The 72,089-nt window shown below is 38.4% G+C and overlaps 1 protein-coding gene and 1 pseudogene across 1 annotated transcript; one reads left to right on the top strand and one right to left on the bottom strand.

Moving 5' to 3' along the window:
- Window positions 1–21,444: 21,444 nt before the first annotated feature.
- On the top strand, window positions 21,445–71,814 carry Htr4 (5-hydroxytryptamine receptor 4; the record flags this gene model as incomplete). The annotated part of the gene is given in 5 exon segments (NM_001172963.1): window positions 21,445–21,570; window positions 22,750–22,950; window positions 40,129–40,282; window positions 49,355–49,923; window positions 71,724–71,814. Coding segments are annotated over 5 exon segments (1,141 nt in total), but the record flags the coding sequence as incomplete, so codon positions are not given.
- On the bottom strand, window positions 59,098–68,788 carry LOC106025088 (protein O-glucosyltransferase 3-like; annotated as a pseudogene).
- Window positions 71,815–72,089: the final 275 nt, after the last annotated feature.

Here is a 72,089-nt window from a genome sequence, read left to right as displayed (position 1 = left end):
AAAGGCCACACCAGCAAACAAGGCCAGTCTGGGAACCAGCTCCATGTGCGGGCCACTGCCAGGCTAGGAATGGCCAGACCCCAACCCCTTCTGGGGCATAGGCTGGCAAACAAGAAGTACCAACACCACTCCACCAGCCCCCTTAAGGGACCAGCTTATCCAAAGAAAAAGGCTGTGATGATAGCAATGGAGGTGAAATACAATTGGATGTCTGTGTTTCTTTGGTGTTTCACTGACACTGCAGGTCTAGGACCAGTGGTCTGATCATAGGTTCAGAGGATATTGGCATACAGTATGGCATCCAAGGTAATCTCCTTCTGAGGGATGTAGCCATTGTAGACTCTCTATTGTCTTGCTTTGAGGTACTGTATCATTTCCATTGTTTAGCTGGGTTGGGTTTTATTCTCTTTTGTTTGATTAAATTCGATGGCAGAAGTTGTTTCAAGGATAGCAAGATATATTGTGGTAGCAATTTTGGATTTATTGTTGGCTTATTTTGAAATCCTTTATTGTAACCATTCTTTTGTTTACATTGTTTGTATTCTGTTCTGTTTGATTTTTTTACAGTGTTAATGTTATCTACAGCTATTTTGAAGTCATCAAGAGGCATTATGGTAATTGTTGTTGATTTCATGTTTTGAAATCCTGTATCTCTTAAACTGGTTTGTTTTGATTGGTTTTATTCTGTGTTATCCTCTTTAAAATAATAATAAAAAGAATTAGAGCTGTAGTAGCTCCAAATTGGGAAGAAAATAAATACAGAGACAGGAAGCATAAGACATGCCATTTTATCTATGGGTGATCAGGTCATGTGCTAGGATGACTGTTGCTGACACTCATGTGGATATACTCAATAGTTATCCTAGAATTCTTTCTTCCTCTGAGGATGTTAGGATTAACTATTGTACTGATATTGTGGCTGTAGAATCTAGAAAAAATGTATGGCTCTTGAAATAGGAAATTTGGCTTATTGTAGATGTCAAAGATGAATGACTCTTGAGAATATAGAAGTAATGTATAGTTACAGGAGTCATTCCCAGCACCCCATCACCAGCCTTGGCAGGCTAAGTGGGAGTGGTGTGGTGATAACAACTTTTTAAGATCAGGAAGGCAGTTTCGGCACACACCTACTTGGGGTACTTTGCTGTGCACTGCAGATACAGTGATAAAATTAATCTTTTTGAATCTTAGTTTCTTTATATGAAAATGTCATCTATAATAACAGTAGTGACCTCTGTGACCTTTGTGCTCTGAATTATGTGGCTTAAACAGACATAGGAAAGCATTTTCTGATTGAAAGCTGACTTCAGATGTTAATTTTTTAAAAAGAGAGAGAGAGAAAAAAGAGAGAGAGAATGTGTGTGTGTGTGTGTGTGTGTGTGTGTGTGTGTGTGTGTGACTGTGTGGCATCTGGTAATGGTTAAGGTGGTGGGTATTCTTTAAGAACCGCCATGACAACCCACATCAAGCAGGTGCACTAAGTGAAAAAGAAACCTTTGTTGTTTCAGACTATTGATGATTGGGGAGTTCATGCTCAGAAATTCTGCTATACTATCCCAACTATGCAATTGGGTTAAAGTTCTAAGATGAGAAGAACTGGTAATTTTCTCTTAGTTTGAACTGAATTCTACCTCTCAGTGTCTTCCCTGAATGGAGCTAACCACTCTGTAGAGCTACATGACAGCTCTGGGAGTGTGGTTCACTACCTCTGAACCCTCTGGTCCATAGGTGGAGATTTTCACTTCCTTGATTGCTGCACTTTGATGCAGGAAATAATTCCAAAACTTTTTAATATTCTGGTTGGCTCTGAGTATCTCTGGGTTAGCTTTAACCAGGAAAATTCTTAGAATATCCTTCAACTCTCAACCTCTTTGGCATTTATGGTATCTTTACAGCCTGCCAAGGGTGGGTCTTATTCTAGGGTGAGGCACAGGAGGGAGAGGGGAATGGTTTAGGATGAAAAGATTAACTGAATCGAGAGAAGATGACAGATAGATAACAGCAGCTACAGAGGCTCTCTGAGATAGCCAGCTTAGATTTCAGGAACAGCGTGGCGTGGGGAGTCCTAAACAGAGGGATATATACCCTGCTGACCCAGGAACAAACTAAGCTGAGAGAAAACAATTGGAAAGGATTGGAACAGCTAAAGTCTCGGTGCCGCTGCTGGAAACTGCTGCTTGAATACCCTGCCACTGCCGCACCTGAATCAGCCCAGTTGGGATAGAGATGTGAAGGCTCTGAGTGGGAATTGTGAACCGAATTGATAGCAGAGCTGGTGGGGAACCCTGCATCGACCTGTGGTGAGTGAGAGGAACGGGGGCCCTTCCATAGATAAGGAGGCTCCAACAGAGGACATTCTGGGACCAGGCAGACTGGCCGGAACAGGATGCTGCAGTGATTTCAGTCACATATTACCCTCTCAAGTGGGATTGGTGGGGAACACTCAACCTGGGTGACGCCACGGACTGAGGCCCAATAGACTACCCCAAACCAGGTCCCTGCACCTGGCAGTGCACCTTAATGCAGTGAAGCCTTCAGTAGGTTGACCTGGAGGGGAAGGCCCAACATAGGCTGCTCGCATCTGTACCTCCTAGTACACTGCAGTGGGTGGGACCACCTAGTCAGCATGCTTCCAACAAACTGAAACCGACAAGAAAGAAACTGGGACTCCTATATATGCCTGTAGGAAGGAACAAAATATATGAGAAGAGGAGAAAACAAAAAGGGTCTTCAGTTCCCAATCCTGAGAACACTGATCCAAGAAAGGTAAATGCAAAGGAGAATGAGAACAGAAAATGTGCAATATCAGGCATGGCACCAATAGACATTTTTGCTTTAGCAATATCTTCGCTACCTCATAGATGAGTTCAAAAGTGAAGTATTTAACCAAGTAAAGCAAGATATAAGTAGAATAGTTAAAGAAATGCTAAGCACCTCCAAAGAAAAAACAGATGTTGGAATGGAAGAACAAAAAAGGGGGGAGAATTTTTTGATGGAAAAAATAGAGAAAACATAGAATACATGAAGCAGGTTCTAACAGATTACCAGGAAACTAAAAACTCTATTGAAAGCTGGCATAACAGCTTGAAAGAAACTAAGGATGGATCATGTGAATGATGTAGGGCAGACTTGTAATGTGGGAACCTGAAAAGAAAAACTTCTTTAAAAATAACAAGGAAACAAGCAATAACAATACAAAGACTAGAAGATGACAAGAGGATCTGTGACTTAAGAATAAAGAATGTGAAAGAAGAAGCAGGTGTACAAACAAAGAAACTACAAATGCTATTCACAGAAATAATCAAGGAAAACTTCCCAACCATAGGAAAAGGAAAAGATGCTCATCTGAGGATGTTCATATGAGGCACACAGAACTACAATCAAAACAGAACTACACCAAGGCATATAATAATCAAGGTTCCAGAAATCAAATATAAGAACAGAATATTAAAAGCTGTCAAAGACAAGAAACAGATTACTTACAAGGGAACACCCATCAGAATTACAACAGACTACTCGGCATAAACCATCAAATCTCGAAGAGCATGAGGCAAAATAATCCAAGCCTTGAAAGACAATAACCTCCAGCCAAGATTGATATATCCTGCACAATTGTCCCTAGAAATTAATGGAGAAACAAGGTGCTTCCAAGATAAAGAGGAACTGGGGGAATTTGCAACCACCAATCCAACTCTACAGAAAATACTGCAGGACAGTCTAAAGAAAGAGAAAAGTACCAGGATTCCAGAAACAATGGCAGAGAGGCCATAATAAATGGAGCAGGAAGCAAAATGAAAAAGAAAAACAGACAACTAATGACACAGAAAGAGTACAACAGAAATGAAGCAAAGAAGGTTGGATATAATTTCTAACACAGTTGGCCTAAATACACTAACTTAAGGGGAAAAAGAAAGAATCACAGGCAGAGTGGATCAAGAGGTAGGGTCCACCGAGAGGCTCTTTATAGGAAATGTAATTAACCTCAAGAAGGTTATATATACCAAAATCAAATATGAGAAAATGAAACTCGATGTGATAGGGAACCAGAAAGTAACAGGGGTAACTGGGCCAGTAATTATGGATAGGTTGAACAGACAGGCTTTAATAAATGAAGAAATATAACTAGAAATCCAGCCTAGGAATGAAGTTTGGAAACACTTAGGTAAATGGCAGGTTTCCTCCCATATAAAACTGTGAGTGATGGGGAGACCCAAAAATATACAGTTCATTCTGGGGGAGGAAAGGGGAGGAATAGTCTTAAAAAAACAACAGAAGATATAGCTAATAGTGTATCAGGAATTAAAACCTTTATTACTCACACCACTCTGCTTGGTTGGAACTTGTTCCGTCCTAGTTTGTATACAAGCACTGGATCTGAGGGCACAGATAGCTGTCCCAAAGATATCAGGACATAGCACAGTGGTCATCTTTAATTTACTCTTAACTCAATCAGGACTTATATTGTTGTATCATGACTGACCTTAAATCTGACTTGTTTGAATACTACTTATTATTGATAGATTGTATTCGAAACTGTTAGGTTGCTGGTATCAAGTTGAAGAGTATAGACAACTATACTGAAAATCATAATGATTCACCATGATATCCATTCTGATTTGATTACTACTTGTTTTTGTAGCTTTACACTATCTACAAGGTTGTATTTCTGTTAATTCTGTTATGTACTGATATGTTCAATTATACTTTATCTGATGATATAGCCAATTCGGTTGATCATAACAAGAAACAGCACAGTGACCATGGTAGAATTCCTTATACAGCAGATTTATATTTCTTTTTAGTTTTATGTGTCTATAGGAACATGTTTAGTTCTGTCCTGCTTTGTTCTGTTTCTCCCTCTAATATAGAAAGGATAGTAATATATGTTAAGACTCATGCTTGCATAAAACCTATAAATAGTTTATGAGAACTGATCTTATGACACGTGATGAAATTAACAAATACTTTGAAGGAAAGAAAGGGGCACTGCAGTACCCAGTGCTGATTCTGGGGTGTTATGATGTGAAATCCAGCAATATTATTAATCTTTGTTCAGAAGGATTTTAATCTAACAAGTTTTGTTAGGTCTCAACATAAAGATATGGATTAATGCTTACATGTCTAAGTGTTTAGGATTGATATTCATATTACTTAGCTTTTGTTGGATAGTTGAACAAAACTGTTTGCAGTCCCCCTGGTTGAATTCCCATTTATATGTTCCACTTTTGTATCTTGAACAACTGTTTGTGGGGGAACAATATGTATATATAAACTAGTGATTTATTTCTGTTTATTTCTTTTCTTTGAAGGTATGTACTATTTCTGCCCATTTTCTATTTTGTTTTACCTTTCTTTAAGTTAAAAAATAAAGACTAAGTGTTCTGAACTGGGCAAATAGTCCTTGGAATGAGTGTACCAAAGGAAGGAGTCCAGAGGTAGGAGATGCAGGTTGGAGATCATGATATTTTAAATTGAAATTGTAGGGAGTTACAGCCCCTGGTAATGGAAGTTCAAAGTTTGAACACTGCAGTAACATAGCATAGCAGTAAATGGTACACGCTCACCAGTATAAAACACGTATGAAAGTTAATAGTTCCCAGAGATGTTAACAGAACAAATAATTAGCAGGTAAGCAATTTATCTGTATTCCAAATGATGTAATTATCTTCATAGATTATGCTGCTGATTGATAAATTAGTGTTAAATTAGTACACCATAGACATTAAGAACTTTGTAGGCTTGTCATGAAGGTAAAAAATGAAAACAACACTCTTCCTGGCACATAGTAACCCTGAGATAATGACAAAAATTATTCTTTATTTCATTATTTTTAAAGCCTAGGAGCCAAAGGGACCCAAAGGATTTGAAAGCAGTCACAGTCAACCCTGAGGGGATTGCTCTTATTACATTATATTATATTATGTAATATTGTATTAGATTACTTGCATGTTACAACCTAGGATTTATTTTTCAAAAGAACTGCAAAATTAACTTTTCTATTTCAGTAATTTCTAGCACATGGAAGCATTTCTACCCTTAAATTATTCTGAGAAGAAACAACAGGAATGCACATATTCCACATACTCACAGAGATACACCAGAATTTGCAAATACTGACAAATCAGGTATTCATAAAGTAATAAAATGAAGCTTTCTCAGGAAAATGCTTTAATCTATCAAAGTTAGCCCTCAAAACAGATGTGTATCAGAACTTTTAAAAATCTTTAGGACTGTGAAGAAAATCTTGAGCTGAAGCAGACAGATCTTTCTAATCTTCTTGATAGGGATCTAGTTTGTGGCTTCTGCTTCTTCTCTATTTTTTCTAACCCTTGACATTCACTAAGCTTCTTCAACTACATAGATCCAAGCTGATAAATCCAGGATCATTTTTTTGCATTCATTATAGAGAAAACACCTGAAATTCAAGAAGTAAAAACTGACATGCTTTTGACATTCATTATATTTTTCTATTCCAGTGGTTTCCAACTGCCTCAGATCAACCACTACTCCCCTCTTCATTAAAACAAACATTTTAACATCATTTTATTACTCTGAAATAAATCTGTGAATAATACAACCTATCTATACACAGTTGATAACTATCAACACAATGCCTTAACTGGAATATGAAGAAGCAATTAAAAGAAAATAGTTTAGAATTATATATATATATATATATATATATTCTAGTATATAAACATTGAAGCTTAACTTTAATAAAGCAGTCATTTATGTGCATTTGTATATTGAATAGATATAATTTAGCAACTACTAGCAAAGTCAAAAGCAGGCATGTTGTGGTTCCAATGCCATTAGTTGGTATGGGCAAACATTTCTGAACAAAATGAAAGCGTTATCTTCTCTTCATTTAGTGTATAAGTCAGCATGCAGGAAAGTCTTTGTTTTTCTATGTAAAAATGTTGAGTTCTAGATAAGGCAATTATAAACAAAACATGGATGGTAAGATAAGCTAAGAGCAAGTGAAATGTGGGACCGTATTTTTGTATTAATATTCTCCATTTCCTTGTGACATGCTGTCTGACCATCCCTAAAAGTCAGCAGTGCTCTCCGTTTATAACTACAGCTCAGTGTCCCACAGTATGATATCTCAAGTAGGCCCTGGAACATGGAACCATTCCATTAGAGCTGTGTTCTATGTAGTTTGATATGCAAAAAAGGAAAATGCTTTAATTTATCAAGGTTAGCCCTCAAAACAAACAAAAAAGTAAATAAATCTACTGGTTTTCCTTCCTGTCTATACTCCAGGCAAAACACAAATCTGATCATATTACCCCCAGTGCCAGTATTTTAAAGACAACTTGTGACTCCCCACTGAACTGATGATAAGATCTATGTAGCTAACATGGTCTCCATCCTCTCCAGGTCTGACTTTGGCTGGCTTCAACTATAGCATTCACAATGGTGGTATCTTTACATGTATGGGGTTACTGAATACACATCTGACTTGCCTAGGAGGGTCTCAGCTCCCAGAGGAAAGAGGCTAAGCCTGCTTTTTCTTCTTAGTAACTGAAGTAGAATGGATTCTCAAGGATTCTGATGTGTCTGTGTGCAAATGATTGAGCAGAAAATGAAACAATTGGATAAACAAATAGACAAGTGTATTCCTAAACCTAACCTGACATTCCATGGCCAACATTCTTTTTGATTCAGTGAGTTTGTTTGTTTTCTGCTTGGCGAAAGGCTTATACTCAGCTTCTTGGAGAAATTAGTGCTGTCACATATGACCTATCTGGCAAGAACCATGCATTAATCTAGTGTGAAGTTAAAGGACTGGTGAGTGTACCAAAAATGCAAAAGAGGCTGATGCTCTACAGGTGAGCATCAGGGTTTCCTTATTCATCTGTTCAGAAAGTAGCACACAGACACACAGATTCTTACGGTCTAAATTTCAAATAATACCAGGATGGTAACATTTCCAATCACTTTCTGTTTCCCTGCCAAAAGTTTTATGATTGACAATTGGATGTACAGTCTAATGACCACAATTTCTGGGTTTATGAATGTGTCCACATATATATACACACTTGCATGCATGCATTTGTATTTCTGTGCCATTTCCCCCAGTTTTTGTTTTCTTTCAGGCTCCTATGATCTCATATTAGGTATACCATGCTATAATTTCTATCTACTCTTATAACTTGAAGATATTTTATAATTTTGTGTGCTTATATATGTGTGTCTTTATATTAAAAATAAAATTTTGGATGCTGGGAAAAACACTGAGAAAAATAAAGGATACCTATATGCCCATGACCTACCCAATGGTATAGAGCACACCTGAAGTTGGGGATATCGCTCAGCGTCACAGTGTCTGCCTGGCAAGCACAAAGTCATGAGTTTGATCCCTGGTACAAACAAAACAAAACAAAACCAAAACCCACACCTGAAATCTCCTCCTGATCAAATGGCTCCTTCTTTCTCTTCCTTCTCCCCACCTCAACCAATCTTCTGATTTCACTATTTATCAACCCAGTGCATGTATTTATCTTTCCATTAGATATATGTGAATCTTTCTTACTTTTCAACATCTGCATAGTAATTATGGGTATTAAAGTACCACGATTTAATCACTCCCAGATCTGTGAATATTTGTACTGTTTCCAAGAGTTCACTTTTACAAATGATACAGCACCACATATGCTGCTCCCTGCACCTGGAAGCACCTAGTCAGGTGTTAGATCATTTTTCAAGAACAGATATGTATAAATATGTATTCAAAAATTTTAAAACATCTAAAAAGCTTTGTCACAGCTAGTCCTTAGAGTTCCCTTTTGGCCCATCTCCATCAACTCAAAAAAATATCAATCTGTTTTTTTTTTTTCAAATTGCACGGATGAAAATCATATCTCATTGTTTGAAGTTTTGCTTGCCTAGCTACTTATAGCCATACGTCATTCAGTGAGCTCATGGATGACATGAGAGAAAGAGAGACAGAGACAGAGTGAGAGAGTGATTAATAAATAATATATATCACATATTCTGGGAGCACTCATTCTCCACTGTAAGCTCAAAGTCAGGCATGTTAAAAATATATTTAACTTGCTTGATTGACAAATTTATTACCAGAACCTTAGTTATCCTTAAGAATTCTCCAAAGGGATGAGAGAGTTGCACTAGAAGTAATAATTGTTGAAAACATCCTGAAAAGACCATGGAACAAAATATTTTGTTAAAAGAGCAAACTCTGGGGTTAAGGTGATTAAGAACTCTAAGCTTTGGAAATAAAATAACACATAACTGCATTTTTAAAAAGACAATGGAACTGAAGAAGACAGGATTCTTGTGGCCTCTATTGGATACCATAGTCATGAACTCCTATGGAAAAGATAAGTAGATGATTGAAGTACTGGAAAGCAGAACTTTGATCAGAATGGATTAATGACTATGTTATTCTAGCAGGTGTTAGGTCATATTTCCATGACAGCCTATCACGGCACCCTTTATTGTTGTGTGCCTGCTCTGTGCCTAGAAAACTGATGCATTTTCTGCTTCCGTAACATCTGTCATTTAGTAGAAGGGGCGTTTGATGGACACTAAAAGCAAAAGAATAAGCTATATGTCAGATTAGTGCCATAAGGACAACTAACGCAGCACCCTGAACCTGAGAATGGTGAAGTGAAGCACATTAGTCCAGGTGACTGGAAAATGTCTCTTTGATAAGGTCACCTTTGACAAGAGTCTTAATGAAGGCAGGGAAAAGATGCAGTGGATTATTGAAGGGTGGTGAATATTCCAGGAAGAAAACACAGCATATGCAAAGGTCAGAGTGCACATACTATATTGGACAAATAGGTGGCTGTTTGTTGCTGGAGGACAGTAAAGAGAAGTGGTAGGTGAGGGGACTGCTGGGGCCCAGTCCTGTCTGCCTACAGAGGCCGTGATAGGAACCCAGGAAGTTCTGCATCAACTAGGAAGCCGTTGAAGAATTCTGAGCAAGAAACTTGTGTTCTCTGCTTTAGGGTTCAGAGATACAGCTCTGGCTTTTGTGTGGAAAATAGTCCAGAAGTTCTGGGAACTAAAGGCAAAAATTAATTGTAAGAAGCAAACCTGCAAGAAATGTTAGAAAAATGGTGGTGGCTTGGACTAATGTTAGTTGTGCCATTTTGGAAAGGAGACTGGATTCAGAATAAATATTAGAAGTTGTGAACTCTAAAACGCCTTCACAAGGGAAGAATTTGTAAAAATTATTAAAGTTAGTATTACCTTATAGCAGCTTCAGGTGGGTGAACAGAAAATGAGAATCTGTTCCTTTAAGCTCCACAGTTTACAGCTACATTTGTAGTTAAAAACTTTTTAACATCAAAAGCACCAATTAGCAAGGCAATTAGCAAGCACTGGTTGGAGAAACACTGCTTGTAGACTTAATATATTTATCAAAAGACTCTTTTGTTAACAAAACTAGATATAGGCATTGCATTTTGCTAAAATTTTTTATTAGTTGTATAATAGATATTTCATGTGAGAATTATGAGAAATTAAAAAGAAGCAATTCCAAAAAAATTAAAAAATAAAAAAGAAGCAATTCCAGATTTTCTTAGGAAAACATCACCTAGAAGTAACCTAAATGGATCGAGTATAATTTTAGTGTATAAGTTTTATATAGTATGGGTGTGTTACTGTGTATATGAATATTACATACCATATATATGATTTATGTGTATATGTATGTGTGTGTGTTTGTAAGTATATGTATTTATGTATGTTATATACATTCACACACTTGTGTGTGTGTGTGTGTGTGTGTGTGTGTGTGTGTGTGTATCAGGGCTGCATTTGAAATTTTCTCAGCATTCAGATGCTGTAGATTTCTTTTAATCTCTAAATTGCTTAACTTTTCTACAAATCCTTGAAAGTGGGTCTCAAGGAGAAATTCCATTTTCAGACATTTTGTGGATTTTATCTTCACAATCAAGCTGGAAGCAACTCACTCTTCAGGCTGCACTGGTCACCATCCTCTCTATCTGCTCTCGGAAAGTTGAGAGGTTCTGCTGCTTCTATGTCAGGCTGGACGCTGGGCTTTTCTGTCCTATTGGTCTCTGTGTGTGGGAGCTGAGAGGCAGTATGCAGTCCCTTGTGGCCATTCTTGAAATCTCCAGACCCCTACCTTCTGAAGGCACAGCCCTTCAAACCTGCTTCTTGCCCTGATTGGCTACTTCTGAGTTTAGGTCAGGTAATTTTCTCATGCCAAGAACTTCTGTTTTCAGCCTTCAAATTTGAAGAATCCATAATCAGAACTCAAACCACAAATCTTAGTTATCTTCTTGGGATGGAGGAGGAAGGTACACTCATTCCTCCAGTCTTTTTGTGATTTTAACAAAGGGATCATAACCTTAATGTCTCAGTAGATCTTTTCCCTGAATCCATTTGTAAATATGCATTTTTATAGAAAGCAGAGCTTGTACTTTACTGTTTCATACTTTCTTTTAGCATTGGACTATATTTATGAAAATATTCTCATCATCAAATACTCTTCAAATCTGGATTTTAATGGTGTTATACATTGTTTATATACCAAATATCCCAATTTAAACTGGAAACACTCTTTCCAGTTTTCTCATTTAGGAACAGCACGGTTGTGTGTAATAATGTACATAAAATCTTTATGGACAGATCTAATGATTTATTTACTTAGGATCCATTCTTAAGGGTAAGATTTTTGGAGCGGGAATGTTTCCAAGGCTCTTCTGACAGGTCTTACAGTCACTGTCTGGATGCTAGAGCACCCACATCTTCCAGGTCATATTATCACAGCAGGCATTTTTAAGTGAGCCTAGTTTGCATGACTGTCTTAGGCTTTAGAGAAGCCTAATAGCGTGGAACAAGAGGAGAAGTAAACAAAACATCTGATCCAGGTAGAATTTCAATACTCCTATCCCTAGGCAAACACCACAGTTCCTCACCCCTCTCTGCATCCCATTCCTCCAGCCTTGCCTTGCGGAGTGTGTGCTGGATGGCGCGGGTGGTGTGAATGAATGCAGTGTAGGGGTGTGAACTGGGCTTCAGAGACTTTCCCCTCAAAGCCATCATGCGCCATTGAGATGTCATGCAGTCCTTACTTCTCTCATGCTAAAGGTAGCTCCATGTCGCCCAGATTCTTACCCCTTCTGTCTGTCCCCTCTCAGCTCCACCTCCTTTCCTATGAATGTGCAGTGTATCTTTTTCTTTTCTGCTCCATCACATTGCCTTTCTCCTAGCTATTCTAAAAAAGCTCAAATAGATTTTTTCTCACAATTTCCTTGCTGTGGACACTATTTGTACTTGTCATTTCAGCATCTCTTAGCCAAATTACAACGCTGTCATAATGATCAGTCACCGACCAGGCTGAGTTTGTTGCTTTACTGTGAGCTAGAGGACCAGGCCAAATGTGAATACAAATTGTATATATTTGAAGTGAACAAAAAAGATAAATAAGACTAGCTCGCGTTCATGGAGCATTTCTTACACACTGGAAATTATTCTGTCTTTTACATCTATTGCCTTAATCCTCAAAAACCTTTGGTATCTAGGTGATGATAAAAAATAGACTTTAGAGTATTGTTAGCTTTCAGAGTACCGGGTAAATTGTCTGATAGTCTCTGGAGAAATGAGCTAATTCATTAAATGACTATATAACATCAGTAACTATATGCTGTAACTCAAAGAAATGATCAGTGCTACTAATGAACCTGACTGAGGGAATGATTTACGCACAGGACCAGATTGAGTTAAAGAAAAAGGAGTGTGTGTGTGTGTGTGTGTGTGTGTGTGTGTGTGTGTGTGTGTGTATGTGTCTGAACCCAGTACCCAGTACTAAACCCAGAGCTAGTATGACTGAACTATGTCCTAAAGCATTCTTATTTCTATTTTTATTTAGAGATGTGGTCTCATCGAACTGTCCTGGCTGGCTTTGAATTTTTGATCCTCCTGTCTCAGCCCCCTGACTAGCTGGAATTATAGGCATGTGCTACCTATGTTAGCTGAAAAAAGGATCTTTAGGTAAATTAATAGAGTTTAAACTCCTTTCAGGTGAGATCTAGCCATCTTGTCTATTTGTTGTACTAGGTACTGCTGATACCTACATGAGTACAGTGCAGCTGGGGTCCATAACTTAGTGAATAATTAAATGTAGTGTTACAAACACTACAACATTTAATGATAGGTGCTGTAGAAGCAGGTGGAAGGGGACTAAGTGTGGGTTCAGGCATGGCCTCCTGGACAGTAAGTCATGTGGGGCTTAGCAGTTCAAGGAGGGCAAAAGAAGGAAGGAGTTGACACATGTGTGCCATCGCCCTGACTGGGGTTTGGGCACTTCTCTCTGGTAGAGTTGGTTATGGAGCAAAGTCAGATATAAATCTGGAAAGGCAGGCAGGGATCAGTTAAGCAGGTCAAGATTTCTACCAAACTCATAATGGGAAGACATTATAGGATTTTGAGTAAAGGAGAGAAATTAGAATTCTTTTCCACAGGAAAACACACACACACACACACACACACACACACACACACACACACACACACACACATTTTGACTGTAGTCTTGAGTTAAGAGATAGCTCATTCGTTCATTCAGTCTACAAATACCTTTTCAGCACTAAAGTGCGTCAGGTGCTAGAGATACATCTGTAAACGTAACAGATCAAAAGTTCGTGCTTTCAGTGATCTTACACAGAAGATGTTCTGATGTCTGTGTGGAGTGGGACATTCTAGATAACAGCTGTGAAAATCAATAACGCTAAGCACTGAACAGAGAGTGAGGGAGGCTCTATTTTAAGTGTGTGTAGGCATGAACATTCTCTCTTCAGAAGCAAATCTGAGCACATGTCTGGATGAATTGAGAGGGAGAGTTGTTTGGATTCCATGAAAGAGAGATCCAGGTAGAGAGATTTAGGTAGGGCAGTATCGGAGGAAAGATGTAGAGGTACAAACATGGCTGGATCATTCTGGGCACATTGAAGAAGCTGAGTGCTTTGTAGCTGGAGCAACATGAAACGGGAAGGGAGGGTAACAGTTGATACCGTAGAGACAGCCAAGAGCCAGCTTTGTAAGCTAATTTAGGCCACAGTAAGAGATGGGATAAAAAGCCATTTCGGGGTAGTGAGAACAGAAATGGTACATTCCAACCTAAGTATTTTACAAAGCTCATTCTGTCTAGTAGATCGTATGTGCGGAACAGTGGAAGCAGAAACACCAATTGGGAGGCCTTTGGAGTCCTCCAGGTGAAGTATGATGCATTAGGACCCAGAAAGGGAACATCAGAGGAACCAGTAAACGGTCACAGCCAGGAGGCATTTGGACAGCAGAGTGAAAAAGATTTTCTGAGACATGAGAGAAGAGAAAAAAGAGATTTCTTACTCTATATTTTTTGGCCTGAGCAAGTGGAAAAACAAATTTATTATGTATTGAGATGGGAAGCAGGTTTGAGATAAGGAGAAGCAAGAGTTTGATTTTTGACATGTATTGCATGTTATTTTTAGGTCTTATAGACCTCTTAGGTTATCCATAGAAAACTGGACAGAAATAAAGAGTTTTAAGAGATATCCAGTAGTAGCATAGTAGATCATGTCTCTGATGAAGAAGAAAAAATTCTGGCTTGATAGACAGGGATGGTGTTGCTGCCCTCTTAGGAAGAGATTCTAAAAAAACAAATGACTCCTGGGCAAATAGATTCCTTTGAGTGGGCTTTTAAGGACTCATTCTTCTTTACATCAAGTTTATTTCTCCTTCCCAAACAGCAGGGGCCATTAACGTTTTTTTTCCCATAGAGCTCCAAAGACTAAATAGTTTTAGCTCAGCTGACCATACAGTTCCCATTGTAATTATTCAACTCTGCCCGCACAGTGTGAAAACAACCATAAAACACACATAAATGACTGAATATGGCTGTGTTCCAGAGAAACTTTATTTACAAAATGCAGTGGACTGAATTTAGTCTGTTGGTCATTGTTTGGCTAGTCCTACAGCAAAGTAACGTGAAGCCATTTCTTCATTCTTTCTGTATATAGATTTTTATATAGTCAGAGGCAGTGATGAAGAGAAAAATTAATACTTTGCAACAGCAATCCAAGGTCCTAAATAAATATGCCGAGTGGGACGCATTGGTAGTTGGGTCCAGTGACAGACCAACTTCAGAAGAGGGATAAGGAGCAGGTCTTTATCAGAGTATGGGAATTTTTGCTTTTCCTTGAGTGCTTTCCTTTGGGTATATGATTGACCACAGTCCACCCATGCATGTGGTTCACATTTTTTCCTGCACTATTGCAGGAATATTTTTGAGAAAATGACCGGCCAAATATGCATGTGTTTTCCTACAAAGTAAGACATTTCTCTACCTGGTGGGCATGTTCCTAGGCAAGTAGGTATAAAGAAGTATTTGCAGAATAAACCAGAGATATTGTATGGAATCCATATACAAATGCAAAGAAAAATGCAAACAACAACAAAAGTTTTGAAACTGTTACCTCAGTTTCAGTTTTGGAAGAATGAGTTTTCTTAAAGTGAGCTCCATCTTTAAGGTCTAACAGGGGCACTGTTGCTTAACAGTTCATACCCAAGAAGAATGGAATCCTTGGTGGTTAACATAATATGCAGTGGTAAAGACCTTCCCAAATGTGGATGTCTCTTGTCACATCTGTTCTGGCATGGCTTTACACTCAGGCATGGCCTCAGAGAACAGTGTCTTTGATCCTCATGTCCTTTGTACTTTTTTTGCAGCTTTTAAATTCCGTTATGCTCCATCCCAGCAGTCCTTTCTGGACTTTGAAGTGTTTCTCATGTTTGGTATGTGCGATATTTAGGTCCTCAAAAACTATTAAGAGCATGTCACAGAATCTTAGTTTACATGCTTACATGCTAAGCTTCATCAACTATGCACTACCTTACTACCCTTTCAGTTTCTCTGTAAGGTCTTAAAAACAGTGACAAAAATTATTTTGAAACTACATACAAATTCCATTCTACCTAATTTTCATTCCATAAAATGTATTTTCCTTTCTCACTTCCATTTTCTACAGCCAGCATGTTTTCACAAGGCATATTAAGCTGTCATCATCAACGTTTTGGATCTTAAGGTTCTAGGCAAAAAGCAAAACATTAGCGTGTCTTTTTTTTTTTTTTAAGAAAGGAAATTTATTCACTTCCAAATGAGCATGTTTAAAAGTTAATGGAAGTAGCACTAGACTTGCAATCAGAATGTGTGGTTTTAAATCCCAGCTCTCCCACATCATAGTTTTAGGATATTGTTCGTGTCTTAGCCACCTCTCATGCCAGACTCTTCTCTGAAGAAGGAGCATCTTGATGTCAGACAGCAGGTTAATTGTGCAGATGAAATAAGCTAACATAAATAAAGCTGTGTGTGCATTGCTTTTTCTAAGATAGGCGATCAGTAAATGTCGGAATCCACATACTTCTAAGCAGAAGATCTAAACTGAGGAGCCAAAAAGATATCATTTGCAGTTGGGGGAATGAAATCTAAAATTAGAAGAATCCCTTAATAAAGGCTAGGGCAGTGGTTCTCAAAGCTCAGTCCTTACACCAGCAGCATCAGCATTTGGGCTCCACTTCTGAATTCTGAATTAGAAATTGGTTGGGAAGGTCCTGCAATCTGTTTTAAGAAAGCCCTTCACGTGACTCTAATGCTTGCCAGTAAGTCAAAAAGAGCTGTTATAATGTCTATGAGGGGATAATTCTGTATGAGTAATCTAGTTTCATCCTTCTTTTTAAGACCATGACATACAATATATTAACAACTGTAATTTTCCAATTATTTTGTTATAAAATTTTGTCTTATTTTTTCATAGAAGTAAGGAGAGTGTTTTTATATTTTCTTTATCATCATCTACTTGCATTACATTAATATTTAAAAATTAATATGCACAAGCATGAGGGCTGGGATCATAGCTTAGTAGCAGAGCCCTTAACTCGCATGTGCATGGCCCCAGGTTTTATCACAGCATCACAAGTAAAAAAGAAGAGGGCAAGGGAGGAGGAAGAGCAGGAGGAGGAGAAGGAAAAAAAGAAAAAAGTGATTTATTTGAGACATATTAGAAATGCAAATATTATCATCAATCATGGATATCAGTCATTTGCAGCTTGTAAAGGTAATGCAGAATGTATTTGACATAGTTGTAAAAATAATGTATACTGTCACAGCAAAAATTGCACTGGACAGAATTAAACAAGTAAAGGTGGCTTCTGTAAGGACAGAGAAGTGACTTATTTGAAGTTTTACAGCTTGTTAACAAAGTCAGTACAAAAATAACATAAAATAACAAAAAAAGAACATATTTTTGACTTAAGAAAATGTATGTACACATGCACCGTTTTGTGTGTGAGCTCTTGGTTTTTGAATTACATATTTACATCATACTTGGTTTTTACAATCTAGCTTTATATACATAGCAACCTATGTTATATTTTCTCTCAGTAAGAACTGAAAAAAATGACAAACACAGCAAGCAAGTTTGTAAAATTTATTATGGATCAAAAGATCACTAAAATAATAAATTAATAAGAAGCAAATGTAAAATTTCTTGTAACAATATGTTTTAGATCATTTATTCAATTTAATGGACAGCTCTTTGGCCAGTTAAGAATCATCTGGTAGTAGCTGACTATTTCTGAAGGGTGTCAGGAACCCAAGGATTTCACATGGATTTTACAGAAGTGGTCCCTAATTCAGTTTAATTATTGTTACTGAATTTACATTTAGTTCCATGGACAGTTCTGCCTAATTAAAAAAGCACTTTTAAAATGATTGCATTTGGCTTGTCACTCACAGTTTAAAGTTTAGCTATTTCTAGCTCCTAATTGACATACTACGAATGACTCATAACGTTGAATCTGGGGCTTTTTGACCCTGAAGCCCCATTCGATTTGAAATACACATTCTCTGAGCCAGAGATGTTCATCACAGACAGATTCAATCTGCTTTCTCTTCCTAAAAGAGCAAAGGAACCTCTGAGGAGATGATGGTTCTAATGGTGAGAAGTTGCTTGCTGTAGAGCCCTTGTTCTAAAGGCACGTGCAAATCACCAGTCATAGACAGGAAAAGGACCTGAGATTACCTGCCCCTAAACGGGAGCAATGTATAATACATGATGTTCTTGTGTGTTCTTCCTGTGGAAAAAAAATGACATAAAGTTTACCACTAATTTATAAAATAAATGTTTTAAATGTACATTTCAATGATGTTAACTATATTCACAGTGGTATGAAGCTGCTATTACCATTACCCATTTCCACAATTTTTCTATCACCCCAAACAGAAACTCCATACTGATTAAATAATAATTCCCTGTTCTCCTTTCTCCCAAGCCCCTGGGAGCTATTATTTTATGTTCCTTCCCTATGAATTGGCCTAAGTTTTGGATTCTTGAATAAGTAGAACCATATAATACTTGTTCTTTTGTGCTTGGTTCATTTCACTTAGCATGTTTTCAGGGTGCCTCCTTGTTACAATGTGCATCAAATCTTCATTCCTTTTGAATGGCAAGGTAATGATTAATAGCATATTCACACCACAATCTACTTATTTACTGCCCTGCTAATGGAAGCAGGAGTTTTCATCTTTGGACTCTTAGCAATAATGCCGCTGTGAACATCATGATAGGTATGGTTTGTGTCCCGGTTCTCAGTTTTCTTTCCCTGTAGATCTGGGATTGAACTGCCTGATGCTATGGGCATTCTGTTTCCATCTTTCTTCTGGTGGCGGTGGTGGTGGTGGTGGAGGGCTGCTGGGAATCAAACCCAGGGCCTGACCATTTGTTTGCATAGTAGTTGCACCTTTTTCTGTTCCCACCAGCAACGCACTTTGATGCCAGTTTTCCCCACATTTGTGCCAACAGTCGCTACTTTGGGTTTTTTTACGTTTTGTTTGATTACAGACATTCTAATGAGTATAACATAATTCCTCATTGGATTTCGTTATTTTTAAACATTTCTGTGCCAGGGAGGCTCAGCACAACACCAGGAAGCTACTGCAGATTTCTTATTACTAAATCTTGCCTCCCTCTACGTGATTTTCAACCTGAGTTGCACACCAGAATCACTTGAGTCCTTTAAAAACTTCTGATATTCAGGCTGCAAACAAGGCCAATGACAGTAAGTCAACATCTCTGAGGTTGCATCCTAGTGTCAGCCCTTTTAAAAACTCCTGGATTGATTTCAGTGTGCATCTGGGGTTGGAGGCCACTGCCTAAAACCTGCTCACTGGTCCTGCTTCATCAATTAACCTCAAGGTATGACAACTTTGCTAGGAATCCTTTACTGACAACCACCACATACTAGCCACCCTCTGTCCCCCTCTGGCAGTCCCAGCCTCTTTACTTTTCTAGATTCTTCCACCATAGAATGTGCTTACCAGCTGACAATGCATAATTTCTTGTGTGTCTATTATTGTCTGTTCTCTGTTTTGCTTATTACGGTTTTCCTGGCACATACAATGCCTAACATAGTACTTAGAAAATATTATTGAATAAATATGTAAATCTATGCTTAGTTCAAATGATTTCCCTTTTAGATAGTCAAAAATAACTTTCACCCTAGTCTTGGGACTTTATTTGTATTGGTAAAATCTCCTCTAAACTTTTAAGTAATCTTCAAGGTGCTGAAGAAAAAGCCTCATCATTGTGAATGTAATATGTCTTTCACCCAACTAGCAAATGATGAGTTCTTATCCCAATTACACATACGTGCAGATTACACATAGTACAGACTAGACACTGTGTCGAGTGTGTGCAATTGTAGGGGAAAACATAACCAGACCAGTCTGTGGGTTGACACATAGACATAATCAATAACAGAAGTCCTCTAAGATAATGATAAATGCTTGAAAGAAAATGAAAGATGTTTTTTGTCTGTAGCCCGTAAATGAAGGTTGACTTTAATCTGAGACCAGAATGAGAAGTAGACAGGCACTCACGAAGCATTTCAGGAAAAAAGCTGTCAAATACAGAGCCCTGAGGAGTGAGCACATTTCTGAGAGCCCTGAGCTGGAGCTTGTAAGAAGTACGAGGATAAGAACCATTGTCACCTCCTTTCATAAACACGTCACCCCAATTAACATGGCCTTAAATCAGTGACCCTATCACACTGTTGAAGTCTTTTTCCACAGCGAATCAAGTGTTCCCTGTCCAATATTTGTGCTATTGATAGTTGAAGGTTAAGTGTGGAAAGTTGATTTAGATGGACAGATCTTTTCTTTTTATCTGAATCCCAGCTTTAAAAGTTTTAATCAATAAATCTATAGAAACATTTGTCAGCAGAGCAGAGGAACTTTTTCTTCCTATAACTTCATTAAGGCTGGTTCCTGATTCCAATTGGGACTTTGTGTTCTGTGCTACCTAACGGATGAAATTTTGCACAAGGCCAAACCCTGGACCTGGCAGGTTTATGCAATTGTGAGTCAGTCCCCATTTTTATTTTCCAATGGAACTCAGTAAAAAGAGGTAATTTTTGATTCTCGGGCTCCTGTGTAGCGGTGGTAAACTCATAGGACAAACAGCTCTTTCTAAACCAGACACTCAAATTCCCATTCACATGTAGGATCTAAGTCCAGACATTTAAAGCCTCATTATAAAGAACATTTTATAACTCTATAAAAAAATAAAACTCTTCATGTGGCTTCTGAATAGCCTACAGATACTATGATTTCACTTACTCCAAGTTAGTAAAACAAATTCTGAGCTTACACTGGGAAAGAAGCATTTGTAGGATCAAGGATGCTGAAATTGACAAGAGCATAAATTTAAGCTGAAAATGGTGACGTGTGAAATTGGCACCAAAAGTGGGATGACTTGGGACAATAGAAAAGGTCTCTGAGCTTATTGGTTGGCTGTTATGTCTTCTGTGAGCATCACAGAATCTAGGATCAGTTTGTTTAAGTGAACTGATAGTAGAGATCCAAGAGCGCACTTCTGGCATCATTACTCCCGGGACATCAGTCCCTATAAATAGCAGCTTCTGCACGAGCTGCAATGAAGCAATGAAAACAAGGGGGCCCATGTATTCAAGAAGACCCTGGTGATAGTACGATCATTGATTCATCCAGCACCATCGTTCTTCCATCTGATAAATGTGAATGGCACATTAAATACACAGCAGGGAAGAGCAGAAATCCTTACCTCCTGCAGCGTACAGTCTAGTTAGGTTGGTACACAAAACAGGAAGCAGCCAAATACATTTCTAAGTACATTCTCTGATGGACAATAACCCAGGCTAGTGTGCTACTCTAAACCTCATGTTCTCATGTTACAGGGATTAATCAGAAAAGCTTGTTGAGTGAAAGGTACAGACTATGGAATACATTAAGTACATGATATATGTGTGTGTTGGAATTGTACATGTTGAGTTTACCTGCCTCAGCGTCAAGAAAGATAAGATAAATGTTCTTTTGCATGTTCTGGAGTCCTAAATTCTCTGTGGTTTTTGTGTGCCTGTGTCTTCTAGTTCCAAGGAGGGATTCGGGTCAGTGGAGAAGGTCGTGCTGCTCACCTTTCTTTCGGCAGTCATCCTGATGGCCATCCTGGGCAACCTGCTGGTGATGGTGGCTGTGTGCAGGGATAGGCAGCTCAGGTGAGCAGTAAGGGGGCCCCTTAGGAAGTGGAGGTGGAGTTCTGGGCTCTCCCCTGGAGAGTCAGGTCTGAACATTAACCTTGTAATCTTCAATTAGCAGGGGGAATTGTTTTTGAAAAATAGAAGAAGAATGAAGTGATCACACATAGACCTACAGCTCTTACATAAGCAATATAAGCACTGCTGTGTATTTCCATCCTGTCTTTTTTCCTAAGTACTAGTTTGTTTAAATAGTTGTGACTATTTTATATGCAGTTATTGAGAGCATATTTGATCTATAACCTCCACATTGTATCAGTGGTTCAGGAAAGGATGACTGACTAGCAACTGACCTAGAATTAAACCTGGGTCTTCTACTCTTGAATTTTCACTTTTGAACCTGGCAGCAATTCAACTTGAGTGCTTTTAAAAAGCACCACAGTGTGGTATCAGTGTGGTAGCACTATACTACTGAGTTACATTCCTAGCCCACATCCTGTGTTTAAGATGCCACTGTTTTCAAGAGGATGCAAATAAGCCAAGGTTTCTAAACTAATTGATCTGGGAGGAAGTCTCAGGCATTAATATTTATTAAATAAACCAGGCGATTCTCATATCCATCTGGACTGAGAGTCACTGGGCCATAAAAGGTGGCACATAGTGCAAGTTCTCTCTCAGCAAGATAAGCACTGGTCCAATAATGCTGCAAATGAAGCAGAAAAGCACAATTCTGACCAGTGTCACACATGTGAGGCACACAGTAACCAGTCTACAGGTGTAAAATGTTAGTATATAAATGTTTGTGAGGGCTGCATTTTGGGAAGGGTTCCTGAGAGTGTCTAGCCTAGGACTGAAACAAAGATGAGAAACCAGTATAGGAAGAGAGCACTGGTATAAAAAACACTGGGGAGGGAGCCAGATGCATAAGGACACTTAGATCAGGCCAGAGTTCCCACAGGGCTTTTGGTACAAAGTGGAGAAGTCAGAACTGGCCCGACACTGGGCGGCTTCTCAATCTTGATACAAAAGGGGAAAATCAATCTCACAGAATATGCTAAATGTATCATTTTCCCCCCTTTTCTCTCTCTTCTTTCCTTATTTCTTTGCCTCTCTTTTCCCTTTCCTTCTCTTGTTCTTTTCTTCCTCCCTTCTCCATTGGTCCCTCCTCCTGCCTTCTCCCTTGTATATTTTTATTTACAGGAAAATAAAGACCAATTATTTCATTGTGTCTCTTGCCTTTGCTGACCTGCTGGTTTCAGTGCTGGTGATGCCATTTGGAGCCATCGAGCTGGTCCAAGACATCTGGGTTTATGGGGAGATGTTTTGCCTTGTCCGGACATCTCTAGACGTCCTGCTCACAACAGCATCAATTTTTCACCTGTGCTGCATTTCCCTGGATAGGTAAGGACACAACAGTGTGCACAGTGAAGCAACAACCTGATGGATATTACAGAGTGTCTTTCATTTCAAGAAGCAAATCTCAGAGAAGCAGATCTGGCAATTCACCTATTCACTTGGTCTTCAGCCTTTGCAGAGAGGCCCTCTTTAGCCAATCCTTCTCTGAGGTCTAGGGATTAGTGAGACCTAGAATGTCCCAGAAAGAAACTTGCAGTCTAGATAATGATAAGTGCCAGCAATTGTGTTTACTACATAAAATTCAAAGGGGCAAGAATCAACTTTGACCTGGTGCACAACAGAACAGGTACAGAAAGATGTGCCTGACCTTTTTCTAAAGTATGTTTTTGCTATAATGTCTACATGTGGGCAATTTATTTTAGAGATTTTTTTTCCAGAAAGTTAAAGATGATAGTAAAATGTCCAATAACTGCTTGTTTGTTGGACCCAGGTTTAGCATTTCCTCTCTGTTGCATAATTTTGTTCAGTTTGTTCCTATTTGACTTCAGGAGGTCTAATGATTTCCATCTCTGCCTCATTTGTTGATGATGTATGTTTGTCACTTGTATCAGTGCTTCCCTTTCCCAATTCATGCTCATTTTCATTGAATAGTGAAAGCAGGCTGCAAATTAAAAGTGAAATGATTCCAGGAACATATGCTGCTGGGAGTGTAGTCATATCTTCGGAGTTCTTCCCCAAAGAAAGTGTGTAAGGCACAAACTGCATACAGCAAGAATTGCCAGGCTTTGTCTCTTAAGCAGTGGCTCAAATGTGAGTTTTCTTTAGTTTTGGCATAAGTTACTACTTCCTTCACTAAGGATTAGGAAATATCATTTACTGAAGTTCAAGACAGTGGTATATTTAAAATATTTACATTTAAACAATAAAATTATAATCTTCCTGGAGAATTGCTTATACTGGAGGAGGTCCTTGGAGATTAAAACCAGCTATAAGAACCGAAAATTCATCCCCTATCTCATGGGACATATACTCATGGATGGAATGATGAGAATAATGGTCTGCTTTGTTAAAATTGTGTTTTTTTACTCTGGCAAGAACACATGGTCCAATGTGTCCAAGTCACATGCATATGTAATGAGTCTCTACTATGTATCTAGAAATAAAGGTGATAGTAAAATCAAACAATTAGCCACTAGCTGGATCTACCACATGGCATAGTTTGAAAGTTGTATTTTTTTAGCTTGTTTACAACAGTCTGGCTTTTTATATGGAAGACTTTTAAAAAGACAGTACAGTTCATATTATATTAGGAAGTAGAAATTACATTGAAATTTTAAAGAGTAACCTTTATATGGCCATTGTCAAGATGAATAGTGAGACTGAAAGTATTACAGGAATTTGCAGAGGCCAAGACTGAAGGGATAGGAAGCCGTGGGTCACTTTGAGGTTTGAGCAAAAGCAAGGGGAAGAAAATGAATCAGCTAGAAGTAAAGAATGGCAGAAAGCATGGAACCATCATCTAGCAAACCTGAAAAGGTCTGAAGATTTCCTAGAAATACCAGGTCTCAGTTCCTCATTGAGGTTCACTTTTTTTTTTTTTTTTTTTGATGCTGTGAAATTTTTCCCAAATGGGACTTAGGTGTCACAAAGCAGTATGGATTGGTCATTAAAAGCTCCCGCATTAAAACTGGAGAGATGTAAGTGTACATTTCAGCTCTGCCAATTTTAAACTCTGAGAATGGTAATAAGTTAATAAGTTAATAAGCTTCCCCACGTCTCAGTTTTTTGTCTCTAAAAAGATGGAAAAGAAGGCAGTTAGATGATCCATTTCAGGCATAGCACAGGCACACCTTGGACAGTGCTCGTGTTAATGGGTGTTGTTAGTTTTTTCAATGTCTTGTGATCATCCATACAGCTTGTGAGCCTTCATACCAAACTTTGGCATCTTCAGTGAATGGCTATTTCAGGAGCTGCGTCATCTAGAAACCAGGTAGTTGACATTAATGTGCCCTTTATTTGCCTCTTACATTTAAATAACTTCAAGTTTTACTGATTTTCCTTCCTAAATAGACCCTAATCTATTTCACCCTATCTCTATCATCCTGGTCCAAGCTATGTGGTCAGCTGCATAATTCATTGCAACATCCTCAACATTTCTCTGTACAAATTAATTTCTCTTCATTCCCTGCTTGCCACTCACAAAATCAAATGGTCATCTTTTACAAATCTAACTCTAAGCCTGTTGCTCTTTGCTAGAAAACCCTCATAGGCTGTTCGCTGCATTAAGGATCAAGACCAAACTTGTTGGTCTGTAGGACTTTTCATTGTCTTTTTTTCTGTCTGTGTCCCCTGTCTCACTTCTAGCTTCTAGGAGCCTTAACCTGCTTTCTTGTGTACTGGTGCTCTAAGTCAAGGCCTTGGTTCCTCCCTCTGACTGAAAGGTTCCTGTGCCTCTCTCCTATGTGTCTTGCAGATTTTAACTCAGCTCTGTCTTGCTTGCGAAAGTCCTCCCTAACTCCATCAAACCTATTATTCTTCATGGGAAATTCAGTGCAATTGTAATTAAAATCAATTCTGTAATATCTTCTTAAATGACTTTTCCTTCCCCAGTGGGGAGAAAGCCCAAGGCTATGAACAAGAATATCATAGGACTTGCATGTGTAATGGGAATATTAACAATTAGTAATTAACTGTGTAAATATTTAGGTGTTTGACAAATACTGATGAACCAACAGAGTGATCAGTACACTCATTTTGTGAGCAGTGCTGCTAAACATTCTGTTTTTTTCTCAGATGGTGGACATCAAATACTCCAACATCATAAGTAAGGTAGAATCAAATGATTTTGTTTGATGTTGTTTCTCTTTGGGAGACAATGTTCCCTATCCCAAGAGAGATAGATGTCCTTGCTGAGCTAGAAGGTCTATCCTGAAAACTATAAGGCAACATGTGAGTCCAAGGAAGAGGATAGTTTTGTTTGCCCTCTATCTTCTACTTTTTCTGTGTCCCTGTTGCTCTTGCTGTCAGGCAAGGATCGGCTGGGCCAGAGAACAGAGCAAGAATGTCAGTGAGGTGCGATATCCTTGCCCACCATGTGATTCTTGGCAAGACATTCTGTCTGCCTTTTTCCAAACTGCCTGAGTCTCTTGGGATGACTGATACAGGGTAATGTCCCTTTAACAAGAATGCTTACTTTGATTCCTAATTCCACGTAGTTGACAAACCATTAGATTGAAGCAAAATGCAAGAATCTTTTAATATGATACAAAGATTTCCACAACCATAATTGTCAGTCCATTGTGATGTCTGATGCTTTGAGAATTGAATGCTATTAATAAGAGTGTATTGCCTCATTTTTAAAAAGAAATTTCCAACCATAATTGAAATAAATGTTTTAAGCAGTATGGGTTATGTCAAAAATTCCATTAAAAACTTGATAGTACATTTGATGTTTTTATGACTGAAATTTTGTGAATTAAAGACAAATAAGTGACTAAAATAGAACACTATTTTTTAAAGTAAAATATAATGAAGCCATTAAAAACATGAGAAATAGAATGTGCTGTAAGATATCACTGGTGTATTATGTGAAAGAGAGCAAATTTCCTATTTAAGTGTCTAGTGTAATCCTACATTGTAAAAGAAGCAGATAGATAGATAGATAGATAGATAGATAGATAGATAGACAGACAGACAGACAGACAGACAGACAGACAGATCTGGGCATTTAGGAGGGGAGGAGAGGAGGGAGACAGAAAGAGAAACAGAGGGACTCAAGAAAGGAATGACTTTTCATCAAAATTTAAAAAGAATGATTAATTTTAAGAGAGATAGTTTTGGGTACATTGGATGGTCAACTGGAGACCTCACTTTTACTAATCTAAATACATGTTTAAGCTTCGGCTTTTGCCTTACTAGAAGTTAGGCAGTTTGAATGCAAGTGTATCTACAATGTTTAGTTAGCTGAAAGTCCTTCTAAGGTGGCACATTCCTCTATTAATTGAGAACTTTCTGGCTGCAGTGTTGGGAGAATCCTCTGAGGTCAGAACAAGATAAAGATCAGTACAGGAATTCCTTCATGAACCTCTTTGAGGTCCATAGGAGTCTACATTTGTGATCCCAGGGAAAGGTATTGGAATTCCAATAAGTAATTCCCAGTCTACCACTTCCAGCACAATCCATGGTGAGAATACACACACCAAGGCATATTTGTAGCTGGGCACCAAGGATGTCCTAAATCCAGCAGAATGATGGCTAACTGGAACAGAGGCCACGACCCGGGACCAAATCTGGATTTCATTAATTCAAGAAGAAAGGAGTGATTCTGGGATGAGTGACTGAGAGAAATGTGGGAAGTACATGAGTGCTGTGAGCTGGGCTAGGTAGGAGACACAACAGCACCTCTGCGATATGCAAAGAAAGATATGATGAAAGAGCAATCTACATAACACAGATCGAGTGAGCATCTCATGTTTAGGGGTTGGTGCTTCAGCTCTGATGTGTGATCTTCATGCCCTGAAATGTCATGGCCTCTTTCTTGAGGCTCAGTCCCAGCAACAGTGCAGTGTCCTTTGGCCTTGCTCACACACGCACTAGTTGGGAGCTGGAGGTGGGGTGTTATTACCTGTTGCATTGCTTTAAAGGCTGCACGTCAGCACCTCCACAAGATCCATTTGCATTGCCTAAAGCCAACTGAGGGGATAAAAATGTATCCTAGCCAGCTCTGCACATATCAATACATGGAAACGGGGCCAGGTTTAGCCAAATGCTCTTCTTTTGAGGAGAGGCATCCTGGAGGTCTACCACAGATCAGGAAATTGTTTTGACCAGTATTTTCTCTGTCTTTTACAAAATCCTCAGGTTCTGTTCCTTAAGGTAGTCCTTGCCATCTCCTATGGTCAGATTTTCCACATAGTGATCTTGGTTGGCCCACATCAGTTTGCAAATTTTCGTTTGATCTATTCCAACATTTTTCCCTTAATCACTGCAGTTTTAAGAAAAATCATAACAATAATACTTGAACATTATAAAAACATCATCAGTTTAAAAGTACAGCGTAAAATGTCTCCAGTTCTCCCTGGCCACCTACATAACTACAGAAAACCACCTACAAATCTAAGAAAACCACTGTAAAAAGTAGCCTTTATAAGCTTCAGACATTTTCTGTACAACAGGCAACTTATCATGTGAGCATCTTTTGAGTTTACCCTTGAAATAAGTTTTTAATGAAGGCTTTTCATGCATTTTTGCCTGCCTGACATAGCCTTCTTCATTGGCTACTCTATTAATAAGATTTTTTTTTCCAGGAGTAAGTGACAGAAACTACATGGATTGCTTCACTTAACTGAAAACTCTGGCTGTAGATGTGACTCTCTACAAAGATTTGAACAATTTCTTTTGATCTTTCTGTTGCTATCTCTATTTTTGCCTCCATCCTGCCTTCTGTTTCTGTTTTCCTCTCTGTCCATTTCTCTCTTTATAACTATCTCTCTTTGTCCTTAGCCTATCTCTAACCACTAATTTCTTACTGGATTCATTCTCAACCTGAATTCTTCTTCCAGAAGAAAAAAGACATGACCATAACTAATACAATTCTGAAGCCATTCATGATGTAAATCCATAGAAAAGGAAACCTATCTTTTATGGTTTGAGTCTGGATGTCTCCCCAAAACCTCGTGTAGTCATGAAGGTGGGCTACTAGAATTTGTGAATGACTCATGGTCCAGCGCTGGGATTATGGATGTGGGTGTGGCCTACATATAAGGGATTGAAAGAGTTTTCTTTCCATGCTCCTCCCCTTTTGCTTTTGTTGCTTGTGCTGTTTGTACCACCATGAACTGTTGCCCTCTGCCATGGAGGGCTTTGGAGTCAGCTGAGTATGGACTTAAACCTCCACAAACTGTGAGCTAAGTAAACCTTCCCTTTTTTGTTTCAGATGTCAAGTATTTTGTTTCAGCAATGAGAGAAAAGTAACTAAGACATTATCTTAACTATCACATACATAGTTGTGTGTATTTCCTTTTACCTTCTATCTTTTCCCTATCACAGTTTCTCTTTCCTTTTGAATAGTTTCTTCCCTATTCACAATATCTGCTGTATATTTTGGATCTTATTTACTCATTCAGCTAGTTTTCTTAGATCACTAAAAAGAAATCGTGCTCATATTTACTTGTTCAGCTAGTTTCTCTTGGTTCATTGTGCTAATATTGTTTGGACAATATTTCATGCCTATATAGTGTACTCTGAATACTATGAAGATAACAATATGCAATGTGTTAAAAATTTTTACTCTCCTACTAGCCTGTTTTAAAACTGTTTTATTGTTATTTTTTCTTGTTAAAATAAAATTTAAATTTAAATTTGAAAACTTTTAAAAAGGCAAGGAGACCTAAATGCTATTTCTCATAGAAGAACTTTGTTTGGCTTTGCTCACATCCTATTTTACTCCTGGGCCAGTCACTATTCTGGTTATCAGGCAGCAAGGTCATTTCTCTCAGAAGCATATGGCATGGGAGATTTAGTTGTGTTTCCATTGGAAAGCAGGGTGTTGGCCAGACAGAAAGAACAAATTCCAGCTTCACTTGTGTTGTATAGAGGGCCTGAAAGTGTCTTTGGAATGTTTCTGTCCACCAGACAGAGTGTGCCATCCTCTGACCTCCTCTATATTAAATCAAATATCCTTAAATCCTTCCTCTGATCTTGTATGTCTTGTAGATTTAACTATTCTGATTTTCTTTCTTTGAATGTGCTGCACTTCGTTCTATATTTGAAGTAAAGTGTAATTTTCTATAAAAATCTATTTCACTTCATTGAGAATATCATTCTCCATAAGCTTCACGTGATTTTCTCTTTTGTTCAAATGAATTGTCACCTTCATCTTGTGCATTTCAGAAACTTGATGTGCTTTAACTGCAAAATTGTCCAACAGTGTCCTCAATCACACATTTTCTTTTAAGCAAGTTTGCTTGTAAAACATGTTCTGACTCCAGAGTTGTATATTTTATCCTGTGATGGAGGGAAGAGTGTCTGCATTTCTTAATCATCTCCCTGGAGTATAGCTCAATTTTGTAATGTATAAATGAAAGTGTCAATCATTGGGAACTTGTCACACAATTCCATTTGCTTCTCCAATGGAACCAAATGCATTTCTGCAAGGAAAGGACATTAAAATTTTTTTTCTTCTCACACACTCTTTGCTGGCAGGTACATGCTTTGAATATAATAATAGTATTTGTTAAGTTGAATTTCATGCCAGAGGCTAGGAACTGTTATTTTTATATTCATTTCATCAAATATTTATGGGATACTTTCTAATTGCTAGGAGTTCTTCTGGGGACTGGAAATATGGTAGTGAACTATCAAAAAAAGAAAGAATCTCTCAGCTTTTAACCTACTGGAGAACACAGACATAGAAAATAGGTAAATAGAGTAAAATTGCTGATCACTGACAAATAATCAGAAAAACCCACAAAAACTGTTGGAGCATCCCTTCTCTTCCCCAAGGAAGGCTCCTGAGGAAGCCATGCTGCAGGTAGATCTGTGTATGATATAGTTGTCTATCGGGGAATGGGAGAGGGCCAAGATATGCACAGCAAGAGGTATGCAGAGACAGCATGGGAAAAGCCCTCGAGGTTTTCCTGTGACACCTTATCACCTGAGGGCTAAATTCCTAGCCTGGATTTTCAGTGCTTTCCTGACTTGCCCTCAGTCTCTATTTCCTACCTCAGCTGCCACCCATGAGTGATCTGGGGTTATTCCCTGGGTTGATGTGCTCCCACATTACTATGTTGAGACCTGAGCCTCAAGTTCCTTTTTTTTTCCTCTGGTGAATACCTCCCTTCATCAACACTCAGATAAGCTGTGTCCCCTCTGGCACTAACTAGAGGGCTTTGCTCCGAAGGGTTTGTCGTTTCTTCCTCTCAAGTCCCAAGAGCAGCAGGATAAACAGAGCTACTCATCCTGACCACTGGGCTCACTAGAACATGAGCTTCTTGAGAATCAGCTCTATGCCAACAACTCCTGTGTTCTTATAGAAATACAGTAGCTGCTCTGTGCATATTGGGCCAAGTGGAAAAATGCTCTGGGATGTGCCTCGTGGACTCTTGGTTTGACTTTGATGTTAGTTTCTCTGTCTTCTTTAGACTCTCAATAAGAAAAATGGTGAAGAATAAGGCCTGAGGTTCTAGACTCCCTAAGTTCAAACACAGCTGCATCAATTATCAATGATATGATCTTAGAAATGTTAATTATGTTTTTCAAGTTTCATTTCATGTGTAAAATTGTGTTAATAATGGTACCTTCTCCTTGGGATTGGTGAGGAATAAATCAGTCTAGGTATAGTGCCGTAGACCCATGGATGGCACCTACTAGTCTCTAGACTAATGTTAGCCACAAATATTATTACGTTATTCTTTTCCTCCCTATATACAAATTGGCTCCTGTGGGTGCTTTCTTTTCTTCCTGCCCGATAGACTACTATAAATTGTCATCTTTTTAGCCTTGAGAACTCTTGTTTTCCTCTGGAGAGCTCATCTCTTCATGGCTCACCTGTACCTCTTCTTTTGGAGTCTCCTTTGCCTTTGTCTTACACTGGGCTCCAAAATCCTATCCCTGCCTGCATATTAAACATCTTACCTCTTAAGCATCTATTTCTCATACCCATAGTGCTCAAAATAGTAATTTCTATCACAAATCAATATCCTCTCCCACTTTGTGTACCAAAATGTGGCCATCAGGCACCTTTTAATCAATTAAGTGCAGTTCTTTGAGGTTATCTCACACTTGTCTACCATGATAGACAGGATACCAAAAAACAGGATATTTCCATAAATATCCTCATGCATGCCTCTTTCTTGTTTCTAATTCTAAATTACTGCAGCAGTTTCCTGGTTATTGCCAAATATTTCCTGATCTCCAAGGTTCATGTTTAACACAGTTTGGTTGTTGTAGTTGTGTAGTTCTGTGTCCTCAGCTCAAAAGCTCCCCAAGTTCTGTAGATTCACCCTCTTCTTCCTAGATGGAAATGCTGTTGTCTAATTTTCTCCGGAATTATCAGAATTACTCCGGCAGCTGTGGTTCAAGAGCAGTTGTATCATAACCTGGTTGTATGAACACTGGGAAGTGGATTAAAGTCTCTGAGACTCTGACTCCTTGTGTTTAAAAAGAGGATACTGAAAGCTGCTTTACGGAGTTACTATGAATATTAGATGTGACACAGAATGTGCCTCCTGCCACGTAGTATGCCCTCAGTAAACGGGTAGGGGATATAGCAGGAGTGATAGCTGAAGCCTGATAGAAGAAAATGAGCAAATACAATACAAGTAGAGAAATGCTGCCGTAAATGTATTAAAGTATGGTAAAACCCAGGACATACATAGGGAATCAATTGCTGCTGTGGGAGCCAGAGAACATTTTGCAGGGCAAGTTCCTAAATTGAGTCTAGAAGTAACAATGGAATAATCAGCTAATGTCTCCTGGCAGATTGTTCAGTTGATAAAGTTATAAAATATAATTCAGTAATCTCTGTATCAGTCTTAGATGATATTTTTGGCAAATTATCCTTTTTCTTTTATAGTTCAGGAAGGTGCCTTCCTAGAGAGCTAATACTCTCTTCTTGCAACTTATGAGGCCACAGAAGAACATATAATACAGAAATATATATAGTCAGATCTCAATCTGCAGATTGCAAATGGGATTATGATTCCTGCACAGGTCTATCTGATATCCTCCAAATCCCTGGTAAAAAGAAGCCTGTCCCTGACCCCTCACTTCAACAGATTGTCCTTCCTGGACCCCAAGCTTCTGCGTCAGGCCTTGGCTACTTTCTCAGCTCCCCTTCCTGCCCCTGCTCCTGGTGAATGTCCCTGCTGGGTCTCCCTCACTGATGTCTGAGGTCCCTGAAGGACGATGCCTTTAGTTCTTTCTTAAGCCTACTGCTGTTTTTCTCTCTTCTTTAGTTCCTCAAAGGGGAACCAGAAAGACTAAAATATATCAATATCAGTTGCTAAGAACAGAAAGGCAAATCTCTTCATCCAGAGCTCTTCCTTGAAACAAGGCTGGGCCACATCCAGGAGGGAGAACTGCACCACAAGCAGTGAAACCCTCAGTTACCCCAAACTGTATTTGGCCTCTACGCTGGTGTGGTTATCCATTATTACGTGACACTAACTCCCAAATGCACTGACTTAAACAACAATATATGATGATTATGTTTTACACATAAGCAGGTCCATTACTCAAAGCCATTGATTGACTTTTTTGTTTCTTAGAGCCAACTCCTGAGAGAGATCTTTAACCAAGTAACTTGAATATTATTTATTAAATAATGTAGAACTCCCTAGCTCCAAAGAGTATTTGAATCTATTTATAAAAGGCATATGCTATATATGTATATATAGATCCATATTTTATATAGATACAAGGAAATGTGTACATGCTATATATATTATATCCATATTTATATATTCATATATGTCTCACTATATATATAATATACTGATATATGTATATAAAGATCATATAAATGTATATTGCATAGACAGATCACTTAAATATATCAAACTAAGTTCCTGGCACATAAAGCTTTATTGTATGTATCTGTATATCTCTATCTCCATATCTGTATCTCTATAAAAATACGTTTATAGCACATTATTTCATCAGTTTTCAAAGTAAATCAGTGAGGTAGGTAGGCATTGTTATCCCTACCTCACAGATGAGGAAACTCTTGTGGAGGAGAGAACTCATTCTAAGACCACAGAACCAATAATCATGGAGGCAAAAAAAGTTGGTACACAATTGTGAAGAGATAGAGATGCCTGATGTGATTGCTATATATATATATATATATATATACACATATATCAGAGTCCCAGATTCTGAGTTATTCTGGTTTCTTTCGCCTTTCCTATGGTTTAGAGGGCAGTAACTGAGAAGGTAGAATTTCCCTTAATTGCGAGATCGAGGAAAGGATTAGCATGGAGCTTAAAATACACTGCTGTCTTCTAAGAGTTGTCAAAGTAAATTGTGTCCCCAGAGGCATTTAAATGTTTGATCATGCATTTGCACGTGGCTGTAGTTGGGAAAGCTGGTCGCTGGCCTACCACGAGGGATGGTAGTGGAGTTTTATGAGTAATACTTTGAAATATTTTGCATAAGAAATTAGTTTGTAATTACCTTTGCTACATTTTAGTTAATTCTGGCCATCTGGAGTCTTCCTTGTCATATGAACATTTACTTAAATGTTTTATAAAAGTTTTTAAAAGAAGAATAGAGAATGTCCCATAGAAGGCTAGATGTCAGACCTTTAGATTAATCTGTTGGGCGAGAAAAACTGCTTAACCTGCTGACCACCATCCACCCAGCCTGGGAATCAGCGTGTCTTCCTCTTGAATGTGTTGCAGTTCACCTCCTGCAACAGAACTGCAGCAGTGTGGATCGAGATGGACATTTTCCAGTTTATAAAATTTTTGTGATTCTCCTAACCTAGCATTCAACAGCTAAGACAGTGGGCCTCAGAAGTATTGTCCCCAACCCACCAGCAGGACTTTTACCTGGAAGCATATCAGAAGTACAAACCCCACTCCAGACCTCTCACCAAAATATGTTTCAATAAATCCTCCATATGATTCTGACACATGATGAAGTTTACCAGCCACTGCTCTGCGATCTGTCCCGGCCAGTTTATTTAGGTTTGTTTCCTTCTGCTTCCTTACAAATACCCTATGACTCAGTAACATAACCTCTTATATTTATGTAAGTGAGCATATGGATATATGTGTATGCATATGCATGAGTGCATAATTCCTCCCCTCTGCCTCTGTGCTGTCTACAATACCTGGCTTACACTTTCTTCTTCACCCTTTTTATCCAGTTTCTAAAATACAACGATCTCTCTGGTAGGTATGACTATTGTCATCTCTGCAATATAATAATGTGTTTCATAGAATTTATTGTAATGGACAGTGACTGTGAGTTTACTATTTATTAAATCCAGCTCATGAACATGCTGTCTGCCTTTAGCTTTATAGTGGGCATGGGGATAAAATGGTAAAAAAGGAGTTCATCTCTGTCATAGTGGATCTTACAAATCAGTTTGAGGTATGCTTCTATCTTCTGTCTTAGAGTATAAGGGTGAGTTTCTGGTGGGCATGGTGAAATGCAGTAGTTTTCTCTAGGCTGTGGAGTTTGTATTGCCCCTCATCAGGCAGATATGGCTAAACTGTGCTTTTTTTTTAAACTGGAGTTTTCATGATTCTGAGCATTCAAGTCCTGAGACTTGAAGCATGTTTATATTTTGCTTCTTATGTGGCTTTTAGATCCTTCTGCATTTCTATTTTTTCATCTGTGAAATGGGTGTATTTCTGTTCCTTTCCAATAATTGATTGAATGAGAACTACAGGTTATACTTTGGTAGGCAAATAAACAATAGCTATTATTACTAACTTGGCCAGTGTTCTTTGACTGATTACCTAAAACTTGCAAAACTGATTGTCAACTTGTGTCTAGTGGTGTTGTGTACATACTGCAGGATGATCTTTTGTTAATAACAAGGTCAATATTATCCAAATATAGAAATTAAAAAGAAACCAAAATGTATAAAAATAGTTATCAGATTTCTATTTAGTCCCTTTTCTATAGACAAATACTAGAATTTTAAGCAAACTTGCTTAGTTAATCCTATAACTAAATTTTAATAACCTTTTTATTCAGTGATATTTATTCCCACCTACTTTAATTTAGATTCTTGAGTGAAACCTTCAGCTGGATATTGACCTTTCTGTATACTTTACTTGAAAGCAAAAATTAAAGAAAGATTTTGAAAGATATGAGGTGACTTATTTAGGGTTGCTGCCTCGAGAATGCTAAATCCTTAGTAAGAATTTTGAGCCTTTAAGTGGATGCTGTAATTGGAGCTTCAGATAAGGATTTAATGTTTCCTATTCCATTCCATAATCATATATTCAGTGTAAGACAGGGCAACAGATTGAAGAAGATATAAAATTTAAATAAGATCTATATCTAGACAGAATTACATATTTTTATTTATCATAACCAAGTGCGCATAATTTGGACAACCTAATTTAAATTTAAATAAAATATCCCCTTTTCTTTAGAGCTAAGTTTTAAAGAGGAGAAAGGATTTTTGCGAACTTTTTCAACTATTCCAGATTACTCAAATATAACTTACTACTACTGTCCCTGAACTAGCAGCCGCTGGCCCTCCCCTTAGTCCTGTTGTGATAGGAGCTGATTAGGCAGCTTTACTCCAGGAATTCATTGTCCAGAGGACCGACTATATATGTAAAATATCAAAGATTTGGTAAAATGTGCAGGATCCCCCTCAAAGTTGAATACATGTTACCACTATGTACTTCTCTGAAGCAGCAGAGTAATCTAGAGCAAATTGATGCAGAGAGCATTTGGACTGCAGGATTTGATAAATTTGCCAGGTCATGGGCACCTGACAATATCCTTGGTCAAACTAGATTTAGAAATTAAAGTTTTACAAAAAACTCACCAACACAAGCATAACAGTATCTTCTAAAGTCCTCCTCTATAGATTACCTTATAGCCCCAAGATAATCCCATAAACATGAACATCCTGTTGAAATCAGCCCTCACACTCAGTTGCATCCCCAACTTTTTTTAATTTTTATTTTGAGATAGGGTCCCGCTAAGTTGCTAAGTTGCTGGGGATAGGCTTGGAATTTTGATCTTACCTTAATCTCCTGTGGTGTTGTCATTACAAGTGTGCACCACCACACCCGGAGACCCTGTCCTTTTGAAGCTTTGGATCTGTGTAACACCGGAGATCCAATCATCATTTCTGAAATCTGCTCTTTACTCAATTTCTTGGCACCCGGCTTGAAGCCTCACAAATCATAAATTATAAACAAGGAAAAGGCAATGGCAGTGCCTGTTTTTCACTTAGGCCTCTGTTGCCTTCTTGGGGTGGTGGATGGAGGTACTACACTCAGCTATGACCTGAGACTGTATTGAACAAATTAAGATACATTTAGAATGAAGTGCATTTATGATAACCTTGTCTGGTACCAGGAACCCTTCTTCTTTCCCTGTTTGAGGCAGGATACTTTGTTGCAAGCTCTAAGAACTGCCTTTAGGACTGCAGTCTCTGCATCAACTTGTTCTTTTTGTTTTGTTAGTACATGTTTGCAGTGCATAATGTTTGCATTTCTTGTGTGGAGTTTGCACATGTACATAACGCATCTGAATTCCTTTTCCATTCCCTTTCCCTCCATTCCCTTCCTCTGTCTCTTGATCCTCTTCTCATTTGAGAAATACCTAGCTCCCTACTTACTATTAACTATCTTTTATTTTGCTCTTTATTTTATAATTTAGATTTCTAATATAGAAGAAATCATCCTATATTTAAACTTGTGTGCCTGATTTATTTCACTTATGTTGAAACATCCTTTTCTGTAGGATAAAGCCTACTTAGTCATGATGTGTGTGTGAACTTTGTGACAATTTGTTGCATTTGGTTTGCCAGTATCTTGTTGGAGATTTTCACAACTATATTTGTTAAAGAGATTAGGCTACAGTTTTCTTGTTTGTTTGGATTCAAGGAAATTGTAATCTAGAAATGACTGTGGGCGTCCTCTTTCCCTTAGTTTCATTGAAGAGCTTGAGAAGTACTCGTGGTAGATATTCCCTGAAAGTTTTGTGCAATTTAGGAGTGAACCCATCTGTACTTTTCTGAGTTGGTAGGATTTTTATTGCTTCTTCAATTTCATGGCCTGTTATTAGATTATTCAGGGTTTTTATCTTTCAGGTTCCATTTTGGTAATTCATATGTATCTAGAAATATCCATTTCTCCTGAATTCTTCAATTTATTGGTGTACAGATTTGTGAAACAGCTGTTAATAACCCTCATATTTCAGCAGTGCCCGCTGTGATTTCATCATTCTCATTTCTAATTGCATTGATTTGGGTATTGTTCTCTTATTTATTTATTTATTTGATTGACTAAGAGATTGTCTATTTTGATTATTTTTCCGAAGAATCACATCACCAAGTCTTTATTCTTTGTATTGGAGTTTTTATTTATTAATTTTTGTCTCAATTTCACTGATCTCTGTTCTTATCTTTATCATGTTCTTCCTTGTTTGAGCTTTGGATTTGTTTTTGTGAAGCTGTCAAACATATTGAATTAGAGCTTACCCTAATGACTTATTTTAAAAACAACTGACCGTCTTTGTGCAGATTCTACTTCCTAAGAAGCCCACACTCCAAGATAGTGAGGGTTAAGACTTCAACGTAATTTTGAGAGCAGGGAAAGCATAGCTAAACCTGTAACACCAATTTAAACGAAATAGAATTTATTGTAAAGACATGAGGTGACTTATTTAACTGAAAAAGAAGAAAACAGTGGAGATATGAAGAAGCAAGAACACTGGTGCCTCCAGGTTCAGGGAACAAGACCAAAACCCCAGACTTGGGAGAAGGCTGCTGCTAGAGTTAAAGGACTTCTCCTGGCTTTCCTCTCTGCACCTCTGTCCACCACACAGAGCCCATGACATAGTCTGACTGAGTTATGTTTAGTTAAATTTGGTGACTATGTTAGCTTTATAGTGGAGAAATACGGTCTCCCAAGCAAGCCCCTCTCTCATTCTCTGGTCTTTTGCTCCTATGCTCTGGCCCAGAGCAGCCCACTTCAGAGACTTGCTAACCACTGGAGGTTCCGTGCCATGCGGCCAGCTGTTCCTCCAGCCTCAGGGGGAAGGGTGTTCTCCTCCCTTCCCGCTCCTGAGGCATTCGGTTCTCACGCTCCAACGTGGGCCTCCCTCTGATTCCACCCTGTCTCCTCACCTTTCCTAACACCACCTTTTCAAAGAACATAGCCATTGTTACACAACGTATGCTCTGAATTAAGAAAAGAAAAGAAAAGAAGAGGTGGGGAAAATTAACAAAGTGAACTGCATAAAATTAAGGGTGTAAGGGGGTGGCTTGTTTAAATAGTATAAAAATCTTAACGAAGAAACTTAGTCTCCAGCTTGTCTTTTCTGTACTTCGTTTTTGACTTTTTTGAAGAGAAGTAGATGATACACACGGTGTGGCATTTTGCTTTTTGTCAAATGCCATGCCATGCCTGGGCACAGAAAGGGCGAGCCTCAAGGCTGAGATGGCATAGGAACAGTCCAGGACTAAGAAACTCAGCTGTTTGTGGGGCAAGTTGTATCCCCTACATGGAGGGGGAAAGAGTTAGTACCATAAGCAAAACACTGACTCACAAACGATGAGAAGCGAGCCTCATGAGGGAGGTCTTGCCTGATAAGTAAGGTGGGGTGCTCTCAAAGAATAGATAGAAGATGATGGAGGAAGAAATATTTGGAATTTTACATTCTTGGCATCATAGCAACAGAAAGTTAAATAGTCGGTCTCAGAAGTAATGCATATGAATTCTGTTCATTGGTCCACACCAGTGTCTTGGTCCCATTCAATTGGAGGAGGCCAGGAAGGACAGTGTCCTTACCTTGGGAAACTGGACATTCTTTACTAAACAGTAGCAGGGACTCCTACGGGTCAAAATGCATACTCCAAGCTATTCTAACAGCCTCAGATTCAGGAGGTACATTTTAAAGAAGCCTCCACATCTGATGCAGGATGGGGAAGCCAGGATGCAGGAGACAATTTAAGCAGCACAGCTGTAGAATGTTCCCTTCATCAGTACAGGCAGGTGATCAAGAGGAAGGGAGCAAATCTGAGACAAGAAAAAGCACGGGGCACCTCAAATTGTAATCAAATGGGCTACATGTGTCCTAACACTGCAGCCCAGAGGACTGGACAGAGGCTCCCCAAAACCCAGGCTTGAGGGAGCATTAGAACTGTGGCTGAGAAAGACAAGACCCTCATGTGTGTCAGGATCCCTCCGGAGCTGGCGGATTGGGGAGCCAACTCCAGGAAGCAACCTTTAGATGCTGTCTGAAGTATATTTTTATATTAATTGAAGGATACTCACTTTTTTCTTTCTTCTGTTCTTGTCTCTTCTTTTCTTTCCCTTCCTCTACTGCCTGCTCTCCTCTCATTCCCTATTACTCTCTTTCTTTCCTTATTTTGCTTACGCCTTTGCATATCCTCCTCTTTTCCGTATTTCCAATTCTCTGGTTCCCTCTGCCTCTCTCTCCTTTCCTCCTCTCCTCCCTCTCCTTCCCTCCCGCTTCTCCTTGCCCGTGGCCATGCCCACTCTGCTGCCTCTCCAGGTACTATGCCATCTGCTGCCAGCCTTTGGTTTACAGGAATAAGATGACCCCTCTGCGTATCGCGCTGATGCTGGGAGGCTGCTGGGTTATCCCCATGTTCATCTCTTTTCTCCCAATAATGCAAGGCTGGAATAACATTGGAATAGTTGATTTGGTGAGTATCTATGCAAACCTTCAGCTTTACTGTCTGATCACCCTGGCCTGGGATTCTAAATAAACTCGTACTATAAAGCTGGGTAAATATTCTAAGAGAAATTCTGATGCTGATCTGAGCGATCATTTTGTAAGAAGCTAATATTTATGAATGTCTATTAATAGAGTGTCTCCCTGACCAAACCGAGGAGCCTCTGAGTTATTTTCCCAACTAGACCTCAGATTTGGGACTTTCCTGTTCATCTTTGCATCAGTTTATTTTAACAAGAATCCTATTAGTGTACAGAACCCCCTATCCTCAATATCTAGCCAGGCTTTTTATCTCTACCATGTCACACATAGTATCTGGTCACTCTGACCTATGTTCAGGCTTCAGAATCTTGCTTGGATGGTTTAGCCAAGATCTCCCTTGATACTGATTTTTTCCTCTTAATTTTCTATCAGCTGACCCTTACCTACTATGTTTCTTGATTATAAGTTTTCACTTCCCTTTAATATGTTCAGAATTAAATATCTTCATTCTCCCCTACTGCAAACTCCATCAGAGTAGCTCCTATAATGTATTTTAATAGTACTGAATAAAGTCTGCCTTATTGCTTTAACAAGTACCATGCATAATTTTTCTTGAATATTACTGTCACCAGAAAGTACATTAAATATTTTACAAATAAACCTAATAGTATCATTTAGGGGTCAGAATAACTACATCCCATTTTACAGATGAGAAAATCTAGGCCGCCACTGTTAAGTAACATATCTAATACCACACAGCTTGCAAATAGCAGAACCTGAATTCAAGGCTTAGCAGTCAGATTCTAACATATATGTCTCCTTCATCCTGTTTCACACCGAGAGTCCATAAGATCTGCATAGCTTCAGAAAAGTCATGTCATCTAGGAAAATCCTGCCAAGGAATGAAAGGAGCACTGGGCAGAAGTAGAGAGGACTAGCCCTGAGTCCAGCTCTGCTACTGTCCACTTGCTAAAGAGCTGTGATGAGAAAGTCAGTTGGGTCCCAGTTTCTGTCTCACATATGCCTGGCATTTTCCAACCCCTGGGTATTGGTTTTCCAGAGAATCAGAACCAACGTGTGTGTGTGTGTGTGTGTGTGTGTGTGTGTGTGTGTGTGTGTGGGTGTGGGTGTGAGAGAGAGAGAGAGAGACAGAGAGAGAGAGAAAAAGAGAGAGAGAGAGGCAGGCAGAGACAGAGACACAAAGAGACAGAGACAGAGAGAGAAAGGAAGACAGAGACACAGAGAGAGAGGGAGCGAGGGAGGAAGGGAGGGAGGGAGGGAGGGAGGGGGAGAGAGAGAGAGAGAGAGAGAGAGAGAGAGAGAGAGAGAGGCAGGCAGGCAGAGGCACAGAGAAAGAAAGACACTTATTACCAGGAGGTAGTTTGTGTGGTCACAGCGGCTGACAGTTCTAAGTATCTACTTGCAGCAAGCTGGAGACACAGTTTAGGTCCAAACACAGGGAAAAGTCAGTGTCCTGACATTCAAGCAGTGAAGAAACAGGAGATTCCTGTTTTGTTTCGTTTTGTTTGTTTTTTGAGATAGGGTCTCACTATGTAGTTCAGGCTAGCCTTGGATTCACAAGGTAGACCAGGCTGGCCTCAAACTCACAGTGATTTTCAGGAGATATCTCTTAGTCAGTTTTGTTCTATTCAGTCCTTTCAGTGAATTGGATGAGACCCTGCACTAAGGAGGGAAATCTGCGTTAATCAGTCCGCTGATTCAAATAATGATCTCATCCAAATCTATTTTCACATCTAGAATAATGTTTTATTAAATGTCTGGGTATGCCATAGCTAAGTAAAGTTTGCATAAAATTAATCATCTTGTCCTGTGTAATATTTAAGATCCCTTAATAATATTTAAGAGCCCTCTAGCTCTGACATACCAAAATTATCATGAAGATCACAATCTAGTGTCTGGATTTGCCAGTAGGTATGTATGTTTTCTAAGGAAATTTCAGGCAATCACTTAAAAGATAGTCCCAGGGTCCCTACACTGGAGGAAGGGGAGCAGAGAGGAGAGACTGAGTGCACACTCCATCCTAGCAGGACCTCAGGAGAGGGAGCTGTTCCTTCCCCTCTTCATCGCCTTCTCAGCCCAAGTGTTAGCTTTCACTTTGTCTTGGAGAGTCCTATACACCAAAGCTTGGGCCAGGTGGCACGTCCAAATGGAAGTTCTGGAAGCTAAAATGTGATGTACAAAGAGGAGTCATGCAGGGAAAGTGCGTGGATATTTACTCAAATCTCATTTCTTTTAACTTGTCAGTTTTACCATTTTAGAGACAAAATCCAAAATTTCAACAAATATTTTCAATAATAGTAATAATAATATAATAGTGGAGATGTTGAACACTTAATATGTATCTATCTCTATGTTATTCATTCCTGTGAACCCCTTTTAGGCTTCACAACAGCATTATAAAGTAGACCTTACTCCAGTCTTTATAGAACAGGAAACTGAGGTCAGAGAGATGATTAGCCAAATTCATTGGTAAAAAGTGGTCAAATTTAAAAGTAGGTATACTGCACCCAACAAAACTTACTCCCTAGTGGATAGGACCTTTGGGAACATGCTCTTGTACATGGGGAATTTTTAGCGCTGCTTCAGCTTTCTCACCTTCTGATGTAGAACTTCCAAGATGGTACAGGAAGTTTTTGTCTATTCATGAGAGTGAGATGAAAACACCCCATTTACTTCGCTTAAGTGGACAAGGGACATCTGCTTCTTATTAACATACCTTCATTTCTGTTGCATATTGGGTCTACCTGGAAAGAAGATGGTGCAACTCATATGATCCTAATATATGTAAAAGTAATTCTTTTTATTTGTGGCAATTACATTTTATAAAGTCATCACAAACACTGAATGAACAAATACTGTGTATTTACTCCTAAGGAAAATGCAGGTTATATTTTTGCAATTTTCTGGTCACATTTTCTTCTGCCAGTGAATATATAATCATATTTTACGGTTTCTGTTTAAGGCACTGATTTAATTTGTATTAATTCATTAACAGTGAATGGGTGGCCATGGCAGTATAGTCCATTCAGCGATCAGAGAGATGGTCAAGGCTACGTTTAGACACACTGAATGCCAGAGGGAGCTTTGCAAGGTTTGGGATGGAGGAGTGATATCATGTGACCTGTGTTTTAAAAGAATTATTCTGATTTATTTATTGAGAATGGTCATGGTGTGACAGGGAATAGAGAAAGCATTTAGAAAGCACTTGCAATAATCTTGGCATGTAATGGTGTAACTTGGATTAATCTGATTGTACTTTGAGGTGGTGAGAAGCTTTTATATTTCATATATTCTTTTAGACCATAATTAATTATTGATCACTAGTGTTTGACAGAAGCCACTGTATGTGTTAGAGATGTTACTTAACAGAATAAATAATACTACATCATCTTGAAAGTTTATATTGTATCAGAAGTACACAAATAATAAATGATTATGTAAAAATAAGTAGGTATCTAGAACCCTAGGAGGTCATTATTATGAAAAATGGTGGGTGGAATAGTAGGGTACAGTTTTACACATAGTGTTAGAGTGGGCTTTATTGAGAAGGTGATGTTTTAGTAAAAACTTTTAAAGCGGTGAGGGAATTGAACTTGTCGGTGTGTTGGGGAATATACTGAGCAGAAGGAAAAGCCAGTGCAAATGCTTTGGGGTAAGATGGACCTGACGTGTCAAGGAGAAGAGTGGACTGATACAGAATGAGGAAGAAAAACAAAACAGGAGATTAAAATAACTAACAAGGAAAGATAATGTATGACTTTGTGTATTTTTGTAAAGACGTTGGCATTTACTCTGAATGATACGAGAAATCATCAGTCTCTTTCCTGTCGCAGGGACAAAATATCTGATGCCTAAAACTTTAAGGAAAAGATGACTGTTTTGTCTCACATTTTCAGTTCATGGCCAGCTGACTTTGAGGCAGCAATGGTATAGAGGAAGGACAGAGAGGAAGCTATTCAACTCACTGCGGCTAGGAAACAGAGAAGGGAGGCCAGCCAAGAGTGTGCCCTCTGGGCCACCTCCTCCAGGGACCCACCTCCATCCTAACAGTACAGACCCCCTGCCTCCTAACAGTACAGTATAGCCACCTCCATTATCCAATTATCTACCAAGGACATGGGATTTAGGGGGATATTTTAGGTCTAAGCCATAATAGGGAAGTACTGCAGAACACTAAAAGATAGTAATATGACTGGAATTATATTTGAAAAAAACCCTTTTATTCCCTGTAGAAAAGTATATGAAGAGCTGGATGAGTAATCTGACAATTAAGAGATAATAGTGTTATAGTACAGGTAGCAATGGAGTTATGTTTTATAATCCTGATATATTTTGAAAATTTAATTGAGATTTTCTGAAATATTGTAAGAGTGCTGTGAAAAACTCCTGGACCAAATTCGACTGAAGATTTAGGTTAAAGCAACTAGAAAATTAAAAATAATAACTAAGTATAGCCGGGAAGTTCCACAGATAGAATAAGAGTTTGTGGGGTGGGCGAATCAATCCTGTGGTTTGGACAATATAAATTTGAGGTTCCTACTAAACATGAAAATGGAGCAGTCAGTAAGTAGCTTGGATATTATTAAGTCCTGAAGACTACAGGAAATCAAGCTAAGGTATTCTCAGAAAATTAAGCCATGTGACCCAAATGAATAGCATAGGGAATTCGAGCAGATACACAAGACAAAGTGCTTACGAAATGAAGATCTACTTAGCAGCAAGAACACTTTGGAGGCTGAGAATGCCAGGATGCCTGAAATTTGAGTGACTGAGTTCCCAGAGATATGGAAACTTTAAAGATATGAAATTACAATTCAACACAATTTTTTTCCTGAAGAATTTGTATCGGACTAGGGACAGAAAAACAAAAGCAATCAAGCAACTGAACTGGAAGCAATTGCTGAATGGCAGAAGACTTGACAGTGACTTTAACAGTCTCCTAGTTCTGGAAAAGCATAAAGTAATTAATGTGACTTGTTAACGCAGAGGGCTTCGTCAAGCATTCTTGGAGCTCTAAGGAAGACACTTGAGAAACTGTTCTATAGGAAAAGTACTTTGAAATATGGTAAACACGGGGGCTGGGGATTTAGCTCAGCGACATAAGTGCCTGCCTTGCAAGCAGGCCGTTGTGAGTTCAATCCCCGGTACCAATAAAAAGGAAAAAGACAAAAAAAAAAAAAAAAAAAGAAATATGGTAAACACAACCTAAACATGATTGAGGTGTTATTTCCAGATTCCATCTGCCTAACCAGAACAATATAAAGTCCTTCTGGCTAGGACACTACCATGCACAGCACATGTAATTTTGGCTCATAATACCTGTTATTTAATCGAAACTCATCAGACAATGGATACATAGGACAAAGAGCATAAACAGGCAACGGAAAGTCTCATTGGCCATCTAGATAATGGAATTATTATACAAGGGCTTTCAAATAACTTCTTCAGGTAATTAAAAGGAAAATGGAAAACACAAAAGCTTTATTAGTGAACTAACATTTCCCAAAAAGGTTTTGGAGCTAATAAATATAGGAAATAAAGTAAGCATAATGGGTGAATTTAGTAATAGATTAGACAAGCTGAAAAAAAAACACTTACTGAAAGCCATCAGTCACAGATTGAAGAAATTTTATGAAATTCCAGCAGGTTAAGTTGGTGGGGTGGATTCATTTTTCAAATGCTTAAAAGGGAAGACCAAGAAATAAATCCAAGAAGCAATTAATGAACAAATATCAATAACTTTTAAGGGGAAGCCAAGACTTACAGCCAAGACTTACCCTGCAATGAAATGACAGAAGTTAGCAGACAGTGGAATAGCATCTTTAAAATGAGGACAAGAACCTACTGCTTAGCGATCTGTATCCAGTTAAAGTATGTTTCAAGCATGAAGGTGAACTAAAGGCATTTTTAGGCAAACAAAAAGTGAGGGGAAATTTCAGCAGTATTTTCAGCAGCCTTAAAGTGTTTCTTTAAGGAAGAGTTTTCAAGCTCCCTCAAATGATCCTAAATGAAAGTATCATATAGCAGAAAAAAAGGCAGAATACTGGAAATGGTAAATATATAAGTAAGATAAAAGAATATTGACTCCTCATCTACCATTAATACTAGTGTTTTATCTGTTTTTAAACACATAGAATAAAATACATTTAAAACAGCATACAAGGAAGAAATGGGGTGGATAGACTTAAGGCATAGAAAATGTTTGCATTGCCAAGGAAGTGGTAAATTATTAAAGAGACTGAGTTAAGTTTTAATCTCTAAATATAGTCAGGAATATATGACCAACAAGGTCATAGATGGAGAAATAATATAATATTAAAAATTGATTATTCTGAAAATAAATAATTAGGGAGGAAACTCATAAGAGACAAATAAAAAACAGAAAATAGGCACAAATGTAAATCAAGTGATGATTGCTGTAAATATTAAATAAATAAATTCTTCAAAGACAAGCCACTATAAATAGATAAAGATTGCTGGAAGGAATCAAAACAAAATGCAAATATGTGCTGCTTGAAGAGATTACATACAAAATGACAGAAAGTTAAAAATAAAATAATGAAAATCTCTGTCAAATAGGTATTAGTGAAAAATAGCTGAAATAACTCTACTATTATGTGATACAATAAAATTGAAAGCAAGTAATATATTTTGATATACAGATATTTCATAACAGAAATATCGATGGGAAACTATAAGGTAACCTTATACCATGTGACTTAAGATACTAAATATCTATACAAGAAATAAAATTGAATTTTTCTGTGTACATCATCTATAATTCTATAGTTTTTCCATGTCATTATTCATGTGTCCATTCACATTGGTCCTGAGTTCAGTTCCTGATACAAAAATAGAAAAGATTAGTGATGACATTTGGGCATAACAGTCACTTAGAGGGATAATTGAGTGGCTTTGGGATGCTAGCAATATTTTCTAGTTGTGTTTGAATAATAGCTACACAGGTATCTTTACTTTATAATAATTCACCCATCTGTGTGTTCATTCAGTATGTACATACTTCGTAAGTATTTTATGAGCACTTTATTTCAAGTCAAAAAGGATGGAGTGCTCAGATAGGTCAAAAGAATAGAGAACTTATTTAAAATGAAGGCTGGACTTGGCCACAATAGGGATCATTAATAACTTTGACCAGAGAAGTTTTAATGAAGAGGTTGGGTGGAATCCCTAAATGGAGTGGGTTCAGGAGAGAATGAGATGCAGTGATACTTAGGACTCAACTCTGGTTGGATTCCAAGTTCTCTAAGGGCCCTAAACTACTCAGTCTATATATATATATATATGTCTATAAAAGGACTCTGAGCTACTCAGTATACATACACACACACACACACACACACACACACACACACATATTGTTACTCTTGGAAGATACAAGGTCCTGGTGGATGCTCAAAATTACAAATAATACCAAACTTTTTGCATATGTTTTCTCTGTGCATACTTACCTGTGATTAACTATTTCTAGGTGGGCACAGTGGCACACACCTGTAATCCCAGCACTCTGGAAGCTGATGCAGTAGGACTGCAGTTAAGTGGCTTAGTGAGATCCTGTTTCAGGATTTAAAAAAAATAAATAAATCAGTAAAAAGACCTGGGAACGTACTTCAGTATTAAGGCTCCGTGTTCATTCCCCAGTTCCACTAGACAAAGAAATCTCTGAAGTACAACTTATAAATTAGGCACAATAAGAGATTGGCAACAATGACGATAAAATTGAAAAATTACAGCTATATACTGTGATAATCTTGCCAGTGTCACTCTTCTCGCACTTTAGGCCTTTATGAAGTCAATTGGGCAAGTCCTGGGATACCAGCATAGCCAACTGGGCAGCCAAAGTGGCTCCTAAATAACTGACGAGTACAGCTTGCTAGCAAAGGAATGACTCACACCCTGGGTGGGCAGAGCAGCATAATGTGAAATTCATCACGCTACTCAGAATGATGTGCAATTTAAAACTGTTGAGCCATTTATTTCTGGAATTTTTTAACTCCACTGGACTATCGGTAACTGAAGGTAATTATTGGTAACTAAAGCCTTGAAGACTAAAACCAGAGATAAGGGGAGAATACTGTATTCTAGTCCCTTATGATTCTAAACTATCTATTTTTTCTTTGTCTCAAAACCTAAGGCTCTAAGACCATTACTGTATATTAACATTTTGAATAGTATATAATCTGAATGAGAAAAACGTTCATCAAGATGCTCAATTAGCATAGAAGGAGTCTGGGAAGGTGTCTTCACATCCTCCACAGATAGGGGTTTAGAATTACTTAGAGCCAAAGTTCACAAATATTAATAAACTTAAAATTTTTTAAAATCAACTAGCCAGACACAATAATCCCAACATTCAGGAAGCTGAAGCAGGAGGATCACCCCAAGTCTAAGGTCCACTTGGGTTACATAGTGAATACAAGGTCATCCTGAACTATAGTGCTAACTAAACCAACCAGCCAACTAACCAACTTGCTTGTAACACACAAATCTAAGACTCACTGTCCAAAGGTTTAGATTCAAGAGCTGTGTGAGGGCCTGGCATTCTGTATTTGCAGTAGGCACCACGCGTGGTTCGGATGTTACTGGCCCACTGACCTCCTGTGAAAATGACCTGTTAAGATGTGGGACTCAGATACAACAAATGCAAGCCGACAAGGTGGGGAGAGGGAGGCAGAGTTCCACCACTGGGGCGGGGCGGAGAGTGGAATGAAGGGTGGTTATCTCCATTTCATTCCTCCTCATTCTGAGACCCTCTGCCCCTCTTACTCTATGTGGTTTTCTGAACCTTGGGACTGATTCATGTTGTTTTTCTGTCATCAAACTCTATGATCTAAGGATTGTAAGAAAAACAAAGATTTGCTGATGTCTTCTCTGTTTTCCTTTTGTGCTTTTTCTTTTCCTTCCCTCTTTCCTTCCCTTATTTGTGTCTTCTTCTTCTTTTCACATTTTCTTTTCTCTCATTTTTCTTCTACTGCTTTCTCCCCCCTCCCTTCCTCCTTTTCTTTCTCCCTCCAACTCTCAGATAGAAAAAAGGAAATTCAACCAGAACTCCAACTCCACCTACTGTGTCTTCATGGTCAACAAGCCCTACGCCATCACCTGCTCGGTGGTGGCTTTCTACATCCCGTTTCTGCTCATGGTTCTGGCCTATTACCGCATCTATGTCACCGCCAAGGAGCATGCCCGCCAGATCCAGGTGTTACAGCGGGCAGGTGCCCCTGCTGAGGGCAGGCCCCAGCCGGCCGACCAGCACAGCACTCACCGGATGAGGACGGAGACCAAAGCGGCCAAGACCCTGTGCATCATCATGGGCTGCTTCTGCCTCTGCTGGGCTCCCTTCTTCGTCACCAACATCGTGGATCCTTTCATAGACTACACCGTCCCTGGGCAGCTGTGGACTGCTTTTCTCTGGCTTGGCTATATAAATTCTGGGTTGAACCCCTTTCTCTACGCCTTCTTGAATAAGTCTTTTAGACGTGCCTTCCTTATCATCCTGTGCTGTGATGATGAACGCTACCGAAGACCTTCCATTCTGGGCCAGACTGTCCCCTGTTCCACCACCACCATTAATGGATCCACACATGTGCTAAGGTGAGTGTTCAGGGAGTGAATTCACTGGTTCCTTTGTGTCATTCAGAAGAGGTACTGCTCCAGGTTTCTGGTTCCAGGGGCATTATTTATTCCTGAAAATCTGAATGGTACTTGCAAAAATTAGAGATGATTCTACCAAGGAATAAAATGGGGGGTAAGGGTACAGTTTCTAAAAGAAACCAATATGCATTAAAATCCACTCTCCATGGTTCTGTTACCTTGGGCAGGTCATTCAACCATTCTGAGCCTTAATTGCATTTTTAAAAATGGTATTATAATCACTAAAACTGTATCACGGGATTTTTACAAAGGTCAAGTTAGCTAAGATGTGTACAGAATGTAGCATTGAGGATGGCATACAGTAAGGACAGAATAAATGTCACCTATTGTTATTTAAGGTACTATTTTAGGGTAATGATTTAAAGCATTGTTTTAAAGTAGTATAGACTTTATCATGATTCTCAGGACCCCACCTAACGATCGGCATAATCTCTTCTCCATGTGTTTTCCTCAACTATAAAAATGATAATGATACTACCATTCTAAAAATAATAAAAGTGATATTACCATTCTCATAGTTTCTATGACAGTTAGAAATAATATATTTATAAGACCTAACACATAGTTCTCCTAACATTACAAATAATTTTATTAATATTAGCAGGGCCAATAATAATTGTAATTTACCTGAAAACCTGAAGTAATATGATTAACTAAAATAAACAGGATAATAAATATGCCATAATAATTCCATATGATAAATAATACAATAGAGGTACAGGCAACTTAAAATAGGATTATGAATATGAAGGAAGCTTACTTGGCCCAAGAAACTCAAGGATGGCTTCATAAAATAGCATTCCCTAAGAATTTAAAATAAGGAGATATTCAAGATAGGAAGATAGCAGGTAGTTTACCATGAAGAAGAAATGGAACATGAGAGAGCACAGAGTGGTCAAGTGATTTACCCAAGGTCACACAGGTTGGTAGAGGTGGCAGTGACTTCAGAGTTGATTACCCAGTGTCCAGTTATGGTGCCTTTTTCCAAATCCTGAGAAATTCTGGCTCCCCTGGGCTAGAATTATCCTCACTTGTGACAAGCCATGTGTAATACGTATGTTCATCTTGCAGCAAAGATGAATTATCAATGACAATTATTTTGCCTCGATATATATATATATATGTGTGTGCTAAAGAGTAGTTCCTCCTTAGAAATAATCGCTTACTTTTTATGATGAGGACCGTGTTCACTTGTTCCAGCAGCTGAAAATTGTATGAGTGTGAGATGAAGAGGAGAAAACAGGACTTGCTGTGGAATATAAACGCTGTGTTTCAGAGGCTGCTCAGAAACATGCGTCCAATTTGCAGCTTCCAGTGTGAGCAGACTTGTAGCTAAAGCCTGGCATGGTGTGGAGGTTCCAGCTGGTGGAAGGGCCTCAAAGGCTCTACTCCTGGAGACTGACATTCTCTATTAATTATTATGTCTTAGTGAGTGTCATAGAAAAATCCGACCACAAAGTATGTGTACGAGAACTTCTGTGTGGATGCCAGTGAGTTTTTAGCTATTTACACTCACAGTTGCCTTAGTACAGACTGGCTACAACTGACAGTGAACACTCTAGAGTACTTTTAGAAGTCAGTTATTTAGCAGAAGGTGGCTTTTTCCTACAGACACCATCATAGAATTTTCAAGTTTCTGGGGCAGCCCAAGAAAGCCTTTTTTACTAATACTATTATTGTTTTCCTTCTGCTTTTGGTAATCTGAGAAACAGGGTTACAGTGCTCTAGAGAGTCTGATGGATATTTTCTCGATATTTCATTCTTTGCACTTCTTTATGAGGTTATGAAAAGAAGTTGCTTGCAGTAGTATTATGTGAGGATGAGAAATCTCTAAGGGAAAGAGTAGCCTCTTTAAAAGACTATTTCAAATCTGAATCCACTACAAGATAAATTTTAAAAAGACAAGAATTCAGTCTACTAGATTCCTTGATCTGTCTATCTGATTTATATATATATATATATATATATATATACACGTGTATACATACATATAATATGGGTTTAAACTCTTGATGAATAAATGAACATATTGTAAATTAATTTCTGCATGTCAGTTGTTTTGATTTAATACAACTTAAGAAAATTTTGAATTTTTCTTGAAGATCTCACAAATTCAGATGAATAACAAATTCAGATAAATTCAAGAAATATAAAAACAAAACAGTGAAAATCAAAATGATCTTTAACTTGCTAATCATACCATTTTCTTAGAGAACAACTGCTATTAGTTTGCTGATCTCTTCACTGAATTTATGAACCTTTCTAAAAACACACATGGTCATGTGTCTTTGTTCTGTTACATAAATAGGATGACCATGGTGTGTGTACTTTTCTGTCTCATTTTGGACATATTTTCACTGCAGAACATATAGATATAACTCATTCCTTTAAAGCTGTTCTATAATCTTGTGTACTAAAAATATAAGCCAAAATACATTTAATTATATCTCATTAGTGGGCTTGTAGGTGTCTGCAATTCCTTGCTATCATACACTGTACTATTTTTAATGCCCTTGAGCACATTTCTTTGTGCATGTGCCAGTATTTCTTTGAGATAACTACCAGAAGTGAAGTTGCTTTATTAACATGGGTACCCATTTAGGATTTTTATGCTCTCCATAAAATTAACCTCCTAGAATATTGCTGTAATTTTGCATTCGTGTTGAGAGGATTTGGGAGTACTCTTTACTCCTTCCCCTCACTAATAACAAACATTATTAACTCGTTAGTATTTGTTAACTTAAAAACATTCCTTCACTTCATCTGTCCCAGATGCTGGGACTCAGGTTGAGCCTCTTTTACACGGTTCTTGACTATTCATATTTATCCTTATTTGAGCTGCATCTTCTTCTGTCCAGTCTGTTTTCTAACAATTCTGTTGTACTTTTATTATTAATTTCTGGGTGTTCTTCATGATATTTTCCATATATTATTCGTTTTTTATACAATTTTTAAATATATCTCCCCATCTTCTGTTTGATTTTTAACTTTGATCAACTTTGGAAACAATATTCTTACCTGTCCTCTTACGGTTTACCTGTCCTGTTATTTCTTTCTTGAAATACTGCCTACATTAACTTTCCTCAACATGGTACTTCCTTGATTTTTCTTCTAATTTAACAGCAACTTCTTTCAGCCCGTCTTGTACGTTCTTTCTTCTCTAAATGGCCTCTGACTGCAGCGGATTTCAGGAGATGGTTCCTGATGTCCTTCTCAGCTACACTTTCATTTTACGTGATTGCACCATCTATGACTTTAGCTGTCATCTTCATGCCAGAAACTCTGATTGGTTACTGTCTCCTCTGAGCTCCAGACCAGAAGATCATATTTGTCCCCTGGGTAACCCCATATAAATGTCTCTTGTTTAAGGAAATCAAATAGAATTCCTGGTTCTATGCACTCTTCTAGCCACAAGTTTTCTGATCTTCCCTGGCTCCGAAGTGGAGCCAACTTCCACCAGGTCCCTCACTTTTCAGTGAAGGAAGTCTTAAATATTTTTAAAAAAGAAAAGAAAACTCCATCCAACTATGGCAACAGGCCACCGACATTAGCATCACTTGGTAGTTTAATAAAACTATGGATTTCGAGGCCCTATTTCACCAACTCAGGGCATGATTAGTAGCAGGAAATTTGTACCTAGACAAATCTTATGCCTATTAAACCTTGAGAATCACTGTCCTAGGGTAATATGGATCTGAATTTCCCCATATGTGCTGGCATTGATTTGCTTCAGGGCTTCAGATTATCATGTATACTGCAGCTCTTGGTCCTTTCAAGTCCTTAAAGGCTATAATTTTATCTGACGCTAACCTGCAAAATGTAGTAGAAAATTTCTTTCAGAAGTTTGTCCCAGTTCATTTATGCTTTAAGGCAAATGACTCCCTGCTGGGGAGACAGAGCATGAACGTAAGCTTTGCCTTGATCAGATTAGGAGTCCTTTGAGCATTTGACAGTAGAGTTCTTTTCTCACTGGACAGATGCCAAGGGGTTTGCCAGTATTTCTCACTGCTGGGTTCTCATGGCCTAGTAAAGTTCCTGGAACGTAGTGGAGTTTGAAAGAACTGTGCTTGCTCCTTCTTCATTGGCTCTGCTTTTCTTCTATTTAATCATCTCTACAATTCTTAGCTCAGGTAATCCAGAGCAGAGTAGGGATTGGGGATAAACTCCATAACCTTAAAACAGAGATTTTCTCTGTGTGAATTCTGCTAAGGGTCCCGTTTAGGGTTCCTGTATAAATAATTGCTGTCCTGCTAAGTCACCATATCATTGTGAAAATCAAACAAGATATTGAACATGAAGTGCCGTGCTAACTGCAAAATCCACTTTGGAGGGATAATTTAGTAATAACAGTATAAATTCGGCAATGCAAGAAGAGATTGTACATGAAGTTTAGTTTTGGAGATAGGTTTCTTTGCTCACCTGCCAGGCATCAGTCTCTTCCCTAATTTCCCAAGTTATAATCTCACTCAAACCTAGTACATTCAACCAGTTAGGAAGGCTAAGAATCTCTGTATGTACTTTCCAAAGAATTTACAGCTTGTCTAACTTGTTCTTTGTGATTGTCATCCATTAATTACCCTCAGCTGCCTTGAAAAACAAGTTGTCCATTCACGTGGAGATCTGCAGAGCTATGTTATTCCATAGCGATTTGTCACTTTAAGTTTTAATTTAACTAAATGAAATGAAACTGAAACTTCAGTTCTTTGGTCACCTTAGCTACATTTTAAGTATAGTTTGCCACTCATGTGCTAAACTGGCAAGTGGATTAGCAGCACAAATGCAGGACATCTCTAAGATTCCACAAAGTTCTGTTAGGAATAGAAAACAGTTCTGTAGGTCTATGAGCATTTTCTCTGGAAGAAGATAATACAATATTACTTTCTCTGATACTTGTTATTAACCAAAGCTTAACAACAATCAACTCTAATGAATGTGTCACATAACTCTTTGACATTTCCATGCATAAGATAAATACACTGATTATGTTTTTTTGAATGAATAGGTACCCTAATTCCATATAGAATTATTCCAAGAGGAAAATATGAAGTTAAGAGAGAGAGAGAGAGAGAGAGAGAGAGAGAGACTGCCACTAACTGTATTGAAAGAAGAAATATTGAGTTAATGTCCTTTCTTATTCTCTTTAGCAATTATCATAAATAACAATTATCATGATTTTAAATTGTGCTTTCTTTGGCACTGAAGATTAAACGTAGGACCTTGCTGAGCTGTATCCTTGGCTCTTTTTTATTTGAGACAGGGTTTTGCTAAATTGCAAAGTTGCCAAGGGTATACTTGAATTTTGAGTCCTCCTGCCTCAGCCTTCCTGAATGCCCAGGTTATGGGAGTATGCTGCCGTGCCCAGCTTGTAATTTTCATTTTGTTCCCCTTGCCAGACTTTACATGAATAACTGTTTTATTTCCTGTTTTAGTTCCTATAGGGTAGAGACATTGTTCATTAATACAGTTATTGGATGAAGAGATACCCTATGGTTAACCCATATTATATCCTAGCATAAATTTTTATTACTTTAAAAAAGTCTTAACTTGATACTACAATGGTTGCTTTTCTTTTCACTAGAATTAACACAGTAGAATTCTTAAATGAAGGTTTTCATGCTGAAAATTGGAAAAGTTTACTCATAAATAAAGAAATTATTTAGATTGTATTTGCTTTGGGTCCTTAGAGGTTTCTACTACTGTTGGAAAATTATTTGACACTTAACTATCTTTTACTTTGAACTTTGGAGATTACAATGGGCATCAACATTTACCTCACTGGTGCCAGCCAAACTGGTTGAATCTGATGTAAAAATGGCCTTACCCTGGGTCCTTTAACACCCTTCAGGGTCAGCTACATAATTTGCAGGTCCAGTACAAACTGAAAATATGGGCTGCTCGTTCAAATGCAGGAAAAAAGCACTGTGAAGTGCACTGAAATATAAACCTATTCTTTTTTTATATAGAAAACCTTCTTTATTTAAAAAGCGTATATAACCATGTCCAATGACATAAAATTCTAGACATAGATTTTAAAATTGCATAATGGAAAATATGAATGTCTATTTTCTTTTGCTATTTATGCCTTTTGTGTATTTATTATCTTTTCCCAGGTGGCATTTTTATTTACTTTATGATATGATTCATACTTCTAAGGAAAAATAAATGTTAAATATTTATAAAAAGGTATCAAGCCAAATGTAAATGGTTAAAACAAAAAGCAAAAAGTAACAATACCCTTGTGTCTATCCCCTTCTCTGACACTGAATCTCCCTGCTCACTTCACCATTTTGTTTTTTATATAAATTGTTTCATATTATATACATTCAGGTAATTTCTTTTCAACTGAACATCATCATGGGAATCTTCATGATAGTATAGTTAAAGGTATTTCATTCTATTTAATGGTTTTTGCTTGATGCCTTGATTTATTGATATGTATTTAGCCAATTCCTTAATGAAGGTTACTCAGGGTATTTCTGCATCAATACAGAAACAAATACATTGACAGTTTATTTAGACAGATAGAGCTCTTATAGTTACTTATATATCCTTACACTCCTCTCTTCTTTTAAAATTCTTACTTTTGAAATGAAAATTGCATTATTAAACATAGCTAATGGACTGTGTAAGTAATGTGTGACTTGAAAGGGTAAAGAATTGGGGTTTGAGTAATTCCATTTGTATTAGCTTATATTCAAGCCAACAAACCAGAAAGCAATGTAAAAATAATTCTTTAAAAACATTGGGGTCAAATTGGTGAGATAGAGGATTATATTCTAGACTCAGGCTCTTCATTCCCTAAAGAATTTCTTGAGATTGTCTTTATTTCTCAAGCACATCCTTCTTATTCCACTCCATTGAAGCTGCCTGCATTGTCTCAACTTGCTTTTAACTGCTAGGACTCTTTGGAAACAGATGATATCAACTTTAACAATTTAAGATATTTCTAACTAATACTGCGACCCTTCAGTACCTTGCCTGTAGAATGGCAGAATGAAGAAAGCAAATTCCTTGCCGTAATTCCAGTTTTGACAAGCTCAACACTTTGGACAATATATGTAAGATACAGATTCCTTAGAGTCTGGAATAAGGACATCTTGGCCTCTCTTTTATACTTATACACTTAAGGCTTTAAACAATCGGTGGGTATTCAAATTTGCTTTGGGTACCTGGTTTTCGTTATACTGTTCTGAAATTCAGGTTCACTTTTGTCTACTAAAATATGCCTGTGTTTTTACTTCTCTTTAGAAATAACGGGGATATTGTTAGTTTGCTACATAAAACAAGCAAATGAAAAATTATTTATAATAGTCCTAACACCTTAGAGTTTAATCGTGAACAGCAATGTTTATTGGAACCAGAGGATTGGTCCTTTGAATAACTACCGGGTGTTATCTTTGGTAAAATCTTGCCACGAAGAAAAGGAATAAGAAATTACGTTTTTGCTCAATAGCCTAAAATTATTTTACACTTACACTGTTTTCCAGGTTAAATATTATTTTACTTGTGGGGGTAAATATTTCTATAATGGGAGTGCAGCTCACTCTTGCTTTCAGAACATGTTCTGTAACAAACTAAACCTTGGACTGACAGTACTACAAGAAGTGTGCAGTGAATTTCTGGGATGTGCATATGGTATCTCAATTGTGTCCTAAAAAGCAGAGGCAATTTCCAAAGTCTTTATCTTATCAATGAAACCCACTAAAATAGGTGAGGGATAGAGTGAGGCATGAGTGTTTGCCTCTGATGTCAGATTATTGGTAAATCCCAGAATCTCAGAATTCCTAAAGTTTATTGTACAAGTTTTCAAAGATTGTTTTTAATGCTTAAAATCCAAGACCTCCATTTGACTATGGTTATCCTTTATCCAGTCTATATATAGATAATAAAAGATGCCCATAAGATGTTTTTACCCACACAAATGACTCTATTGTTCTTCAGGGGTATGCAGTCCAGAGAATTACCAGTTTAAAGCACAGTTTCTCCCTAAATTTTGTTGTTGTTGTTTTTGAGATAGAGTCTGTGTACATAGTTTGAACTGGTGTTGAACTCACTGTGTAACCCAAGCTGGCCTCAAACTCATGATAATCTTTGTGCCTCAGCCTCTTGAGTACTAAGATTACAAGTATGCACCTCTATACCTGGTGCTTCTTAATTTTTATCTCAGAAAATGAGCTAGTAATATATGAGCTATGTTTTATAAAAGTAGTTCCTCTGTAGTTTCCTTTGTACTTGTAACAAGAGTCATGTTCTTGTTCCATAACTATTCTCATCAGACTTTATAAGAGGAAGCTGCTAAGAGAAGCCAAAAGCAGCTTGCAAGGCAGGTTATGCAATGAGGGGGGAAACAAAACAAAAAAAATTTTCTCTTCATTATTGGAGGAGAGAAAGTAAACCAGGTATAAAAATAAGCCTATGATATAAGGTCAATGGGGTGATTTATTATATTTTGGCAAATTTCTGGGTGTTGTGATTTGGATATACTCTTTTTAAAGAAATTGTGATGCTGATAGTAGTAGTTTTTAGTGAAAGGAAATTAATATCCAAAGAGGTTTGATAAAATGTGCTCAAATACTGCTATATCAAGCCACATCATATAACCCCTCCAAGAGAACTGGTGGGCTTCACTGAGTGAAGTCTTCTGTGTTTGCTTCACAGTTTAGCATCTTGGTTACTTTGCTGGGACAAAATATCTGATGCCCAAAATGAAGGAAGGAAACATTTATTTAGCTCATAGTCTGTAAAGGTTTCAGTCCATAATTAGCTGGCTGCAAGGCAGGGTGGCTTGGCACAGGGGCAACATTTCAAGGCTGCAGAAAACAGCAAAGCATTAGGAGCAAAACTGGGTGGGGGAGCACAAGCTGCTTTTCCTCCCTTATATTGTGAGCAGGTTACCACTCCCACGGGGTGGATGTAGAACTCACTGTCTCCAAGCCTTCCTCTTGCACAGGCTCAGAATGTTTGCAAGGTAAGGACCCTGACCCCCTGCTGAGTTGCCTAAACTTTTGAACTTCTCAAGTTGACACAATGTATCCATCCTAACAACATTTACCCCTTAAAGGTGTAGCTGGGGAACCCAAGAGGGTGAGTCTGAGTTACTTTAAAGCTCTCCCTTTAAAGACCTTTTCTTATGGAATTAGCAAATGGATATCTTGTCATGTAGCTAAGAAACCATTCCCGTTCCACCCCAGGTTGGCTGGACTGGCACTTGGCATGTTGCTGTAGGGCTCTGTGATAGTAGCCATAAAGCCTGTGCGGTGGTAGCACATCCTAGCACTCGTCTTTCTTTTGCAATCTTCTTGGCTTCTTCATCATTTTCTTTGGTGCCTTTAATTTTCTTTAGTAAGTCAGTAAGATTTCTTTTAATTGGAACAGTGTTTCCAAGGCCTGAGTGCCATGTAAAAATGTTCATAATATAGAGAATCCTACTTCAGAACCAGATGTTCTCCAGCATGAGATACAGAAACCTACATGAAGCCACTGGCCCATCCACATTCACCTGGTGCTTGTACTTAAATCAAAACGAGCCCAAGCTCCTTTCGTTTCTATTGGGGAAAAAAATCTGGAATTCTGGCATCTAGTAGCTGTGGGTTTTCTTTGACAGGTATACCAACTGCAGCCTTTCTTTCTATCACTACCCCTGAGAAATCATTCTGTTATTTGTTAATCCGGAGAGGCCCTATATTTTACTGAATAGAGAGAAGGTAATGTGTAATACCTCTCATTGTTTCAAGCCTGGTGTAGGTGATACTATATGTTGGAAGGGTAACATCTCTTGAATCCAGTGAACCACACAAGGAAATGATATGTATAGGGCCTGGGGTTTCATTAACTTTTCAAGGCCCTGAGGGCCAATCTCCAAGATTAATATAAAATTTCAAATCTAGGAGATGAATCTTTCTTGCCAGTGACAGCAAAGTCTCATCAGAGAACATCCTGAAGGTTGTGTGTTTCCCTACAGATCTCAAGTAAATGTGGTTATTGGAAACATGTAGTGAACAACCGCATACCTCTCATCCTCAAAGCTTTGAGGAGCTTCATTTACCATCTGCTGGGGATCGATGATGGGGGAAAAGTCAAAGTCTTCTTTCATCTGTGGCTTGTTGGTTATACAAGAAAGAGTTCTCTGCCACATCTGAGGATCCTCTGCTGGACACTAGCCGTGCTCATGGTCCACAGGTCCTTTTAGAATATAGAGAGACTGTGCCCCATGTTCACTGTATAAAGGACCTCGATCTTCAGCCCTTTGTTGATGGTGTCATACATTCTATATCACACCAAAAATGTTCTGCAATTCCTGTCCAAAAGTTTAGGGACGTGAATCCAGGCTACTCCTTTAGGTGAAAGAGGTTTGACTACTATTTTGAATAGTGTTTGACCTGGGAGTCCAGTGAGCCAGGGAAGCTCTGGCTCTGCGTACTGACCACAGCAGGTAAAAATACCTGCTGTGAAGGCCAGTGGCCACCTGCAGCCCGGGCCCCACACCAGGCTGTGCAGTTCTCAGCTGTGCCTCCATGGCGCATGGTCAGGAGCAGCGCAAACTCCAGTGGGCGGAGCAGCGCAGGCCAGAGGCACCCAAAGCTAGGTTGCAGAACACTGGCGGAGAACAAGCCTGTTCTTTCATCTGCTGAGTCTCTCTTGTCTTAATATTTTTTATCTCTTAATCACCTTCGCTTATTGGAAAAAAAATTAAGCATTACTATAAAATTTACATTTTCATTCTCATAATGCTAATGTTAAATGTAAATACAAAACCATTTAACTTGTATCCTGAATTACCTAAATTACACAGATCGTATTTTGTGATTTATACAGGTTTGTACGTTTTATTTTTACCAGACTAGCACAAAAAACCAATTTGACTGTGTTTATCTCACTTTTTGGTATGTGCATTCCACTGACTTTCACACTTTCAAAGATGAGGTTAGTAAGAATATCAGGACAGTGACAGTAGAACAGTAAACCTAGTTGTAGTCCCTATGTGACTGCCCTGGTCACAAACCCACGTAACTGGCCCAGTACCCAGCTCTACCCCAGTTCCAACATGAAATAGCTGCTCAGAAAACATGGATCTTATTGAGATCACACCAGGAAAACAATAAGAATAAAAATTTCAAAAAATCACTGCTTTACCCAGGGCTAGAAAAGTCAGTACAGCGGCATCTAGTTTGTGGACTTAATTCTCTCTGAGATTCTTTCTGCATATGCTCACAATTTAGTTGCAACCAGAATTGTGAAAAGAATGAAGTGCATGCACTGAGGTACCACTGTACTCTCTGCAGAATGCAGAATGCAGAATTACCCATTAAGTAGATAGCCTAAAATGCTTCTAGGATAATAGTTGAGGACCAAAGTGCTGAAGCTGAGCGGTCTCTTCCACTGAGATGGTTCGTAGGAACAATTTCATGTCTTTAAGGTACTGGAAGGTGAACATTGGTATATAACCGGAGCACATCCTACCCAGTGCGGTGTGAAAGCCATGTATGCTCAAATGTAGCAGACTGCATTCAGTCCTCTCTGAAATTTACCATTTAGTAACAGTACAGCCTTAAGATATGGCTAAACATCCTGGATATCCATAAAATGGGGATGTTATTAGAAAATATCTCAGAGATGTTTATTAAGATTAATCATAATGATACATGTACAGAGTGAAGCCCAGATCCTGTAGCACTGAAAGCACTCAGGGAATGGAAACTGCTATAGAATTATTATAAATATACAAATTCACATTTTGATGAAACACCCTTCTCCAGTTTTCTCAGTGTCCTGCTAAGGATCTCTTAAGGCCTGAGTCAATAAGAATCTTTATTTTCCAAGCATTTCTCCTTAATCACAGAATGTAGAGCTCCCTCTGCTAAAAGAGAAGCCAGAAAGGAATTAAATTAATAGCACTGTTTATAAATAATTGTTTAATTAATGTGAGACAAGACTTGTTTCCTGGGTACATCATGCCCTGTGCTGAACAGTTGGGGCTGTTATTTCCAATATGCCTTTTGATTTTTTAAATTACCTGTGGGCATTACTTTGACTATATAATACACGCTAACCACGTCAGCCAATCTGAGTGCACTCTATGTGTATTTGTTTCCCTCTTTTGCTGTGTAGGTCACCTACCCTCATGGTGCCCAGATTCTACGTAGCAGCTCTCTGAGGTTGATGCCCACAATAAGAGGGGTTATGAATGTCACTCTTATAGGCCCCCAAATCACACCTCAATCTTGAAATGCTCAAAATGGTTTATGTGAGATTAGAATGGAGGTGGCATGGATGATGCCCTGAGCCTCCACCCTGCTTGCACATTGGAGCCACCTGTGATCTCCGACATCATCCTGTAGAGATGCTATTTTAATTGCTCTGGTTGAAGTTCTAGGAATTTTTAGATTTTTAAGAGCTGTAATATGCAACAGCATTAGAACCACTAGTATCCTGGAAAGGTCAGGAGGTCTATCTTCTTATCCCCTATTGATAAGCGTGCAGACACCATTCAGAGCCTGAGGATCCTACTACACACTTGACAATACACAAAGAAATCCATGACAAATTGCAAGATTGCGCTGAGCTTGAAGCATTCTACTTTAAAATAGTCCTTTGTCTTTAAAACAGAGAATGATGTCGCCTCTGCCAGGGGTTAGCAAGAGAAGTCTCTCAACAATGCTAAGAAGTGAACTATTTGGCTCTTTTGTTTTTTTAACCCATTTCATCCTCAAGAGAAGACATGAAATTCAAACAACAAGAAAAAGAACAGCACATTTCTCATAGAAGTGATGAAAGTAATTTCTGCGAGTGAGTGGACCTGAGATCAGGTGGGTAGAGAGCTACAGTAACCTTGCAGATAAGCCCTTCCCACAGGCAGGCTGTATGAGCTTGTTCTCTTACAGTGTGTACTTGGCAAGGACGCAGCCCTCTCAGTTTAGTCAGAGCAGCTTGTCAGGAAGGAATTGCCTGAAAGCACACTAAGAGACCCAGCAGAAACCCGTATTTCCTCTAAATGTGTGTTTAGCCCAAAGTGGAATGCCACTGGCCCTTGTCCCTTGAAAGTGGCACACACTTTATCTTATACTGGCTATTGACAAGCTTGAGTGTGCTCAGAAGAGGGTAAATATGATAATTTTCTCTGTTGAATTTATGATGCATGAAGAACAGTAAAAGAAAGCAGGCCAGCTAACCTTAGAGAAAAGAAAATTCAGGTCAGAAGCACTGTTTTGTATTTAAAGGGCTCCTAAGAGGAAAAGGAATTTGACTTCTTCTGCATGGCTTGAAATGATAGTGAAAGGATACAAAAGGTAAAGCTTTATAGGAACAAATATTTCAGCATAAAATGGAATTGATTTTCTTACTTGGAAATTTCTTAGAAAAGTAAAAAGAGAACATTAGATGATCACCTAAGTGTTGATTGACTCTAACCTGGAAGAATTGACTGGTCCTTAGCATATATAAAGCAAGGATAAAATACTGAATGAGATGTTCTCAGACCTCGTCTTTGTGATTCTGTGAGATTCAGAGTCATCAGCATCTTCCCACAATGCAGTTAAAATGTAGAGCCAGAGCAAAACCTAGTTCATCTATCTTGTTTGGATGAAGCTGCAGAACATCTGGAAAGATTCCTGGTGAATATAGATATGTTGACATTTTCAGGGGTCACTCCATTTTGCTTAGGTATTCTGGTAGAAAATTTAGATATTTCTAGGAGAGCAATTCTTCCCTGAGCTCTACAAATACTAAGTTGCATACAGATGATTTGAGTCTGACATTGATCCTGAAGAAAATATTGGGCATACCTATGTAGTGGCTTGAGTTTCTGTTGTTTGAAGCTTTAACGTGGATCCAGCTACTTCTTAAAATTTAAAGGAGAAGAATCTCTGAGTATAGGTTAAGAAGAGACCTCCATCAATCTGGTTTTTATGGTGTTCCCTTTCTCACATAGACATAAGACCAGAACTTCAGGAAAGAAAGGCATATAGAAAGGACATGGCAGAGTCTCACTCTAGGAAGAACTGGTTGGCAATGAATGAATGAAGTCGTTCAGAGTTACGATAATGCACAGGAGTTGGTATTTGGTGGATCTCAGTTTGCTTCTGATCCTGTCACTTTGAAGATGTGTGATTTGGGACAAGGTAATTAGCAGCCAAGCTGCTGAGTAGATTGAGAGCAAAGGCAATCCTTGCCTCACTCACAGGACATTTAAGTCTTGTGCAAGATTGCTGCACACATGGAGTCTGGGACACAGTAAATTGTTGATGTGCTGTATTCTCAACATTGTCATCATCTGTTCAACAGAAAGGCAGGAACACTGATTAGTTGGACAAGACTCCTATTTCTGAGATCTGTGGTTCATATCAGAATAGGGTCTTAAAGAGAAATGGCTCAATGTCAAAATCTCTGTAGACTGCTCCTGATAAGGACAGAATAGTCCCTGAGCAGTAGTTTCTGGAAAGAGAAACATGTTTGATGCAGAGTCCTGGCTGGTGGCCTATGAGCAGAATACTACAAAGTCATCCACCATCTTAAGCAAAGAGGTCCATTGCATGAGCTTTGTTTATATAAACAAACAACTGAGTATATTTTGGGTTTTATTCAACCAAAGAGCCAGGAACTTATTTTTCTCAAGATGATTTCTGAATCGCCTTTTCTTGTTTCCATGCCTGCTTCAGTTTATTTTTAAAATTCTTAGAAAAAAAATTCACAGTTAGAATTGCTTTTGGAGAGTTTTTATTCTCCAAGAAATGAATGAATCCGTATTTTGATAAACCTGACAAACAAATGTATTTGGTGCCTGCTCATGTTCTTTTTATGAGGAGACTTTCTTTTGCTGACTGGTACAATTTCATCCCCTACTGCTAAATTGATACTGCTTTCTTTGAATGTCTGAATTTCATGAAAGGAAGGTTATGTGTGCTTGTGTATGTGGACCTACATGTACTTATATAAAATAATGGATATGTACGTGAAGGATTATTATATATAATAGCTAGTTGCTTTAAGAATAATTTATTTTCCTGGTCCAGATATCAAGTGTCACATTCATCTTCACAATCATCATCTTACCATTTAATGTTTGCTAGTTTATATGTGAAGCATTGAGCTGAATGGATTACAAATGTTATCTCACTGAAGCCTTAATTCATTCTGGGGAGCAGGTGTCTTTATCCCCATTTTATTGATAAATTGAGATTCCAAGAGATTAAATAACTTTGCCATGTTCCCATAGCTGCTAAGTAGCAAGGTGGCTCTAACACATGACCATTTAATTTAAAGCCATTACTAATAATCATCATGTTTCTTGACAGTTAACTCAAAAGTCTTGTAGGGGTAGACCTGTTGATTCTAACATATGAAGACAGCTTCAGGAGTGATCTGGTCAAATATGTCTACTGTGTTAGGTTTCCATCACCATTACAGGTTCTCTAAAATAATGACTGAGAAGAAGTTTACTTTGTCTCGTAGTTTATAAGTTCTAGCATATGATCAATTGACTCAGCTGCTCTAGGCACGTAGCAAAGCAGTCCACTGGGGTTGGAGCAAGTGTTGAAGTCAAAGTGCTCACCTCATCAGCCAGGAAGCAACAGGGGATGGAAAGAGACAAGGGTGGCATACTCCCCTTTGTGGGCATGCTCCCAGCGACATAAGGCTCTTCTACCAGTCCCCACCTCCCACTGTGCCACTCTCGGGGCCGATCCATCAGCACATGCCCCTTTGGGAGAATTCAACATTCAAACATTCAAACTATGGATGGTAGGTCTGGTTTGTTGCTGTGCATCACCGTTCTCAATAAGGAATAGCTCCTTATTATCCAAGGCAAGGAATTCTACTATTTGAGGAGCAATTAGTTGCTGTAAAGTTTGGTCAGATTTTACTTTCCTGTATCACAAAGGGTAGAAATGATCACAAGGAGTGGGAAGTTCAGTGGTTTCCAAACATTTTTTTCATATATAGAATTTTTTATTCAAATCGCATTTGGAAACATCAATGATGAAAATACGATTGTTTTGTTCAAAATATGTGTTGATGTGGAGATATGCATGCATATAATCATGGCCATTGCCCCACCCCTCCAGTGTAAGTTGCCATTTTTGAGGTAAAACCTTATAAGCAATAACTCAAAATCAAGCGTCACTTCCAAGATTGTATACACAAAGAAACTGAAGCTCAGAGGATATGTTTGTTAAGGTAATATAGCCAATAAGCAGAGAGACAATGACCAGAGCCCACAACTCAATTATTAGGCTATTTTCTCATTTACTCATGAATTTATCCCTTCATGCACTGTTTATTATTACATTTCTCATAGGGTTAATACACTGTTTAGATGGTGTGTTTACAACAGAGATTTAGACAGGAAAGACCAGTGCCACTAAGGGACACATAAGCAAGCTTGCACTGTGTCACTTTTTAAATGCTCCAGCCTCTGCCCCAAATTGAGACACAGGCACACCTATAACACAAAAATTACCAGATCATCCTGGACATCTGTTTTCAGTTTCCTTTTTCTATGACTTTTTAAAAGGATGGGATCTATAATTGAACTCACGTCTATTCACATATTTTGGCCATTTTAAAGAGCTCTTTCTTGGACAGGGTTGTAAATCATTGGTTTTTTCTGCTTCTCTTTTCTTTTGGGACTGCATGTAACTGACTGTGGAGAGACATACCTGTTTCACATGCTGTAGTTCAGGAAGATGGAAAAGCCATTTGGATGTGTGGAATTTAAACTGCAAGTTCAGCTGGACTGGTCATTATAGAACATAGTGCGACTCGGCTGATAGTGAAGAATGTGTAAAGCCTTTCTTTGCCTGATGCAATCTCGTTTTCCAGCTTGTTTCTCTCGATTCTCCCCTCTGTGGCCCTTCTTCCCTGATCTACCTTTTCATGCAATAAACACGCTAGATTGGTTCGCTTTGCCCAAAAAGACAGTGAACTCTCCATCACTGGACCATTGCAGCTGCCTGGAATGCTCTGTTTTTACTTTGCTGTACCCAGCATAAGCCTCATATTTCTTCCAGCCACACTTCTAATATGAAACCTCTAAACCTGCTTAATATCAACCTCCTCAATCTCTGAGCAATAATTAATTGCTTCCCCCTCTAGGTTCTCTTGCAACCTACTTCTCTTTCTCTAGGAAATGCAGCTCATTTCCCCACATGTTAAACATTCTGTGCATCTGACACCCTCATTCACATAGACACCTTCTCAAAAGCAGTATCTCGTGGCTGAAGCTACCTGTTTGCTGACAGTGCATATTTAGTGGCACCAATTCACGGAGGTTCAGGTTCAGATCCTGACTCCACTGCTCTGTACATCTTCCTCCTGGGACAAGTTAATAGGCCTCATTCCATTCAGTGAGACTCTGCAAATAATAAATCCTATGCAATTGCAATTCTTGTGAAGATTATATGTGGCAATTCATGATTTGTTTAGCATAGTAATCAGCATATAATAAGCACTCAGCAAAGGTTTACTATTTTTGCTGTGAATATGTACTTCAAAAGTATTTTCTCCTGGGTATGTTTAGGTTCTCTCATATTGAAATAGTTTAGCAAAAAGGTAGATGGACAATCTGACCTACATAAGGATTAAAAGCTCTGTTCTTCTATTTAACTCTAGTCTAGTCTAGTCAAGTCTAGTCTAGTCCAGTCTCTTGGAATTGTTATAGATATTGGGGCAAAAATTTTACACACAAATGGTTTGACTTCTCAGATATGTGTTTATATTGAGAAATAGGGAAGGAGGTATGCTGGTACTAGAATCAGCTCTCTGGACCTTTGTGACACCTACAGATTCTCCTCTGCTTTGTCCTTCTTTGTATGAAACACAGATAATGTTATTTCGTAAACCATAATAGTAGCATAATTCTTTACATCACACAAATGGTTTCTATATTTTCCAGGGGATGGGATTCCTTTTGGGGGAGGCAGAATTGGATAGAAATCTCAATTTATAGCACTGGATCTGCAGTTAGCCATCAACAAATCAGCGTTTCAAAATTGTACTCTCTTCTTCCTCTGAAATGGAAGTAATAGGCTGTATATTCTTTCTTAAAGACTTGTGTTGAAAACTTAATGTAAAATCTACGTATGACAATGTAAGATTGTAAATTAAAAAGAGTTTTATGGAACTAGAAACTGCATCATAAAACTCATCTATTGAAATATTGGATAAAAATTTCAAGGATGTTTTTGCATCAGGGATTTTGAGCAGGGCTGCCAATGTTTCCTCAAGCATATGTTTGAGGAGAGACAGTTGTGATCTCGCTGCATTTTAAATTATGGCTCCTCAGCCCTACCCGATCCTATCTCCTCAGCTTTGCAGTTAAATTTCACAGATTCAGAAATTGAGGTCTTTCTTTAATTCTTTAATTCAAATGTAAAAATTAGCTTCCTTGTGTTTCAGCAAAGCCTCTTCCCTCCACCTGGAATATAAAGTATCAGATCCTAACAATAGAATATTAAAAGCCATGTTTGAAGCAATTATCCACAGCTTTGGAGAACAGTCCCACACACAGCTGCCACCCAATCAGAATGCCTATATCTGTCACCCACCATCCCTGGTACTCACAGATTCAGAATGTCATGGCCACAAAAAGTATCATAGATTATTCTCCCCCTCATTTAACAAAAGAGGAAAATGAGGCAAGGAATGAGAATGTCATCAGAGTCACTTAACTGGAGATTAAAAGGACTATGAAACGCAGCTCCCTGTTTTCCCATTTACTGCTTACATTGCTGGACTCTGCTCCTTCACCGCCTGAACCGATGGGGTGACCTTGGGCTGGGAGTGAAAGAGGCACCATGAATATGAAAGCCATGCGCGGTGTGAGCGATCTACTGCACTGGAAGGCAGTCTTTCATGCTGTAGCATAATGCATCCTATTTTTTTAAATCTTGCATGTAGAGCTAAAAGTCAGATGATCCCAGACTCTGAACTGTTAATAATGGTGATAATATAAACTGATACAATTATGGGCTGACTGGAACATAAAATCATCTGGCTTTATTTTCAAGCTCTCTTTTGTCCTGCTGAAAGGAAGGTGGGGTCTTTCTCACAGCTTATTTAGCTATACTTGTATATTCTGAATAAGAAGGAATGGCACCAGGTATCAAATGGCAATTATAGAGTATTTTCAATCTTTGGCTCCTGAGAAGAATTGTAAAGAAAAGCAAACATAACATTCAGGGACCCTTCTCAAAAAAACCCCATGCTTTCTTTACAGTGTCTCTGGAACCTCCCACACAGCTAGTTGCCTGGTTTCCCTTAGCCTTGGTCTTCCTGCTTTGTCTTTTATCCATTCTCCTTCTCATAATGTTTATCCACCAAGCCCCTGTCCCTAGGTACTCCCTACTCTCCTGATTTTATAGGTTGCCTTTCCTTTACACTTGGTTTCCCCACTTGATAGAACCCCTCTGGGCTCTGCTTTAGTGAGCGGGAAGGGTGAGCACATCTGTCTTAACATCTCAGCCATGCTGTGTTGTAAAAACTGGGAAGCCATGCCACACTGTTGGCGTCTCATAGGTGGAACAAATCCATCCTGCATCTCCTCCTGGAGTCTGCCATATTGGGACAAGAAAGTACTAGACGCGGCAGAGCCTGAGCAACTGACTTAGAAAGAGCAGTTCTCAAGATGAGGAACAATAGAGCAGAACAATGAAAAACACAGCAATCTATCATTTCTAGGTAGCAGCGTATATTATCTGCTCTTCCTATGTGCTCACAAAGTCCTTAAAGTCTAGTCAAAAATGACCCAAATGTAAACTCAGACCTGCTACTTATTAATTCTTTTGACTTGGGCAAACTATCTAAAATCTCTGAAATTTGATTTTCTTGTCTAGTAAGTAAACATAAAATACATAAATTAATGCATCTAATGCACTTGGCCTGGTGTGTGGCACGTACATGCTGGTCCAATGTGTGTGAGCCTTTATTACTGATAAGTATGAGGATAACCAATAGAATACAAATTTAGCTAATAAGAGGTGAGCAGTCCTTCTTTCTACTTTCCCTCCTCCCTCCATTCATTCTTTTTTTCCCTCCTAGCAGATATATTCAAGGAATGAGGTAGATAAGAATGGAGGAAAGCACATAAAGATGTGAGGGCACAGCCTGAGTTATCCAGAAAGCATCCTCTTTTAAAATGGCATGTGGAAAATCTGGAAGAAAGGATGAATAACCAAGGATGAATCAAAAGCTATGTGCAGAGCAAGTTGCAAACCCAGAAATAGTCAGATCTCATTATTTAAGGAAGAAATTTTGCATATTCTGCACAATAAGAATAGACTTCTAACTGGAAAGAAGCGAGCATTATAGGGAGAAAGTTCCTATCTAGAATTGATGGAAAGCATTTAACTGTCTCTGAGCCAAGATGTTTTGTACTTCAGGGGCTTAATATCTCTTTGGTAAAACTTTTGAATAATGGTCTTCTAGGACTGGGGAAAAAGTGGAAGCCTAGATACAAGTTAACAGTGTTCCAAATTTTTGAGAAGACTAAACTAGATTGCAGAAACTATAGATTCATCATTTCAAATAGACTTTACAGTTTAAAGGCACCTATTATACGAATGATTGGTGAATAAGAATTAGTGTCTCATTAAAAATAACTCATTCCAAATAAATGTCTTAGACTTATTGTTTGGCAGAGTCATTTCAGAAAGGCATTAAACAGAGCCTGCCATTGGTGGGTCTGTTCTCAGACACACTGAATGTTGCAAGCCTGACATGTAGCAAGGATGTCTGGGATGGTACATCATAATCCTGTTTTATTATTGTCCTGATGAACAATTTAAAAAGCAAGTGAAAAATTTACAAAATAAAAGACAAGCAATACTAAGATGAAAGATCTAGGTAGCATATAAATTACCAAATCTACCAGTGTTCTTGAAAAATGTTTAAAACTTAAATAATCATCTTAAATGTTGAAATCACTCTATTTAGAATAATCTCAACCAATCAAAATGCTACCAAGCCTGTTTAACTGAGACAAATATAATGTTCTCCATACATTTTGACTCAATTAAATAAAACCAACTGTAATGACATGGTAAAGAATGGCAGGAATGCACAGTTACTGTGTTAAAAAGGTAAAAGTTGCCAACAAGCTCTGTATCAGCCAATAGTGTAAATTATGGTTGTTAGAAATAAACTGAATTTAACTACCTTTATATAAGTAAACTAAACTGATGATAAAAAGTACATAAAATGTGAGGCTCACTGTGAAGATTTACACTACTTATCACTTTTCTTTTTTTTGTTACATGCTTATTTATGTAATGATTGTATTCAGCATGGAGAGTTGGTGTCTGTGCACAGTACACCTTAGTTCTTTTTATTTTCCCTTCTTTTTCCCCATTCCCTGTGTTCAGAGCTCAGGGTCCATCGTGGGACATAATCTAGAAACTGTAATATATAGAGTGAACCAGTTAGAAAATGGAAAAGTGTAGGCTCAAAAGAAGAAAATTTGAAGAACATAATCAGCAAAGGGAAGAATTTTAAGTATGTTTGAAGGATATAGTAACCCCACTGGATCACAATTATAGAAAGGCAGATTTAGGCTGCCCCCGAATAGGCTATATTTAGTTATTCTACTAGCTAAAATTTCTTAAAAATTATTACAAGCTGTGGTCATTGGGATCTCTAGCTAAACCACCACCCGTCTGCACAGTACAAGGAGTTCCTGAACTGGGTGGGCTCTTTTACAAGCGACTCCTTGATGGTCAACGCTGAGGTTCTCTAATCTTTTCCCCCTCCAGGGATACAGTGGAGTGTGGTGGCCAATGGGAGAGTCAGTGCCACCCTGCAGCAAGTTCTCCTTTGGTGGCTGCTCAGCCCATTGACACTTAGGCCCCTGGGACAATGACCCGGAAGACACTGTGGCTCTGAGAGAGGGCCAGGTCCTAAGCGGCTGCTTGCGCGTGACTGCACCTGGCATTCCCTCCACCAAGGCTTCCATCGACGAGTGCAGGTGCCCTAGACCCACCGGCCTCTTCCTCGGGATTCCAGCAGGTGGCATTTGAGGGAGCCAGGGAACAGAATGGCCTCTTTGTTCACCTTTTCCTGTATTTCCCATCATTCCTTCCTCCTGGAGCCTCTGCTCTTGCTTGATAGTCTCTGATGTC

The sequence above is a fragment of the Cavia porcellus genome, unplaced genomic scaffold, assembly GCF_034190915.1.
Source record: "Cavia porcellus strain 051 isolate PalLab524CR breed Dunkin Hartley unplaced genomic scaffold, mCavPor4.1 scaffold_21, whole genome shotgun sequence".
Lineage (NCBI taxonomy): Eukaryota > Metazoa > Chordata > Mammalia > Rodentia > Caviidae > Cavia > Cavia porcellus.
Note: the sequence above shows the minus strand (reverse complement) of the source record. Positions and strands in the feature narration are given on the sequence as shown.